This window comes from Lepidochelys olivacea, assembly GCF_965140295.1.
Source record: "Lepidochelys olivacea isolate rLepOli2 genome assembly, chromosome: 9".
Taxonomy (NCBI): Eukaryota; Metazoa; Chordata; order Testudines; family Cheloniidae; genus Lepidochelys; species Lepidochelys olivacea.
The window spans coordinates 76,659,552-76,731,640 of record NC_140419.1 but is presented as its reverse complement, the minus strand read 5'-3'; the positions used below and the strand labels follow the sequence as shown (position 1 = coordinate 76,731,640).

The window sequence follows — 72,089 nt, the reverse complement described above, 5'->3', positions numbered from 1 at the left end:
GTTGCCTCAGTTTTGGGGTGTCCAGCTTTAGACACATAAGCCTGGATTTTCAAAGGTGCTAAATGCCTACAATTCCAGCTGAAGCCAGTGGGATCTGCAGGTACTCCGAGTTCTGAAAATGTAAAGCTAGGCACTTACCATTCAAGGGAGTCAAAAAATAGGGGCCAGTTTGGAAAATGTGGCCATAAGTGACGTGCCCAAAGATGTGAGTCAGTGACACAGGTGGGAATGTCATTGCACAGGGTCAGGGTGAGGAGAAATGTGCCATGGGGCACTCCACATTTCCATGCCCCACCACCAGATCCCACCACTTCTCACTTTTCTCTGAAAGTGGAATGTAACATTTGGCTTTAGTAAAATAAAGCTACTCTCAGTTCTAGGTTGAGAATTAAAAAAAGAGAGTAGTTTGAAAAGTTACACTGCTAACTTTTCGCCCCTAGAAAATAATGTGGGTGCGGAAACAGCAATGTGGTTTATTCATATTAGTTTTAAAATAACGGTTTCTTTTTACAGGAAAAAGAGTGTGATATGTTCAGTAGACGACTTGAGTTGATTTCACAAGAGAGATAAGTATTGCCTCCTTCCTCCCCTGAGCACAATACTTAAGGGGGTTTTCTTTGAGTAGATTCTACCTGTGCATATAGCAGAAATGAAAATTCTTCTGAAATGAGAAAATCATTTCTACCCAAACATTTCCAAGCACATTCCCAGTCTACAAAAGGATGGAAACAGTGAACCTGCCTCTGGTTCCCTAATTCATGCCTCACAATTTAGATGATTCTGAATATGGTCCAATCAAACATCAATATCACGTTAACGAAAAGAGTCCAATGCTAGAGCTGCCCTGTGTATGGAACACCTAAGATTCTAATGGGATAAAAAAATAATAAATCTTTGTTCTTGTTCCTTCACGTTCTCTTTTATCCATCACCCACATCAGCAGAAACTTCTGGTAGCGTTCATGGCAAAAGAAAAAGAGGCTGATTGTGCTGGAGGAAAAAGGTTCTTTGCATCTGACAAAAATAATCTAACCATGCCAGTTACAAGTGACATTTTGAGACTTTCTCAGAAGACACGCATGTGTGCACACACACACAAATTAACTGTGTGATTTTTTTTAGCATGCATTACTATGATCAACATTAAGGAGAGGAGCAGTGTTTGAGGCTACCTGTGCTTTAGAAAACCTTGGGCTAAGATTTTCAAAGCCATCTGGATTAGGTATGTATTTTACATTAGAATTAATGGAGGATGTGTGTTCAAATCCCTTACATAGCTTTGAAAATCTCAGTGCTTTCAAGCTGCATTTCGGCTTCGACACAGTCATGTGCAAACAGACCAGGGTGTTGCTGTATCCCCAAGGGTCTTGCTAAGCAAGAAAGCTTTGAGCATTTAAAAAGAACAATGAGAAGTCCTTGTGGCACCTTAGAGACTAACAAATTTATTTGGGTATAAGCTTTTGTGGGCTATAACCCACTTCATCAGGTGCATGGAGTGAAATTCAGTATGCAGATATAAATATACAATACATGAAAAGATGGAAGTTGCTTTACCAAGTGGGGAGTTAGTGCTAATGAAGCCAATTCAATTAGGGTGGATGTGGCCCATTCCCAACAGTACAAAGGATATAGATCAACAGAGGGAAAATTATTTTTTGTAGTGACCCAGCCACTCCCAGTCTTTATTCAGGCCTAATTTGATGGTGTCAAGTTTGCAAACTAATTCCAGTTCTACAGTTTCTCATTGAAGTCTGTTTTTTAAGTTTTTTTGTTGAAGAATGGCCACTTTTGAGTGTCCAGGGAGATGGAAGTACTCTCCTACTGGTTTTTGAAAGTTATAATTCTTGACATCTGATTTGTGTCCATTTATTCCTTTCCATAGAGACTGTCCGGTTTGGCCAATGTACATGGCAGAGGGTCATTGCTGGCACATGATGGCATATATCACCTTGGTGGATGTGCAGGAAAATGAGCCCATGATGGTGTTGCTGATGTGGTTAGCTCTTATGACGGTGTCCCTTGAATAGATATGTGGACAGAGTTGGCAACGGGGTTTGTTGTAGGGATTGGTTCCTGGGTTAGTGTTTCTGTTGTGTGGTGTGTAATTGCTGGTGAGTATTTGCTTCAGGTTGGGGAGCTATCTGTAAGCGAGGACTGGCCTGTCATCCAAGGTCTGTGAGAGTGAGGGATCTTCCTTCAGGATAGGTTGTAGATCCTTGATGATGCGCTAGAGAGGTTTTAGTTGGGGGCTTTAGGTGATGGCTAGTGGCTTTCTGTTACTTTCTTTGTTGGGCCTGTCCTGTAGTAGGTGACTTCTGGTACCCTTCTGGCTCTGTCAATCTGTTTCTTCACTTCCCCAGATGGGTAAAGTAGTTTTAAGAACACTTATGCCCAAATAAATTTGTTAGTCTCTAAGGCAGAGGTGGGCAAACTATGGCCCCTGGGCCACATCCAGCCTGTGGGACCATCCTGCCCGGCCCTTGAGCTCCTGGCTGGGGGGGCTCACTCCCAGCCCCAACCCTGCTGTCCCCCCTCCCCCGCAGCCTCAGTTTGCCACGCCGCCAGCACTCTGGCCTGCCGCTCCTGCCGGGCAGTGCGGCGGCGTGACTGGCTCTGGCCGGGTGGTGGGGCTGTGAGCTTCTGCTGCTCTGAGCAGCAGCCAGCATGGTAAGGGAGCGGGGGAGTTGGATAAGGGGCAGAGGGTCTCAGGGACAGTCAGGGGACAGGGGGCTGTTGGATGGGGTGGAGGTTCTGGGGGTGGTGGTCAGGGGATGGGGAACAGGGGGGGTTAGATGGGCGTGGGTGTCCTGGGTGGCCTGTCAGGGGGCGGGGGTGTGACTAGGGGTTGGGGCAGTCAGGGGACAAGGAGCAGGGTGGGTTGGATGGGTTGGGGGGTCCCGGGAGGTGGTCAGGGGACAAAGAGCAGGGGGGGTTGGATGGGTTGGGGGTTCTGAGGGGGGCGGAAAGTGGGAGAGGGTGGATGGGGGTGGGGGCCAGGCTGTTTAGGGAGGCACAGCCTTCCCTACCCAGCCCTCCATACAGTTTCACAACCTTGAAATGGCCCTTGGGCCAAAAAGTTTGCCCACCCCTGCTCTAAGGTGCCACAAGGACTCCTTGTTGTTTTTGCTGATACAGACTAACACAGCTACCCCTCTGAAACTTGAGCATTTAAGGGAGGTTTGGAAAAAGGATGGTGAAGAATGGAGCAATATCATTAATTTTAAAGGCTGGCCACAGATGCATATGGGTGTACAAATAATACTTTTCTATAAAACTGTTGAGCTAAATTATTCCTTACTCAGCTCTTATTCAGATAAAGTTCTCATTGTTTTGGACTTTTGATTCTACATTAATTCATTTTTCTGATGATCTCAGGGCCATCAGCAACAAGATTTGCATAGGTAACATGACTAGCCTTACTGCCTGAAAGTCATCAAGTTGAATGAAAGACAATGCTTGTGCTACTGGATTTGGGTACTTAATGAGAATATTGCTTTAAGGATCTTATATCTGAGAACATGGAAATGACATTTAGTATAAACCGGTCTCCAAAACCAAAGGTGCTACCTCTTGTTGTTCAACAAGCACAGTTCTCTTAAAGGAAATTACTGCTGGGAAAGAAGGTGAGTAGCAAGAAGCACATATGTGGGAAATGTGCTACAACCAGCAGAACCATTCTAGCCTTGTTCTGAAGTTATGACTTCATGCTATGTGCTCTGCTAGTCAAAAGGAAAGGTGAAATGTACAGAGAACTTGATTCTCATCTCACACTTACAGCTGGGTGTCTTCTGTGGCGATATTCTTCACTGACATCAGTGTAAGTAGAATCAGGCCCAGAGACAAGTAACGACATTTTCTTGGTGCATGTGACCCACTGGAACACTGACAGATAGACCACCTTGGGACTGAGAGATGACTATAGAGTGTGAGAGTGGAAAAGGACTTTTGCTTTTGCTATACTCTAGCTAAGGTTCCATCAGAGTTAGTTGTGATATACCCTCCCCCATCCCTCCCCCCCATGGAAAATTTTGACTTTTCCATTTTCAAATAATTTTTTTTCTATTTTTGGCCAAAATGTGTAAGATGGGGAAGTTACTCACCTTGCAGTAACTGAAGTTCTTCGAGATGTGTGTCCCTGTGGGTGCTCTACTCTAGGTGTTGGTGCGTCCTGGCGCTGTTGATCGGAGATTTTCGGTAGCAGTGCCTGGTCAGGATGCAGGCACTCAGTTGGTATCTCCCGTCTCGTTGGAATCTTCCTGAGCGCCTGCGTCCCGCACCCCCCTCAGTTCCTCCTCTACCGTGGAGCGATTATACTAGAAGTCCAAAGTAGAGGGGAGAGGGTGGGGAGTGGAGCAGCCACAAGGACACACATCTTGAAGAACTTCAGTTACTGCAAGGTGAGTAACTTCCCCTTCTTCTTCGAGTGCTGTCCCTGTGGGTGCTCCCACTCCAGGTGAATGTGTAGCAGTACCCACTATGGTCGGAGGGACTTTGGAGATGCAGCAGTGAGTACTGTAGAGAGTACAGTATGGCCTACTATGGTGTCTTCTGTGGTATCTTGCGTGATAGCATAGTGTTTGGCAAACATGTGTTCAGATGACCATGTAGCCGCTCTACAGATGTCAGAAATGGGTATGTTATGTAGGAAGGCAACAGATGTTGACATAGCTTAAGTGGAATGAGTTCTAATGCCTTCGGGCGGTTGAATATTTTGAATATGGTAAGAGGATCTGATGCAGTCAGAGATCCACTTGGACAGATGTTGTTTAGAGATAGCCGTACCTTTCGATCTTTCAGTGATGGAGACAAAGAATCGTGGAGATTTACGAAATGGCTTAGTCTTGTCTAAGTAAAAGGCAATTGCTCACCTGACATCGAGAATATGCAGGGATGCCTTGTGTGGAATACTGTGAGGTTTGGGATAAAAAATAGGCAAGTATATCGGTTGGGTAAGGTGGAAGGTGGATACCACCTTAGGGAGAAATTTAGGGTGTGGTCTCAGAGTGACTTTGTCTTTGGAGAAGATTGTGTAGGGAGGATGGGCCATCAGGGTGCTTATTTCACTTACTCTCCTTGCTGATGTTATTGCAACTAAGAAAGCTACCTTCATGGACATATGGGGAAGAGAGGAGGTAGCCAAAGGCTTGAATGGAGGTTTCATGAGCGCATGAAGAACAAGGTTAAGATTTCATGTAGCTGCCGTAGGGTAAATTTCAGGGTAGAGATTTTGCAGGCCCTTGAGAAATCGTTCTATGGTGGGGTGGGTAAAGAGTGACTAACCTTTTAACAGGTCGTGGAAGGTGGTAAGCGCCACCAGGTGTACTTTGATGGAGCTGAGCAAAAGTCCATCCTGTTTTAGTTTCAGGAGGTAGTCTAGAATGTTAGGGAGGGTCATCGTATTGGGCATTAAGTGATTACTTGAGCACCAGAGGGCGAAACGCTTTCACTTCTGCAGGTAAGTTTTATAAGTGGAGTCTTTTCTACTGTGCAGGAGGACGTATTGGACTTGCTCGGAACAGGCTAGTTCATGGATTTGGAACCATGAAGAAACCAGGCTGTCAGGTGGAGCTTTTGGAGCTGGGGGTGAAGAACCTGTCCATTGTCCTGAGAAAGGAGATCTGGCCTGTTGGGGAAAGCCCGTGGATGATGGGAGGACATGTGGAGTAGGTAAGGATACCACGTCTGTCTCAGCCAAGCCGGTGCAATGAGGATGACCCAGGCCTAGTTGTCTATGATCTTCCAAAGAACCCTGTGTAGCAGAGGGATTGGTGAGAAGGTGTAGAGGAGAGAGTTGTTCCACGGAATGAGGAATGCGTCTCCTAGGGATGCAGTCCCAAGTCTTGCTCAAGAGCAAAACAGCTGACATTTTCAATTCTGTGTTGTAGCAAAGAAGTCTATTGATGGGGTGCCCCAGAGGGAGAAGAGCTGTTGAAGTATTGCGGGATGCCGTTCCCATTTGTATGCTGTTGAGAAGTGTCTGCTGAGTGCGTCGGCAGTAGTGGCAGCCTGGTAGGTAGGAAGCGATGATTTGTATTTGATGTTGTATGCACCAGTTCCATAGTCAGATGGCTTCCATGCAAAGGGAATGTGATTGGGCTCCCCCTTGTCTGTTGATGTAGTACATACATGCTATGTTGTCTGTTAAGACCTGAATAGATTTGTTCTTTATGAGGGAAAGAAAGTGAAGGCATGCTCACCTCACTGCTCTGAGCTCTAAGAGATTTATGTGTAGGCACGTCTCTGATGCAGACCACCGGCCTTGTGCCCTGTGTCCCCCTAAGTGCTCTCCCCAGCCGATTAGGGAAGCATCCGTGGTGAGCATGAGCATTGGGGATCGTTGCTGGAAGGAAACCCCCATGCAGAGGTTTTCTGGTCTTGTCCACCAATGTAGGGAAGCTAGAACATTGGGAGGAGGAGTTAGCAGCATCCCTAAGGTATGTCTGTTGGGTTTGAAATTGGAATTGAGCCAGCCCTGAAGACATCTCATGTGTAGCCTAGCATACTGGACCACAAAGGTGGTGGCTGCCATGTGACCAAGGAGCTGTAGACAGATTCTTGCTTGTGTCCTGGGACGAACAGAAAGCATGCATATGAGCTGAGTGAGAGCAAGGAATCTGTGATATGGGAGCAAGGATCTGCTCTGAATTGAGTCGAGATGAGCTCCGATGAACTCGATCTGTTGTGAGGGTGTCAGAGTGGATTTTTGGATGTTTATTTGGAGGCCTAGGCTGTGAAAGAGGGAGATGGAGAAATGGGTAGCTTGAAGTGTCTCACCATAGGAGTTGCCCTTGATGAGACAATCGTCCAGGTAGGGGAAAAGCATGATCCCATGTTTGTGGAGATGAGCCACGACCACGGCTAGAGTTTTGGAAAAGACTCTCGGCGCTGTGGAGAGGCCAAAAGGAAGAACTCTGCATTGAAAATGGTTGTGACTGATTGTGAATCATAGGAAGCATCTGTGAGCTGGATGAATTGATATATGAAAATAAACGTCCTGTAGGTTGAGGGCTGTGAACCAGTCCCCTTGATCCAGTGCAGGAATTATTGTGCCCAGTGTGACCATCTTGAATTTTTGTATCCTCGCAAATTTGTTCAGTTGGCGTAGATCTAGTATAGGCCTCCATCCCCCGGTCTTTTTCTGGGTCAGGAAGTAATGGGAGTAGAATCCTTTCCCTCGATGTTTCGTCAGCATAGGTTCCACTGCGCCTAGCTGGAGAAGGTGAGCCACTTCTACGCGAAGTAGGTGCTCGTGAGAGGGGTCCCTGAAGAGCGACAGGGAAGGGGGAAGGGTAGGAGGATAGAATATGAATGGAATAGAGTAACCAGACTGAACTATTTTGAGGACCCAGCGATCCTGTGTAATACACTGCCAGGCATGTTGGAAACAAATGGGCAAGTAGGCTGTGGAATCAAGGGGTGGTCGCGCAGACCCTCGACCAACGTTTCAAAATCGTTGTTTATTCCCGGATGGGTGGGAGGTGGTTGCTTGAGCTTGATTTTGTCTGCGCTTAGGGGGGCTAGAGAGATTCCTATTTATGTCATATGGTTTGGGTTGAGGCCGATAATATTGTTGTGTGTGCAGTCTTTGGTAAGGTTGGTATCGTTGTCTCCTGGGAAGAGATGGGTGAATACCCAGGGTGCGCAATGTCGCTCGAGAATCTTTCATAGTGTGAAGTAGCTCATTGGTTTTTTTTGGAAAACAGTTTGTCTTTATCAAAGGGGAGGTCCTCCACTTTGGTCTGCAGGTCTTTAGGGATGCCAGATGCAGAAAGCCATGAAGATCTGCATATAACCACAGCATTTGTAGTAGTACGGGCTGCTGTGTCCGCCATGTCTAAAGAGGCTTGTAGGGCCGTTCTGGAAATCAATTGGCCCTCACTCAGAATTGATTTAAAGTCCACTCTCCTATCCTCTGGAATGTAGGAGGCAAATTCAAAAAGTTTATTGTAGTTATCAAAGTCGAACCTGGCAAGGAGTGCAGAGTAGTTTGCAATCCTGAATTGTAAAGTGGAGGACGTGTAAACCTTGCAACCCAAGACGTCAAGGCTTTTAAGTCTTGTGGGGTGGGCCGATATTGTGGCTGTTTCGTCCTTTGTGCAACTGCATCCATGACGAGAGAGTTCATGCTGTCGGTGAGAAAATAGGAAGTCAGCATCCTTAGCAGGAACATAGTATTTACGTTCGGCCTTTCTGCAGGTAGATAATAAAGAAGCTGGAGTTTGCCAGAGAGTGTCAGCTGGTTCCAGGAGTGCTTAATTTATAGGGAGCACAATCTTTGAGGGTGCAGAGGGTTGAAGGATTCTGAGGAGTTCGTGTTGTGTCTCCTGAACCTCTTCTCGGGGAATGTCTTGACTGAGTGCCACCCTCTTGAAAAGCTCTTGAAATTGTTTACAGTCATCCACATTCTGTGGAGGCATCGGGGAGAGGGCTCTGTCTGGAGCAGATGGAGAATTAGGGTTCGGTGAGTCAGGATATGGTTCGTAGCTCACGTCCTCAGGAGGGGGTTCAGGTACTCTAGAAGTGGACGGAGCTGGAGATTGAGGCACAGAAGCAGGTAGTGGTTTAGTGGAAGAGGTCTGAGGATGAGTGGTAGGAGGATGTGGCCAAGGGTACCACTGGGGCCAAGGCATAGGGTAGGAGAACCCAGGTGCCATCCACGGGGGGGAGGGGGAGAAGGCAATGTAGGGAAACTGAGGCTGGTGGCTGTGGATCGTAGCCTGAGGTGGAAGAGGGTCTGGTGGAGGAGGAGAGGCAGGTGGGGAGAACTCCACCTGCTGCTGTATATCAGGTTCGCTGTCAGTGAAGGTAGCCAGTTCAGGTGGTGAGAGCGGCTGTTCGAAGAGTGAGGCCTGTGTATCCAGGAGCGGAGAGTTAGGCTCAGGTGGCACTGAGCGGTCACACTGGGTGAGGAACTGTTGCTCCTGCTCCCTGGGCTACGCTGAGCCTGGGCTGTGCTCTAGCGCATTAGCAAGTGAAAGTGAAAGTGCCTGGGGTGCGGCGGGTCTGTTGGAGGTGCCCTGCAGGGGGTCTGCTGCTGGTGCCGGGGCAGGAGGCAGGGTCGGTGCCGACGTCCTTGTCGGCACTGGGGCAGAGTGCACAGCCGGCACCACCGCTATGTTTAGCGCTGAGGCGCTCGGTGCCGCGGAAACCTTCCTGGTATGGAGGTCGGGTTCCTGCCTCTGCAGTCTGCGGGAGCCGCGGCTGAGGCTTTAGGAAGAGCTGTGGTGCTGTCAGCACAGAGGGTAAGGATCTCGCCCTTGTCAGAGTCCCTCCCATGAGACTGCTGTGCTTCTTGCCTCTGCTCCAAAGAGGGTGAAGCAATGCTCCACACTGGTTCAGATCTGGCCGGGGAGCGTGTAGGAGCGTGTTTAACCTTCCCCATCTCCGAAAGCGGCTGCAGGGATTTTTCCATCAGAAGCATTTTAAGCCGCAGGTCCCTGTTGCGCCGAGCCCTTGACTTGAGGCTCGTACTGGGGAGGCACTTTACGGGAATGTGGGTTTCACTGAGGCGCTTCACACAATGTGAGTGCCCATCGGACCGTGGCATGGAGTCTTGACAGGAAACACACTTTTTGAATCTTGAATCCCCTGGCATCGTGAACTAGAAACGGCAGGGGAGAGTGTCTCAGCAGGAGACAAGCCTGAAGCGAAAAGGTTTTTTTTGTTTTTTTGTTTTTTAACTAAATAACTAACTATGTAACTACACTAAAGGAAGGGAAACAACTGGGATGTAACTAATAACTATTTCTATATTCCTTGTTACTTTTTTCCTACAGAGACCCGGGAAGAGAAGTAGCACTGCCCCAAGTCCCATCTTCCGCCGGGGACGGTTGAGAAGGAACTGAGGGGGGTGCGGGACGCAGGCGCGCAGGAAGATTCCCACGAGACAGGAAATACCAACTGAGCGCCTGCGTCCCGACCAGGCACTGCTACCGAAAATCTCCAATCAACGGCGCCGGGACGCACCGACACGTAGAGTGGAGCACTCACAGGGACAGCACTCGAAGAAGAATTTCAGTTGGGGGGGAGGGGAGGGGGGACTTGGAATCTTAGGGTGACCAGATGTCCGGATTTTTTGGGACAGACCCCATTTTTGGGTCTTTTTCTTATGTAGGCTCCTATTACCCTCCCACCCCCGTCCCAATTTTTCACACTTGCTTTCTGGTCACCCTATGGTATCTTGACAAGAAACTTCTCAAGAACCTTTTTTGGGGGGGGTCAAAAATCCAATTTTCAGAAAAAAAAAAGTTTTGACAAAAAAAAGTTCAGACAAAAAAAAATTTTTGACTGGCCCTAGTTTCAATACTACATAATGTGAGTTTGATGATGATTTCCATAGCACCAGACAAGATGCATGGATTTATTTTGTGTGTGTGTATGTATCTCTCTCTATTTCTGTAATTTGCCAATAAAAGCCACTTTTGTTGGAACTAGATGGTGGGCACAATTGAGTCAAGGCAATCACTATTTGGGTGATTCAGAGAGAAGTCAGCTTCAGGGCATGGGGAAAACCCTGTAGGTAGGAAGACACAGGGTGCCATCACACCAATCTTTTCAGACATTAAAAATGACTTCAAGCAAAACTATGAAGATGGGCATTTGGAGAAACTTAGTACTACAGCACACATTTGCATGACATGCCTTTGGGTCAAATAACTGGGCTCTCAGTTTTAGCAGACATGGAAGTTTATAGATAGAACTACCCTTCAAAGGCTTGTTTCTTTATGTCTCAGAGCACAGCCCCTTGAGCTTCTGTTTCCATAGACTCCCACACAACAGTTTCCCTGCTAAACCACACTCTCTAAAGACAGCGTATGTTGGCTGCAACAGCTGGAAGGCATTTCTTCATGTGTCTACTGCATTTTCTCACCGCTTCCTTTCTTTGTCTCAATATGTTAGAAGGATAAGACAAGACATGACTGAGTTTTCTGGAATTTCAGGACTTAAAAACAGTAAATAATATCATGTCATTTGGAACATGCTGGGGAAGTGGGAAAATTTGTCATTTTTTGCCATTTATTGTCTGAGGTTGAAAAATTAACTTCTTGCCTACAAGAGGCTGTCAGTGACACCAAAACTGCTTTGCAGCCCCTGGAACTGTGCAGACAACCCACACACCAATGCACTCTCTCTACATGGGTGAGACTGTGGCAAAGGGGAAGCTTGTGTGGGCACTAGAGAGGAAAATTCAGAAGAAAGTACCATAGATACTGTTGTACAAGTCACTCCTCCGATGTCACAATCTGAAAAAGAACAAAAATGATTGACCCATATACAGGCCAACCCTACCAAGACTTAACAACAATCAAAATAAAATCCTATTAGTGAAATGCAGTCATTAACCTGCAGCCTTGGAGTCAGATACAAAAATATTTCGGTTCTGGCTCATACTGGGCATAGCACCCACGTCTCATATTCTTTACCACCTTTCTTTAACTAGTGCAGTAATGCTGATACTGAGTTTGCACAGACCTATTTATAAACATGACTGTCACAGTTGCAGGGTAACTGCAGCTATATTACTGTCTCCCCCCGCAGTGGTGCACTCCAGCAGTTTCCAGCCAGGTCTTAGCCAGCTATCATCTGTCTCTGGGTAGGGACCCTTGTCTCACTCCCTGCTGAGTGGGGGGTTTTAAGGCTGCACAGCTCCCTGTCTTACCCTGCGATATCCTCAGCAAGACAGTCTGCCTCAAGGCCAGAGCCTGTGCTTAGCTTTCTCTCGGAGGGCTATGAACAGTGCATTGCCAGCAGTTACCAGTTACCACACAGCTCTTTCTATGCAAGAACATCTATTCTTAAGGTAATAGAGAAAACATAATTAAAACTATAATCAGATGTTTAGTGTGTGTTCAGATACCAGGAGTCACCATCAGTCTGATGCGGCCTAGTAGGCCAAAGTAGTTCCAACCCTTGTGCAAGCACTGGGGCCCTTGGACAGATGGTCCTGTCCGTTTGCTGGATCAGAAAGAACCTCAGCCTTTTAATGCCAAAATCCAATTCTTTTTCTGGAAAACCCAATTTGAACCAGTATATGCAAGACTTCTCAGGAATGGTGCCTCTCTAGAGGTGCTTACAACCTGATTGATTCACCTTAACCATACCCCACTGTTTTTAGTTTCTGGAGGAGCTGTGGTAACCCTCCCTGCTGGAGCTGCATACAATCCCTGGCCCTAAGTGGTACATAAACCATTCATAACAATACAATATGTTTCCCCAAAGATACTGTATGGGATTGCAATATCTGTCACAATGACTTTAAATGTCCCCTCATACAAAGCTGTGTGTTAATTAATGAAATTCACATACAAATAAACTGAGGCCACTTTTATCCTTGTACCCTGTGTTGTAAAATTTGTAAATCAAAAGCATTTTTCTCTGTGTTGGCAGACAAGGTGAGCAGGGATTGTGGGAGGAGAAGTATAAGCAGAGGAAAAAATATGAATGTTAGCTTAAGTGCTGCCAGTGTCTCCTTACCCTTTGGCTTTCTTTTGGGATGGGCAATGCCCAGCTTTGCTGTAGCTTCCTTCTGCAAAAAAAAATTCTGTTATGAATGTGATGGAGTGTACAGATCATTTGGGGCTTCCTAGAGAGGGGTCCTGCAGCCCCACAACACCTCATCCCAGTGGTTCTCCCTGAAGCAGGCCTCACTGAGCCAGATGGTGGCATAGTGTTTTTTGGCTTCAATTCCAGCTAGTCAGTTGTCAGTGAGTTATTAAAAGAGTAAGCTTCTATATCAGAGTATGCAGTAAGGTACAGTTATTTAAGTAATTGAGACTGAAACATGCAATGAATGTATGAGCAATGCCTGTTGTTGTACAACCACCCTCTGTTATAAATATTTTGAAAATTCCAGTATCTACAATTATCTTAAATTATTCTACTAACCCCTCATAGTGATTAATTGGTTTATACTTATTAAATATTTGAATATATAAGGTAACAGCTCTGAAGTATTTGAATAGAGAAGAAAAACACCAGCGCTCAACCCCCAAATAAGAGAGCAAGATGTAATTAATGATAGTTCCTGCTACAGTATTTCTTTATCTTCCCACATAATGGATTGAAGTGAGTATAAAGATTCCCAGTTGACTTCAATGGGCAATGGATTAGGTCCTAACTGTGAGAGATTGGCCTGCCTGGTGTGGAAGGAATGGACCAGATCCTTCTCTGGAATCACTCAGTTGAATTTGGTGCAATGTTCATTACAGGCTAATCCCATCGCTTATAATAAAGACTAAAAACACTCTACCAGACACAAACATGGCATGAGCATGAGAGAGAAAGCAATACACCAGTTTGTCAGCCTATTGCACTTCTACCATGTTAGAGGCTAGTGATGAAAGATGGTACACCTAGGAACATCACAGTAGCTACCCCTTCCTGTTCTTACTCAAGCTGATTACACCTCTGATTACACACAATTTTCAGGCCCTGTCATGAGACTATGGTTTTGACCAATGAAATGAAGTTCGAAACTTTCCATCCTTTGCATCATTTAGACAGCATCACTCAAATAATAAGAAATGGTGTCTTGATCAACACAGTCTGCATTCATTTTGGAGACTAAATCAATTTCCTTTATGCCCATGTAACATGTAGGCATGAAGTTAAAGGGATTGTATTGGTTTGACTGAACATGACTGTGTGTGTGTGTGAGACTTATAATAAGAATTAAGAAGTGTCAACTGTGTTAATTTGTCAGCCCAATAATTCTCACCCCAGCAAACTCAGTCAGCAGCAATTTAATAGAGGAATGTGGTAGGGAGGTCCCACAGGGCTAAAATGTCATTAATTTTTGCAAAATATACTACACTACAGTTAGTGGTAAACTATAAAGTATCTGATAATAGCAATAAAAAATGAATTATGCATCATAATAAAGAGTGTTGTGTGGTGCTTTTCAAAAAATTATCTTTGTTAAGCTAACTAGCAAATTTCAAATATTTGGAACCCGCAATAAGTCTCACAGCCATTATTGTGATTTAAATGTAGAAAACCTTGACTATTGCATGACACAAAGCAGGTATTTAAAGAAATGGTAACTCCTTGTGGTCAGACTGGTCCTTGAGCAACTAGCAAGAAAGTTCCCATGAGACATATGTAAAGCAAAATCAAAAAACACTCAATCTTGGGTTTCCAGTTTACTTAAGAGGTTTCTTGTTTAACTAAAATAGCACAAACCAGCAGAGTTCCTGGCCACTTCCTTTTCTGCAGGTTAATAATCAGTCAAATCCAAACCAATAACATAAACCCAAACAAAATAAACACACAAAACATGCACTGGGCAGCTCTTACGTACACAGAGTTCCTTGTTCTGGATTCTGCTTAGCATTATAGGGTTGCAGATGTCCAGTTTTTGACTGGAATGCCTAGTCAAAAAGGGACCCTGGCGGCTCCGGTCAGCAGTGGAGCAAAAGGGGTTAGGGCTAAGGCAGGCTCCCAGCCTGCCCTGGCTCTGCATGGCTCTTGGAAGCACCCACCATGTCCTTGCAGTTCCTAGGTGCATGAGTGGTGAGGGAGGCTCCATGTGCTGCCCCTGCCCCTAGTGACGGCTCCGCAGCTCTCATGGGCCGGGAACCACGACTAATGGGAGCTGCGGGGGCAGTGCCTGTGGGTGCGAGGGGCCTCCCTGCGCCTAGGAGCTACAGGAACCTGGCAGCTGCTTCCTGGGAGCTGTGGTAAGCGCCGCTGTGACCCTGCACACCCCCAACACCCTTCCCCAGCTCTGAGCCCCCTCCCACACCCCAAACACCTCATACCCGGCCCCACCCCAGAGCCTGCACCTCCAGTCAGAGTCCTCACCCCCCTTGCACTCCTCACCTCTCTCCCAGCTCAGAGCCCCCTCCCACACTCTGAACCCCTCATTTCTGGCCCCACCTGGAACCCACACCCCATCCCAGATCCCACACCCCCTGCACCCCAACCCACTGCCCGGAGCCCTCTCCCGCACCCCAAAGCCCTCATCCCTGGCCCCACCCCAAAGCCCGCACCCCCAGCCGGAACCCTCACCCCCGTCCTGCACCCCAACCCCCTGCCCCAGACCAGTGAAAGTGAGTGAGGATGGGGGAGAGTGAGCGTCAGAGGGAGGGGGGATGGAGTGAGTGGAGGGGCCCTCATAGAAAGGGCAGGGCAGGGATGGGGAAGGGGTGTTCAGTTTTGTGCCATTAGAAAGTTGGCAACCCCACTTAGCAACCCATGTCTCTCACTCCCATGAGAGTAGCCCAGCCCCTATCGAAGGGTCTCTGGATAGCTCGGCTCAGTTGTACCTGACTGATTCCTCTCATGTATGTACTCACAGCTGCTTTCTGGCTCACCTTCCCCTAAGGACACCAGTAAGCTGAAGGGGAGTCAGAGCTCTCTCCAGAGGGCACTGAAAGCTCTGGATTCCTTCCTATCAATGTTTGCAGCTTGGATTTTACCATCCCCAAAGAAAGTTGCCTGGCATAAAATGTGCTGGTGGAGGAATTAACTGCAGAATGGGAATGTCCAAAGAATAGTCCTCAGAGAAGCCACTAAGAGATTTTCCTGGAATCTGTAGGCCAAGAAAGTCAAGAAGTTCCCTTTTGCTGTTAAGGGTGAGGTACTGTAGCTATATAAGTCACTTAAGAGGAAGCGGAGGTCTGTATCTTACCACAGTGACAGTGTGCTGCACATGACTGCTGTGCAGTTATGGCCATGACATAGCAGGGTGTAAAATGCCAGAGTGTTCCCCAGATGGGGAAGCAGCCATTGGAGCATGTGATGATGCTATTATGTCACTAAGCCACTAGACCTACAAGACAGACCCCAAATAACCCTCCCACTTCCTGGTCGTATCTGTGCATAAACCCATTTGTAACAGTTGCTAAGGGAGAAGTCGATGCAGCTGAACTACTCGTATTGTTTGTTTGGAGAGTTATCAGCAAAGCCACAGCTGAATAGAAGGGGAAACAGTGTTTGTTTCTAAACACACTGACACTCTTTTGGAAGCAGCGTGCTTGCCAAGGGCCTGCAGAACAGCACAGATCCCTGAATCAACAGATCTCCAGCCTCAGCTGACATAAAGTACCATGGCACCTGACACCACTGCAATCATCAAGCACTTTCTCCCTCAATAACTTGTGTGTATTCCCCCATTCACACTGCAGAACTGAGGAAGGAGAAAGAGGGCCAGGGTAAGCAGAGGCCAAGGGAGTTCTTGGAAACATGGCACCAAAGTAGGGTTCCCAACTTTCTAATTGCACAAAACCAAACACTTTTGCCTTGCCCCCTTCCCCACCACTTATCTGGGGCTCCGCCCCCACTCTCTCCAGCTCTACTCCCTCAGTCACTTGCTCTCTCCCACCCTCACTCACTTTCACCGAGCTGGCACAGAGGGTTGGAATGCAGGAGGGAGTGAGGGCTCCAGCTAGGGGTGTGGGCTCAGGGGTGAGGCCAGAAATGAGGGGTTCAGGGTGAGGGAGGGGGTTCCGACCTAGGGCTGGGGGTTGGGGTGCGGGCTCTGGGATGGAGTTAGGGTGTGGGAGAGGGTTCTGACCTGTGGCAGCTCTTATCTCAGGCAGCTCCCAGTCGGCGGTGCAGCAGGGCTAAGGCAGGCTGCCTGCCTGCCCTGGCTCTGCGCTGCTCCCAGAAGCAGCCAACATGTACAGCCCCTAGGCAGAGGTATGGCCAGGTGGCTCTGCACAGTGCACACTGCCCACACCCACAGGCACCGCCCCCGCAGCTCTCATTGGCCACAGTTCCCAGCCAATGGGAGCTGCAGAGCTGACACTGAGGGTGGGGGCAATGCAAGGAGCTTCCCTGATTGCCCCCATGCCTAGGGGCTGCAGGGACATGCTGGCTGCTTCTGGGAACTGCACAGAGCCAGGGCAGGCAAGGAGCCTGCCTTAGCCCCACTGCACCACGAACCAGACTTTTAATGGCCTGGTCAGCAGTGCTAACCAGAACTGCCAGCGTCCCTTTTTGACCAGGTGTTCTGGTTGAAAACCTGACACCTGACAACCCTACACCAAACTTCCTTAAATATATAAAAAGAAAAAAAGAAAAGAAAAAAGGAGCGGGGAAGGTTTCAGGTCCCTTATTCATCATAACAAAACAAAAGGATAGGCACACATCATTGTTTCTCGCCTTTGTAGCTCACTGTTAATGAGAGCTGACTGAAAAAGGGGAAACATTCTTCACGACAAATTTCTAAGCCCTGGTCTACACTATGGGATTAGGTTGAATTTAGCCACATTAGGTCGATTTTAAAATGAATGCGTCTACATAACCAACCCCATTCTGTCGACGTAAAGGGCTCTTAAAATTGACTTCTGTACTCCTCCCCAGGGAGGGGAGTAGCACTAAAATTGATCTTGCTGGGTCGAATTTGGGGTAGTACAGACGCAATTCAACAGTACTGGCCTCCGGGAGCTATCCCAGAGTGCTCCAATGTGACCGCTCTGGACAGCACTTTGAACTCCGGGGCACTAGCCAGGTACACAGGAAAAGCCCTGGGAAATTCTGAATTTCATTTCCTGTTTGGTCAGCGTGGCGAGCTCAGCAGCACAGGTGACTGTGCAGTCCCCCTAGAATCGCAAACGAGCTCCAGCATGGACCGAAAGGGAGACACTGGATCTGATTGCTGTATGGGGAGAAGAATCTGTGCAGGCAGAACTCTGATCAAAAAGAAGAAATGCTAATATATATGCCAAAATCGCACAGGGCATGGTGGAGAGAGGCTACAACAGGGACACATAGCAGTGCTGTGTGAAAGTTAAGGAGCTCAGGCAAGCCTGTCAAAAGACAAAGGAGGCAAACAGTTACTCTGAGTCAGAGCCCCATACATGCCGCTTCTATGATCAGCTGCATGGCATTCAAGGGGGGGACCCTACCACTACCCCACCACTGTCCATGGACATCTGCAAGGGGGGAGTCTCGTGCAACAGGGAGGAGGATTGTGTGGATGAGGAAGAGGAGAAGGAGGAGGAGGAGAATGTGCAGCAGGCAAGCGGTGAATCCGTTCTCCCTGGCAGCCAGGACCTTTTCATCACCCTGGAGCCAATACCTCCCAAGGCGGGATCCCTGACCCTGAAGCTGGTGAAGGCACCTCTGGTGAGTGCACATTTGTAACTACAGTACAGAGTTTAAAAGCAATAGTGTTTAATGTTTGATTTGCCCTGAAGAATTGGGATGCATTCGCGGCCAGTACAGCTACTGGAAAATCTGTTAACATGTCTGGGGATGGAGCGGGAATCCTCCAGGGACATCTCCATGAAGCTGTCCTGGAGGTACTCTGAAAACCTTTGCAGAAGGTTTCTGGGGAGGGCTGCCTTATTTCGTCCTCCATGGTAGGACACTTTACCATGCCAAGCCAGTAGCAAGTAGTCTGGAATCATTGCAGCACAAAGCATGGCAGCGAATGGTCCTGGGTTTTGGTCGCATTCAAGCAACATTCAGTCTATATCTTTCTGTGTTATCCTCAGGAGAGTGATATCGTTCATGGTCACCTGGTTGAAATAGGGGAATTTTTGTAAGGGAACAGTAAAAGGACCCCGTTCATGCTGGGCTGTTTGCACTTGGCTAGAAGGGATCATCCCGGAGAATAGCCACGCGGCTGGGGGAGGGGTGAAGGGACCATCCCAGAGAATAGCCATACAGTGGGGTGGGGGGAGGTGTGTGCTGCACATCCACCTGAAAACCGCAGCCCCTCCTTTTAAATGTGAAACCCAACCAACATTACTTGCTATGGGAAAGGAGGGCGTGGCAGTTTGAAACCATTCCCACATGTTATGAAGGCATAAGAAGCCAACCCCGCGTACCCTTTGGCTTACCATGGCTGCTTGGAAACCAAATTCTGTTGCCGAGCCGTGTGTGATGTGTCACCATACCAGCAGGCGCTCAATATAAAAGGCAAAATACGACCTTGTACCTAAAGCACATGTGCTGTCTGCTGTGAATTGCTTGATTCAATGTGAAAGAGTCTCCCAAAATGTATCACCTTAAATTTTACTCTCCCTTTTTATCCCTCCGCAGGTGCAAATGTTTCTATGCTCCCGCTATCATCTCTGACCCTGAGGTTATCGCAGATTGGAAGGTGAAAAAAACGCACTTGCGATGACATGTTTTCCAAGCTCATGCAGTCCTCCCGCACTGATAGGGCACAGCTTAATGCATGGAAGCATTCAGTGGCAGAGGCCAGGAAAGCATTAAGTGACTGCGATGAGCAGAGGCAGCAGGCGATGCTGAGGCTAATGGGGGAGCAAACGGACATGATGAGGCATCTGGTGGAGCTGCAGTAAAGTCAGGAAGAGCACAGACCCCCGCTGCACCCATTGTATAACTGCCTGCTCTCCTCCTCAAGTTCCATATCCTCCTCACCCAGACACCCAAGAACGCAGGGGGTTGGGGGGGGGAGGCTCTGGGCACCCAGCCACTCCACTCCAGAGGGTGGTCCAAGCAACAGAATGCTGTCATTCAAACAGTTTTGATTGGTAGAGTGGCTACAATAAGCAATGCGGCCTTGTCCTTACCTCCTCCCCCACCCCCACCCGGGCTACCTTGTCAGTTATCTCACTTTTTTTTTTTAATTAATAAAGAAAAAATGCATGGTTTCAAAACAATAGTTACTTTATTTCCTTTGCCAGCTGTGATCAAAGGGGGGAAGTTGGTTGGCTTACAGGGAATTAAAATCAACAAAGGGGGCGGTTTTGCAGCAAGGAGGAACACACACAACTGTCACACCATAGCCTGGCCAGTCATGAAACTGGTTTTCAAAGCCTCTCTGATGCGCAGCACGCCTAGCTGTGCTCTTCTAATCGTCCTGGTGTCTGGCTGCTCAAAATCGGCCACCAGGTGATTTGCCTTAACCTCCCACCCCACCATAAATGTCTCCCCCTTACTCTCATAGATATTATGGAGCACACAGCAAGCAACAATAACAATGGGAATGTTGGCTGCGCTGAGGTCTAACCTTGTCAGCAAACAGTGCCAGCGAGCTTTTAAACGTCCAAAGGCACATTCTACCACCATTCTGCACTTGCTCAGCCTATATTTGAACTGCTCCGTACTATTGTCCAGGCTGCCTGTGTACGGCTTCATGAGCCATGGGAGCAAGGGGTAGGCTGGGTCTCCAAGGATAACTATTGGCATTTCAACATCCCCAACAGTAATCTTCTAGTCTGGGAAGTAAGTCCCTTCTTGCAGCTGCTCAAACATCCCGGAGTTCCTAAAGACGCGAGCGTCATGCACCTTTCCCGGCCATCCCATGTTAATGTCGGTGAAACATCCCTTGTGATCCACCAGTGCTTGCAGCACCATTAAGTACCCCTGGCGGTTTAAGTACTGGTTGGCAAGGTGGTCCAATGCCAAGATAGGGATATGCATTCCATCTATCGCCCCACGACAGTTAGGGAACCCCATTGCAGCAAAGCCATCCAGGATGACCTGCACATTTCCCAGAATCACTACCCTTGATAACAGAACATCAGTGATTGCATTGGCTACTTGGATCACAGCAGTCCCCACAGTAGATTTGCCCACTCCAAATTGATTCCTGACTGACCGGTAGCAGTCAGGCGTTGCAAGTTTCCACAGGGCTCTCACCACTCACTTCTCAACTGTCAGGGCAGCTCTCATCTTGGTATTCCTGTGCTTCAGGGCGGGGGAAAGCAACTCACAAAGTTCAAGGAAAGTGGCCTTACGCATGCGAAAGTTTTGCAGCCACTGGGAATTATCTCATACCTGCAACACTGAGCGGTCCCACCAGTCTGTGCTTGTTTGCTGGGCCCAGAATCAGCGTTCCACTCTATCAACCAGCCCACTGCTGCCATGATGTTCCAATTATCACAGCCCATGCTTTCAGGAACATCTGTGTCCATGTCCTCCTCCCAATCATCCTCATGCTGGTGTCTCTTAGCCACGTTCTGCACATACTGCAGGATAATGCACGAGGTGTTTACAATGTTCACAACAGCAGCGGTGAACTGAGCAGGCTCCATGCTTGCCGTCTGCACGGGTAACCCAGGAAAAAAGGCGCAAAACAATTGTCTGCCGTTGCTTTCATGGAGGGAGGGAGGAAGGGGAGATTGACGACATATACCCAAAACCACCCACAACAATGTTTTTGCCCCATCATGCATTGGGAGCTTAACCCAGAATTCCAATAGGAAGTGGAGACTGTAGGGACTGTGGGATAGCTACCCACAGTGCACTGCTCCATGAGTTGATGCTAGCCACGGCATTGAGGACACACTCCACCGACTAAATGCGCTTAGTGGGGACATACACAATCAACTGTCTAAAATCAATTTCTAAAGATTGATTTCTATAAAATCAACCAAATTTTGTAGTGTAGACATACCCTAAGTCAGTTTTGCTCTGCAAAAGAATGATTTTCATTTATTCAATGTTTGAGAAGATTTTTATAGGAAATTTCCAGTCTAGAATATTTTCCCCCAATTTGCTACTGAATGGGAGGGAGGAAAATAGGAGAGGAAAGTTAGAGGTCAGGGGGAAGATTTTTTTTTAAAATAGACAAATTTAGAACCATTTTTTCATGAAAATGTCTGAGTTTGAATAAAAGGTCTTTTTTCAACAAAAACCTTTTTCATTCAAAAATCTTTTGATCAGCTCAACCCGGTCTTGTGAACTTAATGAGAGGAATCTCCCATCAAATCTATTTATGGGTTTCCCATTTCTCTCATCACCATGGTCTCCCCGAGGGCTTGATCCTGCAAAGTGCTGAGTACTCTAGTCTTGATCCAGCAAATCACTTAAGCATGGGAGTAGTTCCATTGAAGTTAATAGGACAGTAGGCGTATGAAATAAGCATATTGAACATTAAACACATCAGTAGATTAAGGGCTTGGCTACACTTGCGAGTTAGAGTGCATTAAAGTAGCCCTGGGTGCCCTAGCTCGCTACCAGTCCACACTGGCAAGGCACGTAGAGCGCTCTGACTCCACGGCTAGAGCGCTCCTGGTACTCCACCTCGGTGAGAAGATTAATGCTTGCTGCAACTTGGCTGAAATGCCTGGGTGTCAGTGTGAAGGAGGTGTTGCTTTACTGTGCTCTGATCAGCCTCCGGAAATGTCCCATAATCCCCTTAAGTCAAGTGGCCCCTCTTGTTATTGTTTTGGAATCGCTGCAGGAATGCGGATATGCCCTTTGAAAGTTCCCTTTCTGACAGCCAGCTGCTTATCTGCTCCGAGACAAAGCAACCATTAGTGTGGAATGCTGTGTGTGAGAGAGGGAGGCGGGGGAAAGGAGGAGGAGGGTCTGCTGCTGTCTGAACTTACAAGACAGCATGCTGACATGCTCTCAGCCCCCCAAAAACCCAGTCTCTCCCCCCCATACATACAATACATTCCCTGTCACACTCCACCCCACCCCAATTTGAAAAGCACATTGCAGTCACTTGCATGCTGGGATAGCTGCCCATAATGCACCACTCCCAATGCATATTTAAAAAAAAACCAATATTTTAATAAACAAAGTAAGCTCCTTGGGCCAAGGGTTGTGATTTCTATAGGTTTGTGCAGCATCTAATGCAATCAGGACCCATCCTTGATTGGTTCCTGAGAGTACAATTGTCCTGCTCATAAAACATCCAAATTTGCGAGTAGAACCAAATATCAGTTTTCTCTTGGTAGGTTAAAGATATGGAAGTGATACTAGATAAACATGAGATGATCATACTGAGATACTACCCTAGTGAAAGCTCTTATTCAAGTAAGTTTTATCTTCAACCCAGAATTGTAACATTACTCTCCTCTGTTCAAAACAACATTCCAGATACTGTTCTTAACTAAGCCTGACCTTCTAGCACTTCCCTGACGCATCTGACAATGTTCTTTACTCACTGATTTTTTTTTATGTGCATTGTACAAAGGTTAGCCCATTTTTATCTTTTGAGCATACTCTGTAAGTGGTTTAAATAGGAACATAGAGTCTTTATTTAAAAGCAATAACATGCCCGAGTTACATAACTTCAGCTAGTTCCTCTTAAACATCTTTCCAAACAACCTCTCTCTCTTACATAGTACTTTATCTTAAGCTTAATTATGATGAAAAGAAATTCTTTAAAGAGGCTGCCGCTTGCAGGTGAGGAATTTTCATCTTTTTGGGGGTGATCTGTGTGAAATTATCCAGTGTGACAGTCGTCTTCATTAAAACACCACTTATTAAAAAAAGAGAGAGAGCGCATGGTGGTAAAACAGAACAAATGCTTGGCATAACATACCTCATCAGAATACTCTGCAAAACCCAGTGAGGTTAGATCCCTTCGCTTAATCACAAAGAAAAGCAGTAAAATATTACGTCTCAAAAATTAAGACCCCTCTGGCCATACTGATCTCATCTTCACTAGGAAAAAAGTTGTGTTTTTAACATGTGTTAACTTCCTAGTGTAGACAAGGCAGTTGTAGGCACTGTATCCAGAGGTACAGACACTCTTTTCTTAACCTGTGTATTATATAAATTTTATATTGGCTTTAATAATTTTAAATCTATTAACATGTGTTAGTTGGGCAAGGTAAACTCTAGGCCTCCCCCGCCCCCACTCCCCAGTCTGTGTCTTCACTAAAAAAAAAAAAGCAGAGTTAATTAACTCAAGGCAAAATCCTAGTGAAGACATAGTGGTTTGTAGTTTAAACACATTAGCAGGTTGAATTAAAGACTATGGGGGAGTTTATGGTTTAACCTTGATTTGCTAACTCATGAAAATTACTGACTGCTTTATCTTCACTAGGGTTTTACCTTGAGTTAAGAACACACCTTATTTTGCTGAGTGAAGACAAGGCCATAGGGTTTAACTAGGCCAGCTAATTACAACCTTTTGTCTGGATGAGGATTTTAGCCCATTAGTTAACATGTAAGCAACACTATGTTTAAAAATCCACCTTTTTCCAACTGTAGACCGTGTTCAGCCTGATAGTGTCTCTTTGCTATTAAGAAGTCCCCCTATCCTTCACCCAACGTGCTTATGAACAAGTCTCAGTTCCTAGAATTCATTATCCTACCAGGGTGAAGTTACGTCACCATTTCCGCCAAGGGTATTTTATCAGGAGTAACATGTAAAGGCCAGTCTGTCCCCTATGCAAGTACTATTGTCACTCCCATTATTTCAGAGAGGTTCCTGCATCTAGCATTTCATCAGCTACTTTGATCTTCCCGTTGCTATACATTACTCACTTGTCAAGATCACTGATTTTAGTTGTGTCCCCATTGTTCTTGGCTATAGGAGTTAGAAACTGAACATATCTTGCAAGAGAGTGTGATCTATCTGATCACAGAGGTAGCATGGATTCATCAATTTTCCTTTACTAAGGCAATTTACTTTTTAAAAATATGATAATTATGACAGGTTTCAGAGTGGTAGCCATGTTAGTCTCTATCAGCAAAAACAATGACGAGTCCTTGCGGCACCTTAGAGACGAACAAATTTATTTGGGCACAAGCTTTTGTGGGCTAAAACCCACTTCATCAGATGCATGGAGTGATGAAGTGAGTTTTAGCTCACGAAAGCTTATGATAATTATGTTATCTGTAACCCCCACTATTGCCTACATGGTATTGAGGTTAAAACTCATGCTGATGAAGGTACAGATTCACACACGTAACTTTAACAAGTGCTACTAATAGCACATGCCTGCCATGGCCATTTACAAGTAGATGTTAAGTGGAGACTTATTAGAGGCTTCACAAAGGTCAGTAGTACCTCAGCTACATAAACTATTTTAAGTTTGCCACAAGCAGCAGCTTTCTTTCCTTTAGTATACACAGAATAGTGCAAAAGTAGGTTTCGAGATCATGAGTCATCTACTACATGGGATTTATGAGCACATGAGGTAGTTTTCTTGTCAATTTCATAATATTTTCCTCTCTTGCACATAGATTTTCAAAACTTAGCACTAGTTGAAGATATTTTTAAGGGGTCAGGCATGTAGCCTGCATATTAGCTTCAAGACAACTTGTCAACAAGCAAGTATCCCAGCCTATCCCCTGGACAGTGGTTTCACACTGACAGTAGATGTTTTGGTGGACACAGATCTACAATATAAAATAATGACCGTGACCAGGAGTAGAGTTTTCATTTCAGTTATAAGCTTCACTTACTACACTGATTTTTGAAGAATGTCTCAACCACTGAAGTAAGTTATATTGTAGTTTACATTCACTCTACAACATATTCTTTAACAGGGATAAAAGACTAAACACTGCTAAAACACTGTGTAAATGTTAGATACAAGCAATTTTCTTTTAAAAACCAACAGTGTACCAAATGGTTTATATTATGAGAGATCACTATACTTTCAGTATATAAATAGGGGTGTTCATGTTATTTCTTTTGCTAGATGGTTTGTAAAGCAGAATGTCTGCACTGAGACATTATATAAAGTACTTGAGGTTTGGGAAACCTTGAAGTACATAAAACTAGACTATTACTTTCACTGTTATTTTAATAGAAGACTTCAAAATACAAAAATTAGCTTAAAGAGCCATCTACTGGTCAAATGTTTACTTACTACTACATAAAAGTTTAGTGCACACTTTAAAGTAAAGCAAAACTGATGCATTGGTTGCAAACAAGAAATCCTGAGAGAAGGTTTATCGAGACTAGAGATAGACAATTAGACATTTCAGTGCCTAACATTTAGGCTTTTTGTCACCTAGTGGAACTGACAATTCCCAGTTATTTGCTGTGTTGTTGTAGCTGTGCTGGTCCCAGGAGACCAGAGAGACAAGAGAGGTGAGGTAATATCTTTTATTGGACCAACTTCTGCTAGTGAGACAAGTTTCAAGCTGTAGAGCTTTTCTACACAAGCTCAGACCTAAAGAAGAGGTCTGTGTAGCTTGAAAGCTTCTCTTTCACTGGCAGAAGTTGGTTCAATAGAAGATATTACCTCACCCACATTGACACTCTGAACCCAAGGTTAGGTGCCCAAGCTCCTGGTACAATGCAAGGGGAGCATTGGTACCTAAAACAGGGATTCCCAAAAGCCAACAAAATAACTGAGAAATCCCCTAAGCTAGCCAACAGGAAGTGCCTTAAGCCCACACCTCACACAGTGTTAGACATCTATTGTCACTTGGGATGCCTAGCTGGCAATCCTCTCCTGGAGTTAGGAGTCTTACTCAAGATCAGTCTTCCCAAGAAAATTGGGGTGCTGCCAGTACCTTACCGTTCAAACGTTCACCCAGGATGTAGGAGACCCTGCTTAAAATCTCTCCTCTGCCCAATTCAGAGCAGAGACCTCAATCCCTGTACTACCCATTGGGTATAGTCTCTCTCTCTGGCTCAGTGACTATTAAGTATTTCACACAAAATGGAACAGTTCAACAGGAGAGTGCTCTAACCGTCTGAGTTGTTGGTAATAAGGAGGCCACCCCCCCTTCCTGTCTTCGGGGTGGGGGTTAGGTGGGCTCTGAGTACACCTACCAGGTCAGGCCCCACAGGGGAGGTTAGGGGGTTCACAAACTAGGCATTCCTCCTAGGTGGCTTTGTCCCTGCCCACCACCAGAAACTGAAGTGCCTAGGGGATTTTACCAATGGAAAATTAGGTGCTTAAGGCGCCTACAGGGTTAGCTAGCAGCTGAGCAGTGGTTTTGTGAATGCCAGTGGCTTGATGCTGAATTGAGGCACCTCAAGGGACAGTTAGACATTAAATTCCCTTTGTGAATCTAGACCATAGAGCCTAATCCTCCCATCCTTATACCTGTCAATACAAAATGGGCAAGAGTTGTCAAACATTAGGATAAGCTCCAGCCTCATTTTGAAGTGTACAGCTGAAATGTCAATTAATCCTGCAAAACAAAAAAAGGGTTAGATAATCCAGAAACTTGGCTGTAGAGGACTATCAGCACCATCTGCTGCACTGCACGTGCTGCAAGCTGGCAGCCCAAAACAAAGCAAGAAGTCTGCCTAGATCTGTAGTTCGCTCCATTCCAAGCATGAGGAAGCTTTAGCTGCCTGGGTATTTTGAGACACTCATCTGCTCTATTATCCTTGCTATGCATTCTAGGTTAGGTGACAAGTCTAATGGATTCAGTGCTAGCATTGTACAACAGCTGTGGGTTTCCATGCTGCTTAAAGCCGAGTTGGAAGAATGTGGGTTATTGGAAATGTACTTAGAATGTTTAATACCAGTCAAGTGGTTACGCAGTACTTAAGTCTCATCTTGCTCTCTGATCAAGATCTTGGTGAAACAGCAATCTACTCCTCTACATTTCTAAGTCCTTCCACACAAGCATGTCAAAGCAAATTAAGAAAATCCATCCTCAGAGGTATTAGTCCCCCACCTCCCTACCCATGAGGAAAAATCAAGGCAGAGATGGAGTGACTTGCCCTAGCAAGTCTGGGCTAGGGACAAATAGAATCCCCATCTTTTGACTCTGTCCTACAGACTTCTTCCCCACTTCAGCAAAGCACATGCTTGAAGTAAGAGCATGATCTCTCTCTCTTCAAAGCACTTTGAAGCACGTGCTTATTGCTTTACTGAATATTAGAGCCATACAGGGCCACATACTCCTCCTCCCTATTGAATGATATGAAGACCTAACACCTGCAGAAGAGAGCTGTGACTCTGTAGCATAGCCTCTGCTTCCAGAGACAGTGATACTTACACCTCAACTCTGGGAGAGTCAATCTGGACAAAGTCACACTGCCCCTTGTCACCACCCCGTGATAGGACCATTATCGCCAGCTCCATGGAACCTGACGGATAAGTCTGCACAACTCATATCCTGTCCCTGCAGAAAGTTATCCCCCTCCTCCCCAGGATCAGTTATTCCATTGCTTAAGCAGCAGCTAAATTCTGCTGATATATGGCTGCAACATCCATCCTAAAAAAGTGCATACTGGAACCACCAATTCAGAATGATTTTCTGAATCACGGCTCTGTCTGCAGAACGGTAACCATTTCATTTTCCAAACAAAGTGAAATGTTAAGTGTTATAGAGGTGTGCTACATTAATCCGTGTTGGTAAATCTTTTTCTAAAGAAGTCAATACCAGGATTGAGTGACAAGGACAGGTTACAAAGCCACCATAAAGTGGCTCTTACCTATTTCTGTACAGCGGAGTGTCATATGTTGTGGCACATGTAACCTCATTTATAGTTTTGGGTTTTGTTAAACTTATCGTAAAAATTCAGGGATGTCATGCTGATCCTCATGCTCAACTGTTAGCAAAAGTTTCTATTTACAAGATAAAAATGAAATTCTGCAGTAACAGTTAAGTGAACTTTCTATTTTGCGCACACACACCTCAATTCAAAGTGAAGCCACAAAGTCTACATGATCATCATCAGTACTCATTTACAGTGCTGTTAATTTCAGTAGTATTTGCATTGCCTCCTTGAGGAGCGTGGAATTTAATTACTGAATACAACTTTGTATGTCTCAATGTACCCACCAACATTTTTTAAAAAAAACAAAGTATCTTTATTAACCGTGCTCTCAAAGAGCCTTGTGAAAGGATTTTTATGCTTTAGTTGCACTGGAGCTGTCAACTACAGCCCAAAAAGTTTTCACTACCGAATTGCAGGACACTCACAAAAAAAACACGAGAATCCCTCTTCCCCTACATCCTCCAAAAAACAAAACAAAAACTCGCACCTTTAAGGGAAAAAACAACTTGTAAAGAGCTGGAAACTTCCAAATTGAGTTTAGATACCCGCTAGTACATTAGAGGAACAAGAATGATTAGGCAGATAAAGGAGTTTCCCTCATAAGGCTGCATCCATATTTACTATTTTTTAAGAACTATGCTATGACAGTACACAATCTCCCCTCCTCCATTCATTATGGTATACACACCTGCCACTTTAAGTGTCAATTAAGACCAACACCACAGTTCTAGAGAAACATTTATTATAAGGTTGCAGGAATAATGCCAATATAAAGTTCCTTATTAAAACAGACTCAAGTTTTGAATCTGCAGCACTCTAGCAACACTTTACCATCTTTATACTGTAGTTCTCAACAGGGAACAATACTCTGACCGCAGTAATAATGCTACTTGCTCATAAAAAGTTCTGATCTAAAAAGTTCGTGGTACAGGCCAAAGTAGTTAAATTTACAGCTACAGTCACATCCACAAGTGGGCCATACCAAGAGAGGTTTAATGAAACAGGCAGTTACAAGATAAACCAATTTATAACCAAAATACTGACACAAACTTTAGAGATTAACAGCAACTAAATCTATGACAACTAAATACCACAAAAATCAAACAAAAGAATTTAAATGTAAACTTAGGGAAGATTCCAAATATACATACGAGTTCAATACAGTAATTGCACAAAATGAAAAAAGCAATGTTAGAGGTTTATAATCACGGAGGTTAGATTTTACATGCTTCACACGTGGAAGTTAAAACAAAACCTTTAACGATAAATGTTGAAAGGTGGAGGTTGTTTGTTTTTTTAAAACCAGAAAATAGAGTGCAGAGCAATTCTATAGAACTACACTAAATGTGCAAACCACAGATTATTAATGTATTAATTTAATCATTCTGTGAAAAATCAAAAGGTGTATAAGGTGATTCTGGCTATTCCTGAGGGCATTCTGGGCCAAAAATTAAGCGCCAAAAAATTAAAAATTCTGTGCACTCTTTATCAAATGAATGTGGAGGCTCCAGCATGGCACTGGGGAGCACAGGCCACTGGCTGCACAGAGGTGGGAGATCACTGTGCAGCTCCCCTTTCCCGGGACACAGACTCAGTGGTGAGGTTGCACACAACCCTGACACAGTACAAGGATCGGGCCTGCCCAAGAAATACCCCAGAGCCCTGCCCCTCCATGCACCAGGTGTGGGAAGGCAGGCTCAGAAAGGCAGGATCCACGTGTGGGTTGAGAGGGTTCTGTGTGGGGCAATCTGGTGCCGGTATCTCAGTGGGGGATCCGAGTGTGTGTGTGTGGGGGGGAGGGGGGGCAGGATCTGAATGCACAGGGACTTGTTGTGGGGTTCTGAGTACAACAGTAATGGGACTCTGCGGGGGGGGGGGGGGGGGTCGTTCAGGAGAAGGTGGTTGGGGCTCAGCAGAGGAGGTCCGAGTGTGAGGGGGGTGGGATAGAGCTCAGCAGAGGGTCTGGGTGTATGTGGGGGGTCCAGATGCTGGGGGAGTGGGGCTCAGTGGGGTTGCAAGCCAGGTGCAGCTGACTGGGGCTTGGTAGGGTGGGGATCCGGGTGGCTCATTGGGGAGGTGCAGGGGGAATGGGGCTTGTCTGGGGGGGTAGAGGGGTGAGGCTTGGTGGGAGGGTCTGGGTGTGAGGGGTTCTGGATGCACAGGGGTTGGATGGATGGGAATTTGTAGAGCTTCCTACAGCCCGGGGAGAAATCTGGGGGTGGGTCTGACACAGCCCTGGATGCAGTGCAGGGGAAGAGGAAGTCCCGTCCTCCCCAGCCCAGCCGGGACTAGCAGCTGAGCCTGGCATGATGGTAGGAGCCATCAGCCAGGTCTTCCCCAGTCCCGCCTCACAGCCGGCTGCCCTGGGCAGCCAAAACGTACTGCTCGGGAGGGTTGCATGACCATTTTTGTGGCTTCCCTTTGCATCCCTGTCAAAGTCATTTTTCTGTGGGGAAACAAAGAACTCTGCAGGGGACATAAATTCTATACATGCACAGTGGTGCAGAATTCCCCCAGGAGTAATTCCGACCAAGGAATCAATTAACATTATATATGTATTTTTTTTCTGCCTTTCCCAGAAAAATTCTAAGTCAGACGCAGTCAATGGATAAGTTGATAACACATTTCTTCTAAACATCTCAAATTTCAGTTTTACGTAAGACAACTAAAAATACTGTTATACCAAGGATCAAAGAAAGCTGAAATGGTGGTTTTGTAATAGAAGCAATACACAGGAGATGCATAATAAGGCTTTTGATTATCACTGCACATTTTAATTTAGAAGTCAAACTGTAAAGCTCAGACTTCTTAATGAAGATGTGAAATAGTCACTTCCCATCCAGTGTCTTTCACTGTTGACAGATCTTTGTTTCAATGACAAAAGAATTTTCAAAGTGTCTGATTGTACGACAGTTCTCAGCTGAGCGCTTCTGGAGACCTGGGTGGAAGAAAAAAGTAAATTAGCAAGCTACAACATTGTGTTCTTTACAGATATCTAGAAGTATCTGTATATTTCTTAGGAGATAGCAGTTTATGACTAGCTTAGTCTGGCAATATACAATTAAGTACTCAATAATAGTGTAAGGTCATTCAGTTAGTTATCACTATGATTGTACACAAGCTTGTTTCTACTGTTTAATTATAAAAAGCCCACTATTCTCAGAGCTGTGTTGACATTATACTAGGGCTAAACAAACAGGTGTTAAATACCTCTTATGAATAAACGTAAATTTCTTTCTTTCTGTTTCCAGTATCCCCTCAGCCCTTCAGACTGTAAGCTGCTGTCTCTAAACTAATTAAGGTCATGCCATAAGCCTCTCTACTAAACCATAGCCCCTCTTAACCCTTCCATGCTCCTGAAGGCAATTCTCCCTTTGGCTCCTCTTTCCCTTCCTGGGTTCAGAGAATTCTGAAGTGGCTGCAGAGAGGGTGTTGCAGAACACAATCCTTTTTTGTTCAGCCAGATACATTTACACCAAAACACTGCAGAGATTACTCCTCTGGGGCCCAATCTTGGTCCCAGTGAAATAAATAGCAAAGCTTCCACTCACTGATAGGAATAGGATCGTGCCCTTGATTGCCACTCTGCTGACAATGGATAAAATACATTAAAAACTTGACAGAGCATTCTCAGTACATGTCAGCAGCAGACCCCTACCATACCCAAATTGATTCTCCCACATGGTTTTAATGAAAACAGATTAGACAGAAGGACAAGCGAAATACTGTAATCAAAATGGCAATACTGTAATCAAATCAATAGTTGATCAAATTCAGTCTCCCTAGTGGAGTGCTCTCAGTGATGTCAGATACCTCATGAAAGCTAAGAAGCTGACTATTAGCATTAGTTTTGTTTGGGTAGTTTAACAGAACACACAGAACAAGAGTTTCCAATGAAAGTCTCTTCCAGAGTAAAAGGAAAAGGAGTACTTGTGGCACCTTAGAGACTAACAAATTTATTTGAGCATAAGCTTTCGATGAAGTGAACTGTAGCTCACGAAAGCTTATGCTCAAATAAATTTGTTAGTCTCTAAGGTGCCACAAGTACTCCTTTTCTTTTTGCAAATACAGACTAACATGGCTGCTACTCTGAAATCTGTCTTCCAGAGTACTAGCTGCTAACAGTCTGTTTATACTGTTATGATAAACTGACGAGAATGTTGGCCTTCACTTTGAATTTTTGCTTATTTTAAAATAGCTTTTGTAGAAAGTTTATAAAGTCAGTGGGAAGTTCTGTAACTGGGTATAAAACTGCCCTGTATATGGAGTCTCAGTTAAAAATTTACTACATGTAAACAAAAACAAGCCACACACTACTGTCCTTCCTCCTCTGTTCCTCAAGCCCAAAAAACTTCCTGTGAAACAACTTGTCTGAAGTGTCCACAAATTAGTGGTGAAAAAATCCAGGACATAAACTCCAGAGTCGAGGACCTCTAACTAAAGGTACCGTGTCTTCAACCCCCAATATCAGTTGCCTCTTCCTATTATTTTCTCTTCTCTTCCCCCAGAAGAAGTGTTTGCAAAATGAGAATATACCATTTAATTTTCATCAGTTTTAGTGTCACTGGTTATATAGGGCATGGAGGCATTTACTACATATTAACAACAAGACGTTATCTTTTAGACTAGGATTTTCTATGGAGAGTTTTAGACCCAAGCAATTCTCTTAACAGTATAATTACAAAACCCTTAAAAAAAAAAGTAAGGAAAAAACAGCTTAATTACAGCAACATACTGTAGCACAGTAAAGTATTTTTACTTATTTCCTGGAAAAGACTTACATGCAACCAACTCATGTAAATGGCAGATTTGAACTCCTGCTGTCAGTGCTAATGCATTAGCATGGCATGTCAGCGACACAAATGGAGGGTTAATACACTAGAGCAAACAAAACTGATTACTTCGTATTTAGGCAAGTGCAGTACACTACTCAAAGTCTTCAGTGCATTGACCACTCACTGGAACAGAGCATCTATCTGAACTAAAAAAGTGTGTGCCTACCAAGGGAGTCAATATTAACAACCTCCCCATCACTGCTGTAAGCTTCTCAGGGGGACTGAGAGATTCCCGTTTCTGCATATAAAAGCTTTCCTTCTGCTGTCAGAAGGACAGAAGCAGAAACAAATCAACTGATCCTTCAAAGTTTTATTCTGCCAATAGCAACAATATCAAAGAAACACGCAAAATCCCAGTGGATTTGGAGCAGGAAGACGACAAACATAAATGTTGAGACAACAAGGTGGAGTTGTACCAGTTACCTAACAGCAACACACATTAGTAGGGTCCCTTACTCCCTGGCAAGCCCAGGCTAGAAGCACCTGCAAATTTAAGATACAAAGAGCAGCACCAACAGGCTGTGAAGGAATATCCTGTCAGATCACTTCAGACAAGAGGATCACTGTAAAATGGAGCAGGGAGGAAAAATTGGATAAGTTCACTGTTTGGCAAACAACTTCCTCTAACCAACCCCTATATATTAGGGTGCAAAGGTTTAATTTCTAGAAGGGACTGACTTAACTATACTGTGAACTACATACAGTAATTCTAGTATTAAAAAACCCCTTGAGTGCTTTAAAGAGCTGTGATGACCAGAAAGCACCCAGTATCATTAGTGCTTTGGCAGCATATTTGTGTATTCAGACCCACTTCAAACAGCTTAGATACCAAATTCATTCCTGAATAGACGGCAGTGCTCTAGTTTGGTTGCAACTGAATCTTGCATCAAAATGTTTAGGATTAAAGTATGGAAGTCAACTGGTATCACATGCAGATCTAGGCATCTGTATTTCAGATTTCCTTTTAAGATTCCCTTGAAGCATTCATTACTTGTGACAACAAGTCTCTAAAATAGATTCTACAATTTGTCAAAGTGTAACTAACAAAAGAGAAATCCCCTATTATCTGAAGACCAATTATCCAAACATTAGACTGTTAAATTTGGATGTCCCTCCCACCCTGCAAACAAGATTTCTATGTAAGCTAGTTTCTCAAATTCCAAATACTCTACTGCCTCAGGATCTCTGACTAAAATGAAAGAGTGAAAGTGAACTCATGTTCAGGTTGGTGTTTTGGGCATATCATTGAGGGTTTTGTAAGTGGTAATAGACTATGTCTCATTGGAGAAGAAAAACTTCAGACTCAAAGAATCTAAAGGGGAACAAAACTACATTAAAATAAAAATGTAGGTAAATGTAGTAACAGCCTGTTTAGTGGGGCATTAACACCTACGTGTTTCTGGAGTGAAGTTTTTAAGTTTCCTATTTCCCATACTGGAGGAAACACTCACCTGCTCTCTGATCTCTGCGCTGCAGTCTGAAGGTCTCTTTTCCTACACAAAGCTGGTAAATGAAGATGCCCAAATCAGACACATTATCTATTTCTTCTGTTACCACCATTTCTTCACGAACTAGATAAGTCTGAGGCAAGTAAGAACCAGTCTAAAAAAAGAGACAAGGGAGTTAAATTCCTTCATTAATGTTCTGTTAAGAAATGATACTAGTCTTCTGGATGGTCACATAAAGAATAAATAATTTTGACCCCCTACTGGATTCTATTCATTAGATTGTTAAAACAAAAACAGGATTCATTTTTAACATTACCTACCCATCATTAAGGGTCACACTCAAGTTGTTAATTCAAGCTAGTTGGGGTACTATATTAGGAAAGTTGTAGTTAGAAGCTAGACCCACTCACACAACCCAAGCACATGAAGAAACTAAATCTAACAGTCTAAGTAGACGATTCAACCCCCACCATTATTCAAAAGTGGTATTTCTGTATTTTCCTTATTTGAGACAAACTATCTCCAATACCATGAATACACAAAAGAGTGCAGCTACTGCTTCCAAATATATTAATGATATGGCAAATATGAAGCTGCTGCTTCTGCAGCTAAGTTATATGCCCACTATAGCATATGGCAGCGTTTCCCAAACTTGGGACGCCGCTTGTTCAGGGAAAGCCCCTGGTGGGCGAGGCAAGTTTGTTTGCCAATGGGGGCTGCAGGAACTGGAGGCCGGTATGCCCCTCGGCCCGCGCCACTTCTCGCAGCCCCCATTGGCCTGCGGCAGCAAACCGCAGCCAGTGGGAGCCGCAATCGGCCAAACCTGCGGACGCAGCTGGTAAACAAACCAGCCTGGCCCACCAGGGGCGTTCCCTGAACAAGTGGCATCTCAAGTTTGGGAAACACTGCCATATGGTATTGTAATGTTCATGACAGGAAGAGCAGTGTGCATTATGCTAAAACATGATCCTCTTCCTTCAGTTCAGCTATTAGACACTATCATGCCTGCTCCTTTTCAAAACGCACATACACTACATAGGAAAGGATTATAAAGTCTGCTTCCATGGAGATATGGGCACTTCCTAGCAAAAGTTATTACTGTTTCCAACACAAGTAACTAAACCTAGAAACCATCAGCCTTTAAGTTTCTCTCTCTGGTCAGAAGTGATAACTACATTCTATTGATTTCAATGCTTTGTCATGACACATTGTTTTTCTTTAGTTTATAGGGAGCCTGAATAATATTAGACATTTTAAATAGCTTCAAAAGGCCATCTGATTTTCCGGGTTTTGAGTAAAAAACCCTAAAATTTAAGATCAAGTCAAATAATTTAATAGCGGTTTCCTATTTGGGTTAAAAATGTTTATTTTTAAAATATAAAATTTAGGTTATTTGAAAGTTTAATGTCTTCATGAAGCTGAAAAATTATTATATTGCTCTATTTAACAAGCTGATGTATGGATCAAATTTCACAAGTCTACATTGGCTTTGAAAAAATATTTACGTAAAAACACAGCCAGGGAAAGTTTAAACCCAGTTTTAAAATCTCATCTGGAGGCAGAAATCAGGTTTTTCTTACTTTAACTCTAAAAAAGTAGAGTCCCTTGAAAGTGCCAATTCGTTTCAGAATTTAACACAAGTTGCCAAGCCACTGGTTTTGAGTCTGTATCATGAAAAGCTCACAACTGCACTTCAGTGAATGATTTGAGGTCAACAATTGGAAAAGCAAGTGAATACAGTTCGTTTGTGAAGTGTTGATTTCATAGAAACCAACACAAACCGTTACAGTAACTTCCAGTTTCAGACCTTTGTTTTCCGAAGTCTGCTGCACGTTTCTCCATAGTGGCCAGATCTGATGTTATTTGCAAGTACTTAGCTTTCTTAAAGCTAGATATTTAGTATTTGAGAGCTGCTATCCTGAAAACTCAAGTTCGTTATCCATTCAACAGGTACAAAATGTACTGAAGAATGACCATGAAGCTTTACCACAACAACACAGTAAACTGAGGAACAATACCCTTGGGAGCAAAAACGTTCACTGTGGGAAGGTTACTGCTACTGAACTTTTTACTTGCAGTTTCATTTATTAACAGAAATCACTCCTTTAGCTGTACTATTCAAAGTAGTGAAGAAGTTGTACATACCGCCAGTTTTGCGAACAGGTCCATCAGATTCCTTGGTGGCATAACAATGGATGTGTTCAGAGGGATCACATAGCAGTTACCCAGTTGTAAGTCAAGATAAGCAGTCAGAAGCTATTATGGAAAGAAGTTTAACAGCTGTTCTCAATAAATCAAGTGTTATCTTAATTTGTGATGATTACAACTGACTGTTAGATTCTGTGAAACAGAAAACTCATTAAGTATCTAGCAGGCCAAGATCAGTGAATATTAAAAACATCAAAACAGAATTAGTGTTTTTAGACCAAGCAGTGATGGAACTAAAAAAGTTTATTGTAGGTAATTTCAGAACATGAAAAAGGCTATAGCTCTACCTCATGTAAGAGAGCCTCCTAACAGGAAGTGAAAGACAGACCACAGGAGTATAAGCCTTCAAACTTTAAAAAGAGAGTCTTCCTACCAGGAAGGAGCATCTTATGACAGTTAATATCAAGGAGAGGGCTTGGTATACTGAAGATGTGTTCTTGTAATTATAGGAGCCAAATTAAAATGTGGCTCTAGTCAGAAATAGCACATCCATGTTCTGGCTTTGTTTTCTGGAAACATACCCTGATTTGTTTCCACCATCAAATTAGGCCTGAATAAAGACTGTGAGTGGATAGGTCACTACAAAAAGTAATTTCCCCTCTGCTGATACTCACACCTTCTGTGAAGTATTAGAAATGGGCGACGTCTACCTTGATTGCACTGGTGTTGTTAGCACTACAAAAGTAATTTTCCCTCTTGATATTCGCCCCTTCTTGTCAACTGTTGAGAATAGGCCACTTCCACCTTAATTGAATTGGCCTCATTAGCACTGACTCCGCACTTGGTAAGGCAACTCGCACCTTTTCATGTGCTGTAATATTTATACTGCTTAATGTATTTTTTACTCCATGCATCTGATGAAGTGGGTTTTAGCCCATGAAAGCTTAGGTCCAAATAAATTGGTTAGTCTCTAAGATGCCACAAGGACTCCTCGTTGTTTATACCCCGATTTGTCACTTTCCAGGTACTTTCCTTTAGCTAGAAGATAGAGAATCCTCATGGGACAGTGTAGGTACCAATATAAACAGCTAGACTAGAGTATTTGTATGAACTATAATTTAGCAAAATACTTTGCAGAACCTCACTAAAAAGTTACCATAACCCACTTAGTCTCTTCAACTGATGGCAAGGTTCTGTCAAATTAATTAATTTTAAAACAAAATCTATCCTTAACAACTGTAGATGCCAACTCTTAGTACTCAAAGTAATTTCTGTTTATCGACGTGATATGTTTATACATAAACAATAGTGAGAGTTTCAGTACTGGTTAGAAGAGAAAAAAAGTGTATTAAGTTTTTAGTAAGTAGTAATTCCCTAGGCATTTCAACATGAGTTTTTTGCACTCAATAAAGGTTCAGCAGTAGTCCAGGTAGACTTCAATCATTACACAGAAACCCCAGTTGTAGCCTTTTTCAGTCTCTCTTTTGACATATGACTACGAAAGACTCCCTCAAATCCAGACAGAAGAGGCAAACTGTCTCATATTATCAGAAAGTCCTTTTTATAGCCAGTTCTTGGAAAAAAAGTGTTTGGCTTGAAAGCACTAAACTGGCCTGCTAAACCTAGCAGGTCATGAAACATCTTTAAAACACCCACATCATTCTGATTATCTTTCTCCTTCCCTCCCCAACCCTAACATGATTTTAGCAGCCAATAGCTGCTAACTTCATGGGATTAAAGAGGGGGAGAGAACAAAGTTAACCAAATTGTCAGTTAAAATGACATTTCAAATTATAGTAAGGAAGGAAAAAGGCTTCATTACTCTCCAGCACAAGTGATTTCTGCTTCAGGACTCTGGAAATATATTGTTTCCAGTGAGCAGGGGCTGATTTATAGCTTCACAGCCAAGGAAAACTAAGGGAAGGTTTTTAAAAAGAATTGCCTTACAGCAATGAATAACTGCGGGTAGATAGGCAGAAGCATGCACATGCTCTACATGTGGGGAGGAGTGTGGTAAGAACACAACTTAGGAAAAAGAAAAGTACACAAAGGGCATACAGGAGGGTGAAGAAAACAAGAAGTAAAAAGGAGTCAGCAGAAACTTGAAATGTTAAACATTAAGAAGAATACACATTTTGATGTTCCGTTTATTTTATATGTAGGCAGTAGACTTTGAAAAAAAGGACACGCACACCAGTTTCCATTCCAGAGATGCCCTCCCCAAAATAAATTGAAATTTAATCTGTAGAAGTCTTGGACTGTCCAAAGATAAAAACAAACTTCAGTATACACTTCTGAAAAGCAATTTAATGTTTGTTGTTGTTTTTAACTTCTGAAATCCACCTTGAGAAAAATATTTGAAAATGCCTACAATTTAGTGTAATACTCTCAGAGTTGCTTTCCTTCTTAGGAGGTCTTTATTTCCCACACCCTATCCTTGCAAAATTAGGGTTAATCTTCAAAAATGCCAATTTTGATTGATGTCTGAATAGCTGACAAGACGACCAGTTTTGGAGAAGACTGACTGGGATACAAACTTTGAGGGCGGTTGTTCTCAAACTAAGTACCTAGGCTTATTTTGTTATGTTTTTTGAAAAAGAGACTTTCATCTCTAAGTGATCTTTATATTTGAGGTTAAATATAAGTTTTGGTTACTTTTGCAGCAATGTTTTTACACCCCAGCCCACCCCACCGAATTCTGGCTCTCGGACGTCATATATGACTAGCCCAACAATGCTGTCAGTTCCTTGTTTTCAACTACTTTTAAATACATTTAAAATAGGAGTTTGTCAGAAACTTCCTTTCTGCCACACCCACAAAATAAATAGAAGTTGATATTTGTTTTGCAAACTTCCCTCAGTTTGCATTTTACTGTAGTATGCAACTAAAAAAGATCTTGTACAAAAGATTTTATTTTTATTGGCAATTTTTACTCTCCTGTCCCAATTCAGGTTCAAAACTCTCATTCCTTTCCCCAGTTCAAATTGCACAATTCATTCCCAGGAGTTACGAAATCTATCATGGGCAACATTGTCAAATCACACAACAACTGATGGATCCATTCTGTTAAATGAACCGGTTTCATTTAATTTATGGTTGAAAAGACTTCCAGTTTTGAGAGAGAGTAGTGTAGCTAGAGTTTACATCTAGACTAGTAAGCTTTGTTAACACAAAGAGACAGATTATCAACAGACATTTCATTACTAGAAGTGTGAGATGCATAATTGTTGGTGCCACACTGAAAAACAAAGTCACAGAAAGCTGACATTTAAAGCTATCACCCAGAGAACACATCAGTAGTAAAAGCCATCCATTTTTTAAAAGCATTAAAACGCCCCTTTTAAACTCACCCTGTCAAAATCATGGACAATAGCTGCTGGGTCACTATCTGAGAACTTTGGAACTGGAACATCAATGATTGCTATGTTATCATCTTCCCGAATATCAGCTTCTTCTGCAATGGGCAGGAAGTACGGTTCTACAGCACGATCCTGATTTTCATTTTCAAAGTAACACATTTCCCCACGGTACACCTTATGCTAAAAACAAAAAAAGCCAGCTGTGTTATTTTTTGGTGTTGCACTTTATTTTTAAATTTTAATCTAACACTAAATCAGAAGTTTAGTTTGTAGTTTAGTTCTTTTCCATCCAAGCTTCAAGGGTCAAGGCCTGTAACACATTTCAGTTGTTAAGCCTGAATTTTTTATCAATACCATGACAGAAATCCTGTAATAAATCTATTGCTTACAATTAGTTAATATTTTGATTTTGGGGTTGTCAAAATAGGAAAGTTAACAAAAGCAAACATTTATTCTGAACAAAACAAATAAATATTCACATTACCTTAGGCATGAAGTACTTGTAGATGCAGGCTCCACCAACTACAACCCCTGCTAAGATGAACGCAAGACCCAAAAGGGTCAATAAACATCTTCCAGATGAATTTTCATTACCATGTGTTGCAATTTCTGGATCCTTTATAGAAAAAGGAATGAAAGATTTGACACAATTTGACTGGAATTTACAGTCATCGTTCTTCTGCTACCTGTCTAAGTGCTCAAGCTTGACTTGTGATCCACACGGGGTGTCACTTTGTCTCTTGGGGAAAAAGAGCTCTATCTGAGAAAGGTTTTCCTGGTATGATGCCATGGCAACTTAAGACCAACTTTTTAAAAAACAAGTACAATGAAAGTGTTGTTAGTGTAATAGCAATTTCAAAAATCCTTTGGAATTCTGGCCCATTCTTGGCCAGAATTTGGCAAAAATGGCATGTCCTATGAAATTAAACTGTCCCATTTCAGACTATTAAAAATAAATAATTGCTCACAGTAGACTCAAAGTACAGAAGAACCCCCCACACACACACATTTCCACTAGCCTAAAGAGTAGCCATTTTCTAACTCAATTTTAAAAATATGCAAAATTTCATTGCTATGTCTTACGTTCAAGATACAGCAGATTTAATAAGCTTGAGGCCACCTCTCAACTGTCTATTTAGCATCATGTGTATAACTAACTACCCTTCTTCAAATATCTTAACTGAAGAAACTCCAGCAAGTTTCAAAAAACTTTTAAAGCAGCAGACAAGATCATTTTTATTTCATCAAAGCTTTTTTAAAAGCTTGTTTTTGTGCTTAATACAATGACCTCCTTTCAGAAGTTATTCCTGACAGCAGAGAGTACATCAAAACAAAGCCCACCAGATGCTATGTAAATATCTCCGTGTCATCCTATTACCCCCAGTCCCACGCTAGTTTTTGTAGTTTTACAATAACCTTTTCAAATTCTTTAAGTGATCATCTCCCTCTGTTGCTGTGTAAGAAGCCCATACAACCAGGAGGTGGGCTCTAGAGTGTTGCCAAATACACAACAAATGAGAAAAATATTTTTATTCAAAGAAGTAACAGAAGGTGTTACTTTTAAGAAATGGAAGCTAACGTCTCACATAAGTGTTATCTTAAACTGACTGTGTGTCCCTTAGCTGTGTTTGTCAACTGCACGCACATCTAACAACATATGCTGAGCAAACGGAGCATCAAAACATCAGAAAACAACTATAGGTTGGATTTCCCATGGCACGTTAGTGCAGGAAGAGATTACTATTGACTTAGATTCCAAGTTCTTTGGGATAGGGGACCATCTATTGTTTGTGCCTAGCACAGTGGGACCCTAATTCATGATTAGGCCCCCTAGGCACTACTGGAATACAACCAAATAAGCACATTAAAAGGGCCTTTTGTAAGAATATTACTGAATTCCTTTTTAAAAAGGGATATCCATGTTTTGCCAACCGCAACCTTGAAAATTCATACACCGAAGGAACTAGCTCTTAAGTAATCAGTTTGACACAATTTTGTCCTGTCACTGAACCCCGTCAGATGCTGGTTCATCTGACATTCTGCTAGCATACTACTGGTATAACAAGTATTGCTGCAGCAAAACAACCACTAAAAGAAGGTTGAAAAATATTTCAAAATTATTTAATTTTACGTGTAGTGAGAATTTGTTTCACCATACAGACATTTAGATTGTGGCACAAAATAAAACATCTTTTAAAGAAAGCTTACATTTATTGAGGCCAGTTTTATTTTGCCCCTGCCTATCTTTATCATGATACTGTACCACATATTCATATATACCATTAAATAGTTCCACACCCTTTCATATGATTACTTAAATCAAATGTTGGTGTGCTACTGAATACTGTGGTTCTAATTGTTAAGGTACCCTAGGCAGTCTAGATGGGTGCTTATTTCAATATGTAATAATAGAAAAAAAAACTAGCTATGTTGGTTTGTGATGACTATACACAAGTCATGAGACATTTACTGTTTGCTTATTTATCTTAGAAAAAGATTCTGTGTGAACTCAGACATCTGAGTTAAAATGTTTTCTGAACAAGTATTTTCTGGTGCTCTCTTAAATGTGTTGTTTCAGCAAACATTTGAGCCAGTAAACTGGTCTGCTTTCTACTATTACAGCAAATGCAAAAAGGAAGTGAACATAGCCAAACTGAAAAGGAGTACTTGTGGCACCTTAGAGGCTAACAAATTTATTTGAGCATAAGCTTTCATGAGCCACAGCTCTCTTCATCGGATGCAAACTGAATTCACATTTATTTAAGTGGATCTGCGTGGCATTCACCCACTTCTAAGACCATCTGCTACATTGCACTGGAGTTGGAGTGAGGAGTTTGTCTATAGGTGTATGTTGTTTAGTTTGAGAGAGTATTTTGAAAGGCATAATATAGTCAACACAAAGTAGCTCAGATCACAAGCTGCTCATCTTATTTTAATGAGAAAGCAAGAAAAAGGGAATGGCATAACGTACAAACATGTGTACACTGCAACATATTTAGAACAGTGTTAAGAAACTTAAAGAGAATAATTAAAAATATACATCCACAATGCTATTTAAGGACAAGAGGCCTCAGACATTTTTTGGCCAAATAGAAGAGAACCAGTTGAATATGCTGCATATATAGTCCCCATCTCGAAACTAATATGTATTTTCCCCTTAAGGTATGCAAAAGCCCAGGATAGATGGGAACTCAGCCTCTGAACTGTTGTGTCTGTGTCAATTACCAGGTGGTAAATTAGCCTTCCAGAGCTGCCAGTTCAGTTACATAAAGGGGAGGGATAGCTCAGTGGTTTGAGCACTGGCCTGCTAAACCCAGAGTTGTGAGTTCAATCCTTAAGGGGGCCATTTAGGGGATCTGGGGCAAAAATTGGGGATTGGTCCTGCTTTGAGCAGGGGTTTGGACTAGATGACCTCCTGAGGTCCCTTCCAGCCCTGATATTCTATGATTCCATGACCAGAGATTAAGACTACAGTTAACTAAAGCAAAAGCATGGTGTAAAATAGTCACTAATTTTTCTTTATAGTACATCATTTAAGAAAATAAAGTCTTCCCACATATTTAAATGGCTGTAGTAGAATAAACCATATTAATAACTCATAAGGGGAGAGGCAGGAGAACCCAGAGAATACATGCCTGGGACTTTAGAGGTTTTCAAGGTCAGGCTTGACAAAGCCCTGGCTGGGATGATTTAGTTGAGGATTTGTACTGTTTTGAGCAGGGGGTTGGACTAGATGACCTCCTGAGGTCCCTTCCAACCCAGATATTCTATGATTTACTTAAATTAAGAATTCCTTCTAAGAAGAGTTTTAAGTCAGATCTGTCATAACCCAGGGGTTCTCAAACAGGTCGTGACTCCTCAGGGGGTCACAAGGTTATTACATGGGGGGGGTCGCAAGCGGTCAGCCTCCACCCTCAAGCCCCACTTTGCCTCCAGCAATAATAAGTGTTAAATAGAAAAAAAAAAGTGTTTTTAAGTTATGGGGGGGGGGGCACACTCATAGGTTTGGTGCATGGAAGTGGTCACCAATACAAAAGTTTGAGAAACACTGCCATAACCCTAGACGGTTTACAACAATTCCATCTTTCCTAATAATTATCAACAACGCTTTCATAATAGCAGTTGCGTGTTCAGGCAGAATCAATTTTGAGTGACAAAAAGGCTCTGACCAGCAACATGATTTAGATAAAATATACAGAACTGCTTGAGCTAGTTGAAAGAAGAAAAGGAGTACTTGTGGCACCTTAGAGACTAACCAATTGATTTGAGCATGAGCTTTCGTGAGCTACAGCTCACTTCATCGGATGCATGCCGTGGAAACTGCAGCAGACTTTATATATACACAGAGAATATGAAAAATTACCTCCTCCCACCCCATTGTCCAGCTGGTAATAGCTTATCTAAAGTGATCATCAGGTGGGCCATTTCCAGCACAAATCCAGGTTTTCTCACCCTCCACCCCCCTGATGATCACTTTAGATAAGCTATTACCAGCTGGACAATGGGGTGGGAGGAGGTAATTTTTCATATTCTCTGTGTATATATAAAGTCTGCTGCAGTTTCCACAGTATGCATCCGATGAAGTGAGCTGTAGCTCACGAAAGCTCATGCTCAAATAAATTGGTTAGTCTCTAAGGTGCCACAAGTACTCCTTTTCTTTTTGTGAATACAGACTAACACGGCTGTTACTCTGAAACCTGCTTGAGCTAGTTGGCTCACTCCTTCCAGAATACTTTCTTTGCCAATTTCACTACGGATGCTTATGCAAGAGTGATATTAGAGTTTGAAATCAACACTCAGGTCAGCTGGTTAATTAAAGTGTAATCATTCCCCAGCAGGAAAACACACTGTGTACTGGGAGCCTGCAGAGGGTTTTAAAGCTAACCTCGGAGCTGGCAGAGGACGGAACACAACGAACTCTTAGCTGTTGAGGATTCATGGCTCACGAAGGGTGGCACAGAGCAGAAAGCAGGGCATGGGCGATTCCATTTCCATAAGTCAGCCCCGTCCCCCATTAGCTCCAGAGCCCGGAGCTGGCTGCGCAGCAGAGCTTTCATTGGTTAAGCGCGGAGCTCACCGCACGCCGGCTAGCGCGGGTCCCTCCGGGGGTGCCCCGCAATCCGTGACGCCATCACAACAGGAAGTGGGTTAAAGGACAGAGAGTGGCTGTGCAGAGGGCCCTGCACACCCCAGCCGGCCTCCATTAGAGACAGGAACAATAACACACTGCCGTACCCTCCCCCCCGACACACACAAAATGGATCCCTCCCCTCCTCCTTTTCGCTCCCCGTGCGCTTCCCCGAGCAAGCGCAGGAGTGGCCCGGGCAGCACAAGGCCACCGCAGAAACCAGCGCCCCGCTCCGCGGCGGCAGCTCAGCAGGCAAGCCACTGAGCCTCCGCCCCGCCGTGGGACTGGGGGGAAGGTGACCTGGCACCTCCCCCGTGCAGGGACCGAAGGAGGCCCCTCTTCCCCCTACGGCGCCAGGGCAGATGACCCCCTCCCCCGGCAGGCGGGAGCCCCCTCCCTAGGGGGCGCCCTCGGCCTCCGCCATTTTAGCCCCTAGCTGAGAGCGCTATATCCGCCAACAGACGTTATGAGAAGATGGCGGCGGCGGCCCGGTTCCCCTCGTCGCTCCCCGCCGGCGGAGGAGGCTCGCTCCCCGCAGAGCCCGTACCGCACCTTGTCAGTTACCAGTGCCTCGGCCGCATCCTTCTTGGGCTCGTCCTTGTGGGCGAAGAGAGAACTGAAGGCGATCTTCACCATGGTGCTGCCCGCTCCGTGCTGCGCAGCGTCCGACCGCAAATCTCCCTAGCGCTGCCGAGCGCCCGCCCCTCAGCCCCGGCCACGGGGGAGGAGCCCGCCCGCGCGCGCGTGCGCCCCGCCGCTATGCTCCGTGCGTGCGCGCGGGCGGGCGGCCCGGGGCGTCCGGCGACTCAAACCTCTGGCTCGATCGTAGCACCGACGCGAGCGGAGCCGCGCGGGCGGGCGCATCACAATACTGCCGTCTGCTGTGCAGGAGGCTACCTTGGGAGGCCCAAGAGGCCCGTCCCCATGGCGAAGAGCCCGCAGGAGGCGGTGGCTTTCCAGGGGCGCCACCCAGGAGTCGCGCCGGCTGCCCCATGGGCTCCAGACTCCACAGTCTAGTTAAAACCTCCCAACCCCCCCTCTGCCTCCTGCCCGGGCTGCTGACACGGGCGGGGCTCCCCCAGCGCGGGCTGTAAGACACCCACCTGCGGGGGAGGGGTTTCGCTTGTTTGCACGTCCCCGCCCGGACCGGCCCAGGACACTGCCAGCTGCTGCTCTCAACCAGGGCCTAAGTGCTGCCATCTGCCTCCTTGGGGAAGGCCTTTAGGCCCTAACGGCAGCCCCACACTGCCACCCCTTTTGTCCCTGCGCCCTTCCCACCCCCCCACCCCAGAAGGGGAAATTAATAACAAAGAAAACCTTGCTCCAAGCAGAGTTTTGACCCCAAAAGGGAGATGGGCTTGGGACTCCATGAAGTCCACTAGGAGTCCATGAAGTCCAATACCCACCTGCAGAAGTAAAGAAACAGATTGACAGAGCCAGAAGAGTTCCCAGAAGTTACCTACTACAGGACAGGCCTAACAAAGAAAATAACAGAACGCCACTAGCCGTCACCTTCAGCCCCCAACTAAAACCCCTCCAACACATTATTAAGGATCTACAACCTATCCTAAAGGATGACCCAACACTCTCACAAATCTTGGGAGACAGGCCAGTCCTTGCCTACAGACAGCCCCGCAACCTGAAGCAAATACTCACCAACAACCACATACCACACAACAGAACCAGTAACCCAGGAACTTATCCTTGCAACAAAGCCCGTTGCCAATTGTGCCCACATATCTATTCAGGGGACACCATCACAGGGCCTAATAACATCAGTCACACTATCAGAGGCTCATTCACTTGCACATCCACCAATGTGATATATGCCATCATGTGCCAGCAATGCCCCTCTGCCATGTACATTGGTCAAACTGGACAGTCTTTACGTAAAAGAATAAATGGACACAAATCAGATGTCAAGAATTATAACATTCATAAACCAGTCGGAGAACACTTCAATCTCTCTGGTCACGCAATCACAGACATGAAGGTCGCTATCTTAAAACAAAAAAACTTCAAATCCAGACTCCAGCGAGAAACTGCTGAATTGGAATTCATTTGCAAATTGGATACTATTAATTTAGGCTTAAATAGAGACTGGGAGTGGCTAAGTCATTATGCAAGGTAGCCTGTTTCCTCTTGTTTTTTCCTACCCCCCCCCCCCCAGATGTTCTGGTTTAACTTGGATTTAAAATTGAAGAGTAGTCAGTTTGGATGAGCTATTACCAGCAGGAGAGTGAGTTTGTGTGTGTATGGGGGTGGGGGGGATGTGAGAAAACCTGGATTTGTGCAGGAAATAGCCCAACTTGATTGTCATGCACATTGTGTAAAGAGTTGTCACTTTGGATGGGCTATCACCAGCAGGAGAGTGAATTTGTGTGGGGGGTGGAGGGTGAGAAAACCTGGATTTGTGCTGGAAATGGCCCACCTGATGATCACTTTAGATAAGCTATTAACAGCAGGACAGTGGGGTGGGAGGAGGTATTGTTTCATATTCTCTGTGTATATATAAAGTCTGCTGCAGTTTCCACGATATGCATCTGATGAAGTGAGCTGTAGCTCACGAAAGCTTATGCTCTAATAAATTGGTTAGTCTCTAAGGTACCACAAGTACTCCTTTTCTTTTTACTAGGGACTTTGTCACCCTTGATTTTACTTGGCTTGCTATGGGAAACCCTCAGCTAGGTAGGTAGGCGTACTAAACATTAGTTATGTAACAACACCATTTGTCTGTGTGTTTAACAGTTTAACAAAACAAAATTTTGGCTTTTCTCCTCCCTGCCTTGAGGAGTGCATACTGTTGTGAGCCTTCCACCTGCCCTACAAGCCACTCAAAAGGTCCTCAGTGTCCTGTCTAAGCAACTTTCCTCCCATGCAGGAGTGTTTTACAAATGTTTTCATCAGTATTAAGTATAATTTACTTATATAGTGCCATAATTGTGTGTGGCACTTTACAGGCAAATATGAAGACAAGGTTCCTGTCCTGACGACAACAGGCGGAAGACACCACTCATTGGGAGTGATACTGCTTTTTGGTATCATATTGTTAGGGCCCTACCAAATTCATGGTCCGTTTTAGTCAATTTCATGGCCAGAGGATTTTAAAATTGGTCAATTTCATGGTGCAACCATGGGGGTCTGGACCCAAAAGGAGGTCATGTGGGTCACAAAGCTGTTGTGGGGGGAATGGCGTGATTGCCACCCTCATTTCTGTGCTGCCTTCAGGGGAAGGGAAGGGGAGGGGAAGGTCCCTGGAGATAGGTCTGATCTCCCACCGCAAGAGCGGCCGTGCAGGGGAAGAGAAAGTCCCATCCCTCCCCAACCTGGTGAACTGGCAGCTGGAGCCTGGGAAACAGTAGGAGCACCCGGCTGTGGTGCCCCTAGCCTTGCCCCTTCCTCTCACCTCCAATAGCTACATTTCACATGGGAGGTCTGATTTCACAGTCTGTTACATATTTTTCAGGGTTGTGAATTTGGTAGGGCCCTCAGTATTGTATATTAGTGTATATATATATATATATATAGGTAGTCAGTATACACACACACATATATAATAAGTTACTAGGACATAGACATATAGGTATTACATCACTCACCAGTGAAAAGCAGACACCTCGGGCATGCGTGGGTGGCAACCAGAAGGGCACCATGCTGCACAACAATGTAGAGGAGGGGTGAAATTTTGACAAAATATATCTGTGACACCCCTTCTCATTAAAGGATCTTTAATGGCCACACAGGGCAGACAAGACTTCGGTGTTCAATGCCTCATGCAAAAGACCCTCACAGAGCAAGCCACATGGAACTCCTCTACTTTAGACTGATGAAGGTCTGAGTCAATCCTGCTGGAATTTGACCCTGGTTCCAGCAAGGAGTCTAAGTATTTAAAATCTAACGCTTAGATCACTGAACCATCCTAACAAGTTAATCATAATTAAACAGAACTAATTACTATGCAAATATTGCAATCATTAAAGCCTACAAATAAGTGTAAACAAAATGAATGGTGCATTCCAACAGGCAGACATAGATGGCTATATCACTGTTATTTCCATTCAAGGTCCTGGGCATAATGCTGTTTCCTTTTATATCTATAGAAATTTTGCCTTTGACTTCAATGGAGGATGATAAAATCCTTCATATCTGTTTAACCTGTCCGGGTCTGCTCAGCGCGCCCATCACAAAATGCAGTCTTTCCTCGTTTTCACCAGGTAACTAGCTAAGGATTTATTTCTCATTCTTAGCTTTAGCATGGCAGGAATTGGTTCAGCCATGTTCCCCTCAAAGTTTATAAAAAAACACAGCTCCAAAATCAGGTTAGATAAATCTTGTTACAGAAAGGTACCACTGCCATGTTCATTTTCCTTTTGCAGCAACTATGATCTGCACAAAGCCTCACTTTCATGTACTTTACTTTTTATTTTATCCAACCATTTCACCCATCTTTCATCTTGACACACGCCTAATAATCTTTCTCTACTCAGCCACCAAATCCTACTCCAATCTGAAGCGATGTTTACACCAATTAATCTGATCAAATTTTGTAAAGCACTTGCAACAGACAATAGCACTAGGGCAGTCAAGCCCATGCTGAGGAACATGTACATTAAGACGAGGGTTCTCGATCTTTTTCTTTCTGAGGCCTCCCAAACATGCTATAAAAACTCCATGACCCACCTGTGCCAAAATAACTAGTTTTATATATAAAACTGCATATAAAAGCCAGGGCCTGCTTTAAGGGGTAGCAAGCAGGGCAATTGCCCAGGGCCCCATGCCACAGGGGGCATTGTGAGGCTAAGTTGCTCAGGCTTCTGCTTCAGCCCTAGGTGGCAGGGCTCAGGGCCTCAGGCTTCAACCCCATGCAGTGAGACTTTGGGTTTCTGCCTTGGGCCCCAGCAAGTCTAACACTGGTCCTGCTTAGTGGACCCCCTGAAATCTGCTTGTGGCCCCCGAGAGGGCCCCGGACCCCTGATCACTGCATTAGGAAATTCAATTCTCTGGTGACCTTAAAGCCCCAAACTACTGTATTAATTAATATTGGGGATCTGACTTTAATGTGAAAGATCTCCAAAGCCACCTCTTAGCACTTTGAAGGAAAGTGGAACCAATGGCTAGTAGAATTATCTGATTCAACAACAGTTTTGTAGTCAAACTGTCCCAATTTGTTGGCTCTAATCCAATCCTGGAGTCAACAAAATCCGACGATAACTAGATCAGTTTTTATTTCACTAGGAGGGTGGTGAAGCACTGGAATGGGTTACCTAGGAAGGTGGTGGAATCTCCATCCTTAGAGGATTTTAAGGCCCGGCTTGACAAGGCCCTGGCTGGGATGATTTAGTTGGTGTTGATCCTGCTTTGAGAAGGGGATTGGACTAGATGACCTCCTGAAGTCTCTTCCAACCCTAATATTCTATGATTCTATCATCTGTTTTTTCAAACTCCAGATTATCTTGGGTTTTCTTTCTACCAAATACCTTATTTCTAGTTTTACTGGTATTTACTCTGAGATCATTTTTATCCCCTTGAAATTCAAGAGAATCTAACTTATCTCTTTAATCCAACTGGTATTCGTGATGTTAGAGTAGCATTGCAATATAAAATACATAAAACTGATTTTATTATGCATTGTAGGCCAGTAGCTTACTGCTTTTCTAACTCATTTTTCTTTGGCACCATCCACAGTGGGATGGGAACTGAGTTTCTTAAGGTGATTGTAAACATTGTCATTATCTAAGTTAAAGCGTGGTTTTTAAAACCAGTTGAATGGGATTTGGCCCATCCTTTTTGGTCAGCCTAAACAGTGTTAAAACTGTTTTAGTGTGAAAGGGTTTTTACACTATTTTTAGAAACCCTTTAGGACACATGCCTTAAAACTCACTCTTACTTATTCTAACCCTTTCCCTCAGTTTCCCCATCTATAAAATGAAGACATTTTCTTACCTTACAGAGATAGTATAATGCACCATTTGTTAATGTTTGTAAAATACTGAGATTTTGAGTAGAAGATGCTATATAAATACATAATCTTGATTAATTTTTATTTTTATAGTTCAAACAAAACACTGGTGAGTAGGGCTCCAGTCTGGCAAAGCTCTTAAGCACATGCTAAACTTTCCAATGGGATATTCACATGCTTAATGTTAAGTGTGTATTTAAATGCTTTGCTGGAGTGGGGCCTCGATATTTAGGTCTCAGATTGCTTATTCAATCAGTATGGAATTGGCATCCATAATGCACATTACACATGCAGTGGCTAATGTTTCTTATAGATCAGTACAGTGCCCAGCACAGTGGGAGCTCAATCCAGCTCTAGGTGCTTTCACAAAACAAATAATACACATTATTATAATAATTCACAATAATAATCATTTTAAAATGTAAGATATAGCTATAATTTGAAAGTCCTTAGAAGTGGAATAATTAGCAAAATGTTAAACAATGATTAATTTGCATTTGCCAGTTACTGAAAATTAAAGGGACACTGGTAAGCGTAGCAATGGGAGACCCTCAAAGATTTGCTGCAAATAAGCTTCAATAAATATGGATGATTCAATCTGTGCTTATCCAGACATTCGAGGTTTCACCTGTCTTTGCCTCCCATCCTTTTCCATCCGTCTTTCCAGGCCTTTCCTCTTTCTCTTTCCTGCTTCATCCCCTCACTCTTTCTTCCTGCCCGGCTCTGATAGGTTCTCTCTCTATTAATTACCTAACCAGTGACTCTAGACCCTTTCTCTCTCTCTCTCTTATCCAAGACTCCCAGTAAGCATTCCATCCATATTTTTAGAATCTGAAACTGATCATGGTGAAGGCTGCCCATATAAGCTATTTGCAGTGTTGTTGTAGCCATGTTGGTCCCAGGATATCAGACAGATAAGGAAGGTGAGGTAATGTCTTTTTTGGACCTACTTTAGTTGGTGAAAGAGAGAAACTTTCGAGCTTACACAGAGACCTGAATATGAGCTCTCTGTAAGATCAGAAGCTTGTCTCTTTCACCAACAGAAGTCTTGTTCAATAAAAGATATTAGTCACCTACATTGTGTCTCTAATATAAGCTATTGTCAGGGAAGATTACTTCCACTGACTTCAATGAAGCTATGGACTGGAATGAATTTGGCCTATTACTGGCCCACTCCAGATGTAACTATTACTGAGGATATCTGCTTCCAGTGCTTAATTTGTGCCAGGGCTTGCCAGAGCTGAGTTCTGGCACCTCTAGGCTTGGCAGTTCATAGACCCACCACCTCTGGACTTGCCACATCAGTTATGAATACAAAATAATTGCTTGAGCCCCGGCACCTAATTGCTTGAGTCCGGCACCTTTTCATTACAAATTAAGCACTGTCTGTTTCTGTATAGTAATTACTGAGTGTCGTTCACTCCACCTACTCCCATTACCGATTGGAGTGTTCTTCTTTGTTGCAGTGGGAATGGATTCATATTTTTGACAAAAAGCTTATGATTATTATGTTAAGGAGTTTGTGGATATAATTTGTACTGATTGTCTCTTCATAAAAGGTTGTAGGTTTCTTTTGATTCTTTTTGAAGCACAACAGAAAAGTAAGTTAAAGAGAAAAGAACCTATTTACGTTTAGAGGAGAGTCACAGGAGTCCATTTTCCTCTGTATGCAGTGACATACTATGGAATTGTTTACCAGAAGGGCAAGTTTGAAGGAGACTCAGAAGAAGAGGTGGTTACGGATTAAGCAACAGAGTGAAAAAACAAATCCTCTAATTACTGTGTTCAGATTCAAGACTGGATAGGAACTCTGCTGCCCACACAGCAATTGACTCACAAGATAAAACTCCACAAGATATTCCAAAACTCCCAAAAATCTTCAGAAAAAGCAGCAACCAGGAATGATAAACAGGGTCAAATTAGCCTCTGATGTAGTTCTAATGAAGTCAGTGGAATTTCATCAGAGTTGAATTAAGTCTAGAATCTCTTCTGGCAATTCAAAATAAACATTGCTAATGTTATTCTTAGAGGAAACCCAAGAAACACCAAAAGATCAAGATCTCTCCTGCTGAACTGATCAGATACACATTGGTGGATGCATATTGTTTTTTACCTTTGCATTGTGGGGTGTCTTCTGAGGTCCCCCTTTTTTTCTCTCATTTACATTTCCCCCTACAACCACCCTCAATGGCTCCATGCCCCAGTAATTCTCCCTCTGGCTGAGGTGGGCTGGATGCGGCTCACTCCATGGCTTGTCAACACCATTCTGTGTGTTGACCAGGGTGGGGTTTGTTCTAGACTGACGTCAAGTGTCTCTCCACCCCCTGGCCGAAGGGCTGAGCAAAGGCCTGTCCTCTTGGACTCCCTAAATGGGAAGGAGAGTGGAATTAACCCCACCCCTTTATCCGTGGACATCTTTTTGCTCCACTTGCTTGAACAACTGCAATGTGGTGTCTCACCTTTAGTCCAGAGAGTGGATACTTTGTTTAACTGCTGCACAAATCACCTGGAATGTAGTGCAACCCAGCGACAAGATCTGCACTCTACCACTACAGGTATTTGCAATCTCCAGCCTCTTTTGTCTACACAAGGAAAATTACCTGTTGCTGACAATGCAATTGAGCTACTAGTGCAGCTTGAACTTGGTTTAACTGCAAGCCTCGAAAATGGCAAACCAGTTCATCGCTGTATGACGGCATTTTCTGAAACAACCCTGAACACGGTTTGTGCTTGTTAATTTTCTCATTGTAGACAAAACTTTACAGGCAGCCTGAGTAATAAGAACTCACATTTAGTCCGATTCTTGTATCTCCCAGTTTTCTGCACAATGTTGCTTCTTTTGCATATTGTATAGCTCTATACCTGTTAATATGGCGTTAAAGATGGACCTATTGGTCTGCAACACTTCACACTCAGTACATCCTCATTTACAAGTACAGCTGAGAAACAGTCTACGAAGTAGCCCATTCTGTGAAGTCTGTGATATGAAGCCAGTGAGCTGGAGAAGTTTGCAGAACTTGGATGAAAAGTTGAGGAGAGCCTGGGTAAATGTTTTAGTAGAGTTTTGTGAGCCCTGCAGAGCTATATTTGAATCAAAAGGATATAGTTTAGTGGAACATATTTAATGCAATTGTATGATTCTGCTAACATGAATAAATTCCCTTCCACGTGCAGCATATGTTACTGACAATTTTTCCGTGTCTCCAGTTAATTTTTGGGTAGAGTTTTCCCACAAAGTGTTTGATTGTATTTGTATGATACCTAAAAATGTGTTTGCTTTTCTTCAATTTGAAGACTTTTTTAAAGAATATTTTTAATTCTAAAGGCAATTTACGTACCAAATTTCAGTCTATTAATGCCTTCTTATTTGTAGCTGGGTGAGAATGCACCCCCAATTTATTGCAATCAGTTACATTGCATTTCTGCTTTGTTTTAAACAATGAAATGATATGACCCCCCCTAAATAAGAAACCCTGATGGAAAATGAAGGGTTATCCTTCTCAGCTCCTGTGGGCTTTTTGTAGAGTGCAGGTGGCTTTTGTATTTAATCTGTTTTAAATCTGAAATGTCAAAAATAGAAATACCACAGAACACCTGTCATAACAGCAGCTTACAGTACAACCATTTTCAGTTAAAAGGATTTGTTATCTTTTTGTGCACACGTCGTAAAATAAGTTGCACATGAGGTGCAGATCTTCTGTTAAGGAACAGAACACATGATGGCTTCACTCTGGTGTGATATTTATCTCCATGAGTGAAGAGACTCACAACGCTATGAGTGGCAAAGCCTCAACAAAATCAGGTTTCTGTTCATGAGTAAGGATAACAGTTGTCTAAGACCTAAGCTATCATGCATGGCTCAGGTTTCCTCTCTTCAGTGCATAGGGGAAAGAACAGGTCTTTCACCGTATTTTGTTTTGAGTATAAACCTGTGTATACTTCCAATTTTAAAAGAACGTAAAGTTCTCTCTCTGCATCATTTTAGGCCACAAAGTTTAGTGCGGGAGGAAGTGTTTTGAAACCATATGATACAAGATAATGATACAGGAAGTTACTTGTGGCATCTTAATTTTGAGTTGAAAGAAATCTCTTCATAGAATTTGTTTTCATACTTAGGAGACACCTGGTGATTTAAGAAGTCTTTGATGAGGCCCCTTCAATGCTATCTTTAAAGGTGTTGCATCTCTAGCAGAAAGCATAGGGTATAATATTTAGGTTTTTGAAGGAGTAGAATTAGAAAAATCTAGAGCATTTTTACTGTTTGCTTCCATCATACTTCTGCATAAAGACCCTGATTCAGGAAAGCACCTCTGTTAAGGACAGCGCTCGAAAACATATGTCAGTCTCATTTAAGTCAATGTTAACCACATGATTAAATACTGTCCGGAATCGAGGTCAAAAGATAGAATGTGTATGAACTTTGCAGAGCAATGTTGTCTTAGTAGACTAGTATAAGAGCAGGAGCAAGGAATTCTTGGGTTCTAATCTCACCTCTGTCACTGATTTGCTGTCTGTTCTTCAGCAAGTCGTTTGATCGCTTCATGGATAAAATTAAGCTCCAGGGCTGAATGTGGCCCAAGTTGTCATGGGTATGTATTATTGGAATATATGCCATGCTGAAACCAGCCATTTTGAGAATGAGGTCATCAAATGTGAAGTTCAAATTACAATATTATTGCAGTCATCACTTAATAGTGGACCAGGTATTAAAATAAATAAAAAGAGCGCTCCTTGGAATAGGGCTGAATCACTACGGTATGTACGCCACCTCATATTTTTTTTACAAGATACTAAATGACCTATATTATTTAACCCAGCAGGAGCTCAGGAGTTAATGGCAATGCCTCCCATCGCTTCAAGCTCTATGCCACCTCTTAAAGTAATGCAGCATATGGTCTCTTCTCTGATATGATTTACTCTTCTTTCATGCCTTTATACATTTTAAACCCATGCCCACTAATGATTGCAACAATCAGTTTTTAATGTGGGTCTGAGGAAGCATCCTTTCCATCTGGTATTAGGGCAGAATTTTCTCATCTACCAGGGAACTCCTTCTACCAAATCTGTAGAAGCTGTGCTAAGCTGGATGCTGGATCAGTCTTTGCCTCATTAAATTACAGCTGCTCTGTGGCATCCATTCCTCTGAATTGACTGTATTTTGCTGATTTGTTTCACAATCTAAATCATACTTTTAAATACAGGATTTTAGTATTGAATATACATGTATATAATTCAGTACAAAAATCCTGTATTTAAAGATATGCTAGTGTGTGTGTGGGGGTGGGGGGTGGTATACATACACTTCATTTTTTTGAAGATTCTGAATGCATATATTGTGTGGTCAGACTTGAACTCCTAGACAATTAAGAGTCCAAAGGCCATGCAATATATCGGACAAAAGTTACTTCTGGATATGCAATAAGGTTTTGACTTTGGCTTATGACTTTGCTGACATGAGGCGTATGTCATCTTTATTTAGTCAATATACAAAGATCATACAGAACCAGATTGTGCTTGGCCCTTACCTTACGTGGGTGTGCAGTGGGGAGAAAGCGTACAAGTGGATGTCCCCTCTACTGTAGAGTCTGTGTAAGGGTCAGGCATAACTGCAATCCCTACCTTCCAGGCAAAGAGGGACTGCTCCCTCCCTACTCCCCTGGGGGCACACTGTGCTCTCTAAAGGGTGCAGGGATGAGACTGTGCAGTGCCGTCTCCCTTCCACACAAGTTTTCAGAGTGGGAATGGTGCAGTAGGGGGAATAAGCTACATCTTGGAAGGGGTGTAGCAGGGGCCATGCTTCCCCGTTTGCCGCTCTGCACCACTTCTAACACCAGGATCTACCTACATGGCACAGTTGAGCAAATAGAAAATATAGAGATCATATACTGGAGATTCCCTATTTCTAAAGAAAGTACCACACAAGGTTGTTAGAATGTTTGTGCTTTTCAGTCTCTGCAGGGATTTCATCATCACAAAATGCTTCTGAGCGCTCAAAGCAGCAGCTGTGTTGTAATATTTTCTACTGTGGTTAACCCTCAGATAAACGGAGCCAAATTCTGCCCTGACTTACACACAGAGAAGACGCAAAGGCCTTCAAATTTGCACAGCTCTTGGGGATTCTCTGTAGATACAGGGCCATTTACACAAAGGCCTTGAGCCTCTGCAATGGCTCCAGGATTTCTGCTGCTCTCCAAAGCCCTTGGCAGTGTGGCTTTGGTAGAGCCATTCCAAGCCTACAGCTACTTTTGGTATATGATGGGGATTCCACAGCCCAGGGAAGCTCAGCAGGAAAGTTAAAGTCATCTAAGCATAATTTTCTCAGATTCTCCAGGAGGATGGCTTGAGGAAGATTGAGTGTCACTTTACTCCTCCCTTCCATGTCTTTCCTAAATATAGATTTTCAGATTTATGGAAGGCATTCTGTCCCCGTGGATCCATCCGCATGTTTTATTGCATATCCTGTCCTTGAGGTACTGATAGCATGCTATCTTGAACCCTAAACCTTTATTATGACTACTGTGTTCAGATATCACCACTCTCCTGCTACCTGCTGGTCCTGTTTTCTAAGAACATGCTACTGATTCATGTCAGCCTGTCCTGATCGTGCTAGAAAGCTGAGGGGGAACTTGGATAATTGTCTCTCTTGTGCCAATTGTACAATTAATTACAGACATGAAGGTCGCTATCTTACAACAAAAAAACTTAAAATCCAGACTCCAGCGAGACACTGCTGAATTGGAATTCATTTGCAAATTGGATACTATTAATTTAGGCTTAAATAGAGACTGGGAGTGGCTAAGTCATTATGCAAGGTAGCCTATTTCCCCTTGTTTTTTCCTAACCCCCCCCCCGACATTCTGGTTAAACTTGGATTTATGCTGGAAATGGCCCACCTTGATTATCATGCACATTGTAGGGAGAGTGGTCACTTTGGATAAGCTATTACCAGCAGGAGAGTGAGTTTGTGTGTGTGTGTTTTTGGGGTGGGGGGGGGTGTGAGAAAACCTGGATTTGTGCTGGAAATGGCCCACCTTGATTTTCATACACATTGTAAGGAGAGTGGTCACTTTGGATAAGCTATTACCAGCAGGAGAGTGAGTTTGTGTGGGGGGGGGAGGGGGCGGAGGGTGAGAAAACCTGGATTTGTGCTAGAAATGGCCCAACTTGGTTATCATACACATTGTAAGGAGAGTGATCACTTTAGATAAGCTATTACCAGCAGGACAGTGGGGTGCGAGGGGGTATTGTTTCATGGTCTCTGTGTATATAATGTCTTCTGCAGTTTCCACAGTATGCATCCGATGAAGTGAGCTGTAGTTCACGAAAGCTTATGCTCAAATAAATTGGTTAGTCTCTAAGGTGCCACAAGTACTCCTTTTCTTTTTGCGAATACAGACTAACACGGCTGTTACTGTGAAACCCGTTTAATATGTAAGTGTCCCTTATGATAGTACCTGTATTTCTAAAGAATCCTCCTTATATGGAGCATTTGAAACATCTATATTAGCTATTTTCATTCGACAGGGTTGGGCATTCCTTTTTAGTCTGAGAAGCTGCCACTGAACTAGGTATAGCATTAAAGGGTCTCCCACTGTCTCCAGTGAGAATACTAAAGTGACAGAGGGCAATGAATAGGAATATCTTTGGGACTGTTTTCTAGGAGTACAGCTCTAGTTATTAGATACAATTGCACTTTCAGCCTAATGAGCAGAAATGTTTCTGGCCAATTTCAAAATATTTTGGAGATTAATATTAACTGAGGTCAGTTTTTCTTCAATTACTGAGCTGAAAAGAGAAGGTGCAGCTTCAGGCCTGGGTTCCGTCATGCAGACATTGAACACAAGCACTCAGCTGAGGATATTGCACAGACTTCTTTTGTTTTTTTTTTTTAGATGAAGCTGCTCGACAAGTTTTATTCAGTAGGAATAAAGAGAAAGGAGGTGTCAAAGAGAAGAGGAGAAAAGAGAACCTGGAAGCTCTTTGTGGAGAAAGAAAGACAACAGAGAAAATGGGCGTAGAGTAGGGAAAAGGGCCTAGCAATTAGAGAAACAGTATGTGCCACCCTTTTGACATTCTTTCTGCCCCTCTGTTTCCTTGTGCAAGTTATTCCAGTTGCCCAAACATCACTTGAATGAAGAGATTTTTCTGAGTACTTATTTATACTATTTATGTATTTATGCTAATAAATTATTTCCTTGGTAGTTCAAAAGTTTGGAACATTGAGGCTGTGTCCCACCAAGAAAACACTGACATTTGGCATTATAAAGGAGAGAGTACAGAAGATAATTGTTTACAACCTCCAAAAGATACTTTAAGAAACCTATGAACCCCTCATTCTGTGTAGAAGACTGGGGAGTATTTACAGCAAACTCAGTGGAAATAAATGTGTACGTGTGTGTGTTCATGTCACGTGCACCATATCCAGGTGAGTGTGCTGGCAGGAACTTCTTTCTCCAGGGAGCTCCTGGCCTAACACTCCCCATCACATAATCTCAGCAGTTCCATCCACTCAACCTACAACTCCTTGGACTCCACCCTGTGTCTCTGTGCATCCCCTGACTCACCTAGAACCCACCTTCCACACTCAGCGCCCCCCCGCCCCACACCACTCACCAAGCATACTCAACAGTCACCCATTTAACCCAACACTCAGCCCCTTCACCACCCATGCCTGAGCTGGAATGGGGGAGAAGAAAGGCTCTGGGCCAGCATGAGCAGGAAGCATGTGATTGCTGGGAGTCTATTTCCTTATTCCCTTTCAGTGGAGATGTTAATGCAGTTACAACAGATTTATATCAGTGTAGGTGAGAGCTGGGTTTATTATTAATAGTTATGATGGTAGCCTGCATCATGTGCTAGGTGCTATACACTTAGAAGACACAACCCACTAAAGAAAAAAAGTAGCAAAGAATGGGATTCTGATCCACCTTAGGACATAGTAGTATACAAGCACTCTTACTCCCCAGCCTACCCACACATTAGCGGGGTAAGACTCCAGCTTAGTGCTTTCTTGAGTGCTGGGTTGAGGAAGCAGCTAGTGCACCCACTGATAGGCCGGTCTCAGGGGCATGGCCAGGCTCCCAGCACTGGGCACATACTGCAGTCTGCAGCTTGCTCTAAGGAAGTGGTGATACATGCTGCTCCTTTTAGGAATAGCAGTCAGCTGTGTTCCCGCCATGTCCTCTGAGCCATCCTGCCCCATGTGAGGGACTTGTCATGACTCAGTCACTGCTCTGCTTTCCCCTGCAGCTCAGACTGACACAGTCAGGATTTTGCCCATGGTAGAACCTCTGGTGCTTTGTTTGTATTGCAAGCAAGAGCCCAAGCATCACAAAGTAGACAGTAGAAGACAAACACACTGGTGAAATAATTAATTTAAAAATAATGACACACCTATTATTTAAACCAGAAATATAGAACATACTTATCTCCTCAGCAGGCAAATATATCGGGTTATTACTGCTTGTGCACCAATATCTTTGTGAAAAAGACAAAAATCTTTTCATTTTATCCCGTGCCACAATATACCACATGGAAGCATGTGGACACACCACATAAGCGAATACCCTACCCCACATGAAATATTATACAATAACTGCACATATTGCTAGATGTCGCCGGAAGATATTCACAAGAAACTTGCCTAGTCCTGCTCCCACAGATATCAATAGCAACATTCCCATTAACTTCAGTGTAAACAAGACTGGATCCTAACTGAGTAATCCACTTTCTCCATGCAATGCTGGGTGTCTGCACAGTGGAAGGCAACCACCTCACTTTCAATATAAAATATTTTCTAGGCAAACACCTTCCGGAATGGATAATACTCTGTTTACAGGCTTGCTAAATTATGGGAGACAGAATGGTCAGCAGCTCTAATTATAGTACATTTAAAAGTTCATAGTACTAAAGCAATGTATCAGATTCATATCCAATGGCTAACAGGAGATAGTGTCCTGATATGACATCTCATTCTCCCACCAAGGACAAAATATATGTTATATGGCTCTAACAGGGTTTTTGCTGGGTCTCTTTCAAGAGACAGATCAGTTTACAAATCATGGGCTGGGTCCTTCCCCAGAGATCCAAACAGGAGTGCTGAGAGGGGGATGGGGGAACTCATAGATTTGTTAATGCAGCCTCTGGCAGGATCAGACTTTTCATGTTTGCAGCCCAGATGGATCCCTTCTTGTGGGCAAGTTCACAGGAGGCCTGAGGGGCAGTAACCTTGGGGAATTTCTTGTGAACTGTCCCCTAATACAGGAAGGCTTTGAGCATCCTCAGATTGCAGCCTCCCATCTCAACAGAGCCTAGTGAGCCACAAGGAAGGACCTTGCAGAGGGTCTGGAGAAATGATTATTTCCTTCTGCTGCTCATCCACACACCAGGCCAGCAAGTATTTTCCCATTAGGAGCCATGCTGCCGTTGGATGGGTCCCTCTGTGTCTGGTTAGGAGAAGCCGTGGAAAGGATCCTGAATAAATAAATTACTGGCAGATTTTTACATGGAAAAATGACAGTACAACAGAAGATGGTGCCATGGAATGTGGCCAGATCTCTGTTATTCTCCTATCTACCAAGTGCTGCAAAAACACCAGGGACATCTTGTCACATGGAACACCTGTGAAGGGCCTTTACATAGTGCTATGGTAGGAAGAAGAGCTACAGAGGAGACACTTCCCCATGCTATGTTGCCAGGAGATCAACCCATGGAGGGTCTTCGCTGTGCACAGACCCATTGGGGATAATCCTATATCCTTTGGGTTTGATGTATAAGGGCAAGCTCTAAGAGACTTGATAGGGCCAAATCCTGCTCCCGTTCCTCAGGTGTGCAGTCCAGCTCGAATCACTAGAAACACTCTCCTGAGTCAAGTGAGTAGGACTTGCCTCAGTGAAAGTCAGAGAGCAAAGTTTGTTTCTGTTTATTTATTAAGGCTATAATCTTTGCCAATCTATTTGAGCATTTCTTTCCCGTGGAAGACATATATTTATTTGAAACTCCTAAACATGAGAACAAAGCTCACAGAAAGTACATGATCCCCATGCTCCATTCCCTCCTCTGTCTCCCCATGGTATTCCAGGTCAAGTTCAAAGTTTTGGTCATCCTCTTCCTAGTCTTCTATGTGATTGGCCCAATTTATTTGTGGAGCCATCTCTCATCCATAACTGCTGTATTCCACTGGAACGGTGGAACTATAAGTCTCAAGACCGAGATTCACATGCAGATTTTTCTCAGTGGATGGTGTATAATTGTGGAACTCACTCCCACAAACTCTCAGAATGACCAGGAACATCAAGCATCTTCAGAGAGAAATCCACACTTCACTTGTTTTCCCAGCTTTCCCACAATAACACAATCAATCACCCAACCAACCAACAAAGAAACCATACAAAATAAACTGTCCAGGTCCTCAAGGCTGAAGGGAGATGAGACAGAAAGAGAAATATATCCTTATCAGTCTGCTTTATATGTTTGGAGATGCCCAGCTATCCTAGTGATGAGAGCCATGTAAGAACAAAACAAGGAAGGAAAGAAGGAAGGATGCATGGATGTATTGATAGAGCTGAGAACTATTGGTCTTGATTCAAGTTTCATTGTTCAGTAGAAACAACTATGGAAAGATTTACATGGGGTAGAACCTAGTAAACCCTTTCAATATCTGTTTTAATCACTGTTCAGAAATAATAATAGGACATACAAATAGTGCATAATGCAAAATTTAAAGAGAAAAACAAATAGGAAAAATGTCTACTGGATCCCCAAATTTCTCTCTTCTTTATCACTTCTTTATCACTCATTGCTGCCAATTTTGGAGAAGTTTTGTCCTTTCTTCTACCACCTCTCTCTACCCCCAAAGTCATCATATCAAAGCATGATTTGTTGTTAATAAACAAAAGCCACATTGTTCAGTGGTTTCCCTGCTGAATAATCCCACATACTTTTTCCATACTTTTGGAAGAGGCTTTACTGTTTGCCCAGCCTCTAATTTATAGTTTATGGTGAAAATTAGTTTCATGGTTCATAAAGGCACACAGACAGTTATCTGAGAAAAATGAATAAACATTTTCTTTAGTTTAGCTTTTTGAAAATGGCCTTTTTCCTTTGTATAATAATCAACTTTTTCTTAAGCATCTAATTTAATCTGAAGGCTCCATCTTGTGGCAAAGTAGAGCAAATTCACCTAGTATGAAGATCAAAACTTTACATTTTCTATCCCTTTCTCTATAATAATTTAAGACCTGATCCTACAAACACTAACACATGGACTTAAATTTAAGTGCACAAGTAGTCCCACCGAAGTCAATGAGATGTGAGTCCTGAGTCCTGCACAGCTTCACATACGGCAGAATCTATAGTAAGGAGCCAGGGAATATGGTAATGTGCAGTAAATTTTCCTCTTGCATTCTGATATGCACCCACAATTTGCAGATGATTCCTATCTGCTTAGGCAGTAACAAAAATATTTCTATTCTGCCATATCAAGATGTGGATTTTTGTTGATAGCAAGTTAATGTGGTTTAGAGAAGCCCTCACTAAGGATAGGTCTTCACTGCAATCAAAGGTGTGATTGCAGCATGTATAGACATGCACTAGCTAGATTAAAGCTAGCGTGGGTAAATTCCACTAGCAGTGAAGCTGTGACATCAGGGGCTTCAGCACAGGCTGCACAAGCCCGCCTGGGACCCTGGGTATTTATGAGGGCAGCTAGCCCACCCTTAAAATGGTAAGTCCTATCGCACTGTTTTGGGGTAACAAAAACCAAGCAGCTATTTCACAATGAAATTAAGCATTACTTGAAAACAGGGGCCTATGCTCTGTGTTGCATCAGATTTATAGCTTGTAACTCAAATCAAAAATTTACACCAAGATACAGCTAGTTTAGCAGAGTGGGGAAATCAGGCTCAGTGTTTTTGGCACTTTATTGTGATTTTGAAAAGTGGTTTTGTTTCTGCATGAAAAGGACAACATTTTTAATGGTCAGATTCTGAATCTCGGATGAAAATGAATTAATTTTTCAGACACGGGACATTTTATGGAACATTGAAAATGTAGTGAAAATTTTGTAAGACAGCCTCAAATAAAATGCTGAAAAAAGTTACTGGACATTTGTCACTTCTGAACAACTCAGATAGTCATTTTGGCTCTAATGCTGTAATTGGAGAATTGGTGGGAGGTCCCAATTAATTCAGTGGGGCTCTGCACAGGTGGATCCCTCTGCAGGATCAGGATCTTATTTGTTTTCCAGAGCAGGCTGTATAATACTTTTGTGTTCACCTTCACTCTTCCCTCATTTCTTCAGACCACACCCCCTTTTCCAGGCATTTGCAAAGATTTTTATCATCTTCAGGTTGGGGCCACTTTGTTGCAACCAATGGCAATAACCTAAGCAGCAGGAGGCTGTAGCTTGTATGCAGAATGTGGAGGCAGCCATTCTAGCAAATAGCTCCATCCTTATCAGCATGTCATCCAAGGGAGCCTGTGGCCATAAACTGTTAATGCAAAAATATACAAAAGATTTTTTGTAGGCAACAGCAAAAACCATCTGTCCAACCAACAAACCTCTGGAGAATCCCACGTAATGCAATTCAGTCAAATATGATTACGTTTGAGTGCACTTATATGATAGTTCTCTTACTTGCATCTAAAATGTGAGTTTTGTTGTCCAGTGCTGGCAGGGTTCTCTTGTCTAACATAATTTATGTCCATTTTAAAATTACATCTGTGCTGCAAAGCAAAGCGAGCACCAGAACAAAATAACTATTCTTATATTTGATTTTAGGTCAGTTGGCAGAGATGTCAGTTCCACAGCCATCTCTGTGCAATAGCTTTTCTTGAACTAACCGTGCACTTCAGACTGACCAGGGTAGGATTTTGTCCGTCATCTCACGCATTCATCAGTTAATGTGACTTAATTTCCTCTTGAACTTGATGACTGAAGAAGCCAAGAGGAGATAGTCAGCGGCTCCCCAGAACATGTGGGAAGAGTGAGTATATCCAGAGGTTTGGATTCAAAATTGGTTGATTTAGAACTGGAAGATGTTTCACATTTTTCAACTAAGTTTGAATCAATTTTAATAACACAAAAGAGAGAGAGAGAGAGAGAGAGAGAGAGAGGAGTTTTGTTTCCAAAACTGGTAAGAGCAACATGCCTCCTCCCATCACCCAGTCTGGTCCATGGGTAGACAGCTGTGAATGATGACTTCTACATTTGTGCTTTTGAAAACCTCCCCCAGACTGCACGTGTAATATAAGGCACCATGCACAATCCTATTTAAGTAATGGAAATCTGTGTAGTGTCATGTTAATGCATAGCTCCCTGCTAGTCACTAAGCAGGAGCTGGATATTTGTCTTGGGCATTTGTCCTTGAGGTTTATTGTGCTAGAACAACTTGATCCTGCTGCCCTGTTACCACTCTCAGCTATTCCATATTATTAAACTGGCAATTTGCCTCATAGGGTTTTTTTCAAAGTGAAATAGACATTTCCCCCTCTATTTCTACAGCAGCCCTGCCCCAGTCAGAAACACATGAACAATTGGTTCTGTCTTACAGTTACCCTCCATTCCCTAAGGAGAGGTATTGTTTCCAGTCCAGGTACTCATTAGATGTGCTTTCAAAGTTTGACCCTATGTTGAATCAGGCTTAGTGCCACAAATGAGTGGAGAGATGCATGTTAACAGAGTGCTCACTCCTGCTGTCTCTCAGACAAGCCTCAGGGAGCTAGCTGTAGTAAACTGACACTGTTGGGCTGACTTTCTGCTGAACAGTTTGATAGGCTAGAAAACCAAGTTGTCTTCTGCATCCTTTCGTGAACATGTAAGGAGTATAAAACGGTTTGCTCAATAAGGCCTATTTTTAATAAGGCAACTTTACATATAGTACACTGAACCCTCTCTAAAGCAACGACCTAAGACACTAGTCAAGGCTAGCTGCACAGCACAGATGATCCATCTATCTATCTATCTATCCAGCCAGCCATATATTTCCAATGTGCTTATCTCTGTAGTATTTGAATACTGAAGATCTTTATATGAAGGTTAAAACAAAAATGTTCTGGGAACTTTGGGGCTGCTTTAAGGTGCTGGCTTAATGGGCACCAACTTTAGGGTGTCATCCTTACAGCTGGTTGTATTCTATTACTCTGGTCTTTGCTAACGCTGTTACTTCTATATAACATGGGGACATCTCAAACCATTATAATCTTGGTTTCAGAGTAGCAGCCGTGTTAGTCTGTATTCGCAAAAAGAAAAGGAGGACTTGTGGCACCTTAGAGACTAACCAATTCATTTGAGCATAAGCTTTCGTGAGCTACAGCTCACTTCATCGGATGCATGCATCCAATGAAGTGAGCTGTAGCTCACGAAAGCTTATGCTCTAATAAATCGGTTAGTCTCTAAGGTGCCACAAGTCCTCCTTTTCTTTTAGTCTCTAAGGTGCCACAAGTACTCCTTTTCTTTTTTCATTATAATCTTGTCTCCCTCACCAGATCAACATTGGTCTATCTTAGATATTTATACATTGACAGTCACTGTCATATCGAGGAGCTGAGTATGAGCCCCCATGAGTCCTCCTTCCCTTCTGTGGTTCCTGAGAACATAAGAATGAAATATGGATGAGTGCAGGAAGAAGCAGATGCTCAGCTTAATTAGCATGTGGAGAAATATTACAATTGTTTTTGTTTGTAGTTGTAACAACTAGGAAACATTTAACATATTGAAATATCATTCTTTCTTTGGGCCCATTTTATTTTTTCCCCATACCAGCTGCAATACTGAGTTACTAATTAATGCAGCATGATGTGGTAGTAGATTTAAGGTACTATATTCCCATTGTTATTCCTTAATAATTTTGGTAGGAACTACTTACTTTGAGGATTTAGTTTGCCTCTAAATATGCCAAGTGATTGAAACCAAGCAATGCATGTATGGCTCTGCATGGACTCATACATGATTTCACTTTTGGAAAGAGACAAGAACAAAATCTTACTTTCCAAATGAACATAAATCATCTTGTACATGAACATTATGTAGTCTAAGGGCTAAGGATGATCCAGACCTCCTTTCTATCTCAGACAAGCTTTCCTTGACTTCACCATGAGCTTGGTTGAATAAAGGAAGAATAAACACTGAGAAAAATGAGGCCTCCTATATGGTGGTGCTGGCATAGGGTTGCCAACCCTCCAGGACTGGCCTGGAGTCTCCCAGAATCGGCCTTGAGCTCCCTGTGACTATTGAAAGCAACCTAGGAGATTTTAATTGGATATTTTAAGAAAATGACATTACATCATGTTGGGGGAAAAAAATCTCCTGGAATAGCTTCAGTCAGAGTTGGCAACTCTGGCAGTGTGTGCATGTGCTATGAGCATGTGTGTGTATGCACAGTGTGAGGCTACCAACAAGTCTGCATGCAAGAGCAGGCTGAACACAGCCTGCTTTGCAAGGTTTGTGTTTTAACTTTGTTGCAACCCTGCAGGCACCTTCCTGCAGCCCTCCTTGGCCCCAAGGCTGAGAAGTGATTCTCTAGATACTCAGGGACTTTTTCTCTCTTAATATGGTCTCAGAGTTGAATGTACTCAGTCCCTTAAAATAAACAAGGAAGCAACAGCCTTCTGCACTGTAAGACCCAGGAACAATTTTGGCTCATGGTTCAGACTGAAAAAACTCCTTCATGAGTTTGATTTTTTAAATATAGATATATTATTGCTTCTGCTGTTGCCATATCCAAAGCCTGTACAGATTGAACAGCAACACAAATCTTGTATAAGGGATACAGGAACTATATTAACACTTTATACCTCACCACAGTATCATGTATCCCATCTATGACATCATGGTGTGGTATAAAGGTCTAATCAATATAATCTCGGGATGGCAGCATTACTTATAAATGTCAAAGCCATGATGGACTGTGCAGATCATTCCAAAAGAATGGTGATAAAGCCTTCACACCACACCATCCTATATATGGCACATATGGTTCGGAAAAACTATTTTAGAAATGTTTAGAGCATTTTCAAATATTTTATTTGGACTCTTGTCTTTGCAGATCTTTGCCTTTAAAGCCAAGTGCCTTAGTTACCCTGAGTCCAGTTGTGCAGGGCTCTGGGATTGCCATAAAAACCTCTTAGAAATGGCCTAAAATAACTGTTCTACTTTTAAAAATGTCACAATTTAAAGATCAGCCATCTAGAAGCAGTTGGGGGAAGGGAAGTCTGCAGCTCAGGTTTCGTCCTCCACTGGCATCACTCTACAGGTCCCTCATGCTCTGTTATGAAGAGGGAAGTGAGGAGATAAGGGTTTCAATGTAAAAGAGCTAAGATATTTTTCAAATATATTTGGAGACAGTCTTTGTACACCTCATAGAATCTGTAAAGGGCAAAATCATACTTTTCCTGGGCAGTTCACCCTCCAGATGACTCTGTTGAAGCATCTACATACTTAATGACAGAGTGGCATCTCTGCTGTCTTCATGTGTCAATGACAGTACAGATTTGGGGCACGGAAGACAAAACTGCCAGAGTGGCAGGCTAATGGTTACTTTAAGACACAGGAATCCAGAAAAGCACATAGGGGTTTGGAAGATGATTCTGTGCTGTGTCAATGCCCTGGTTTACTGTAAGAGGCACACGAAGGGAGGAATATGAATTCAGGCAGAGAATGGGAGTTTGATTTGCATTGACCACAGTGAATAGGAGTATTGTGACAAGCAATGGACAGCAATGGTATGTCTTGTCACCGCAATATCAAAAACATGCTTGTGTCTAATGGTGAAGAGAAATTGTTTAAGGAAAACTCATGCCTGGGAAAATGTTACATTTCAGTCTCACCAAGGTCAGAGAGGACTGGCCTCATCATGTTAGCCTAGCCCATGGATTGAGCTAATAGGAACCCAATTGTATCTATGTTTAGTGCTCAGAAACTGGTGTAAACTCTTCGTGCCAATTTTCGCTATTGCTCATTATTCTCCGTTCCTCTTTGAATCTGCAGTTGTGAAAGGGAGGGGGTGGGCTAGTGGTTTAGGCACCGGAGTGGGATTCAGGATGCTCTGTGGTTAGGTTCCAGCTCTGCCATGGATTTTCTCTGTGACTTTGGGAAAATCACCTAATCTCCCTATGCTTCAGTCTCTCATTTATAAAATGGGGGAAGTCCTTCTTCTATCTCAGCATTGTGTCCCTCTTGTCTACATTTAGGCTGTAACAACAACTATACACTGACTGCAGAATCAATGTACTCCAAGGCTGTCAAATACCACTCCGATACACGTTTGGGGGGAAGAAGGGTACCAAGAAGCTCTACTTAAAAAAAAAAAAAAGAAAAAAAAGGCCCGAGAGGAACTCGTATGATTGTACTGCTCAGTGCAGTCAGAATTTGGGAATCCCATAAACAGGGTGAGCACCTTCAGTGGATCAGAGACCGTAGCTCTGCAAGGGCTCCTTGTGCAGCACCTCATACCTGGGATTTGGGACTAGGCATTATGGCACTATAAAGATCCACCAGCTGCTCCCCTTGATTGGGAGCAAAGCACAAGTGGCCTCTTTTCTGTCGCGCCCTTTGGTGTAAGTCATTCCCAAAGAACTGCAGGAGCACTGGGCTTCTCCTGCTGCTTCCAGCTCCTTCTTCCCTTTCCAGCTCCTTTGACAACCCTCCATTTACCCTCCTCTTCTCTCCTGCTCACAGGGGTGAAAGTAACTGAGGACACTTACCGGGGTGGGGCCTTGGGTAGAAGGGGTGGGACTGGGGGGTCAGCATCCCCCAGCCAGCCCTTCCAGGCCGCCTGGCCCACGCTGCCTGGGGCTCCTGTGTTGATTTAAAGGGCCTGGGGCTCTGGACGCTGCTGCTTCTGCTTCACTGATTGTGCCTTTCTTGAGTTTGTATTTTCATTGCCTATCAAGGTGATTAGTAAGCTTGGGTTCCCACTGGATTCATCTCTGCTCTGTAGCAGACTGTGCCCCTTAATGAGATTTCTCCTAAAGCCAGAGGATTGATAACCAGATCAACTTAGAAGGAAAATACTAAGGATGTGCCAACACCCACTATCAGGGAAAAGCCAAACTAAAGAGGTATTTCTTTAAATGAGACCTACATGTAGCAAGCGGTGCTCTGATGTATCTTCAGAAAGTGACTGCCTCTTATTATGTCTTATTAATCATCAGCTGACATAAAGATTGCATCTTTTTCTTTCTGATGTGGGCCTTACTATGATTATCCATGCCTTTCTCATCTTTAGGCTGTGGCCAACTTTGGACCATCCCTGAATGCCACCTGGAAGCTTCTGTTAGAATACAGCTACCACTGTTTACGTAGACACAGAGTTGACAATTTATTACAGCTATGCTCCAGGATCTGTAGTGGCTGCCCTCACTTCTGAATGCAGTTCAAAGAACTGATTTCCCACAATGCCTGAAACAGTTAGGACCCACTTCTTCCCCATAGTCTATTGATTGATAGGGAATCTGCTGTTGTTGCCCTCCAGGACTATACCTGCAGGAGCTGGAAGGAGGTTGTTCTCAGATGCATGCAGTAGCTATGGCAGTCATGCTCTGAAGATACATCAGAGCGCCATTTGCTACATGTAGGTCTCATTTAAAGAAATACCTCTTTGGTATGGCTTTTTCCCTCATAGTGGTTGTTGGCACATCCTTAATATTTTCCTTCTAAGTTGATCTGGTTATCAATACTCTGGCTCTAGGAGAAATCTCATTGTTAAGGGGCATAGTCTATGTATTGACTACCTCCTTTAGGAAAATGCTGTATTTTTTGTTTTATTACATGCATTCATAAAGCACTCACCACTATCACAGATGAGTGGCATTTAAAACGAAAGAACAATAATTTATTTGAGTTAACCAGGCCAGAGTACAGTTAATCTGGACCTGCAGTCACATCAGCCGTTGCTAGTTTCAATTCTCCAAACATGCTCTCTTCAGGAATCATAAAGGATTCTGAAAGAACTATGGCTTCTTTTGTCTCTGTAACATGTCTGCTAGCCTGAAACAGGATGACCTTCCAGTTTCATTTCTGAATAATGAGGCAAAGAATGTGTTCAGTATGTTGACTAAACCACCCTCATCTGTAACAGATTTCCCATTCATGTGTATAAACGGCCAAAATGACTTTTTGCTGGATTGTTTATGTTTAACAGGAGTGTCTTGGTCTATTATGTTTATCTGTTTAGCTATTTTTATTTTATGTTCTCCTTATCATTTCTCTACTATCCTTTATTTGTTATCAGTTTATTTCCATCACTCTCCTTTTCAGATAACTTAAGATTTCTAATAACTCACTTTACCCAACTGTAGGTCCTTGGATTTCTACAGTCCAGCAGAATATCTTCATTTTGTTAGTTACCACCTGTCATACTGCTTATATTCAGTAATTGTACTGTCTCTAAGAATATAACTTCAAAACTCAGTGCATAAAACTCTTAGATTCAACGTTACATATAGAGAGAGCTTTACAAATATGCCTCAGCATTTAGATCTACACTGTCCCTATACACTGGACCCTGTAGTAGCGATGCCTGATGTACTCATTGAGATGGAATATATGGGCCCACAGAGTCAAAGGTGTTAACAAAAAGAAAAGGAGTACTTGTGGCACCTTAGAGACTAACCAATTTATTTGAGCATGAGCTTTCGTGAGCTACAGCTCACTTCATCGGATGCATACCGTGGAAACTGCAGCAGACTTTATATATACACAGAGAATATGAAACAATACCTCCTCCCACCCCACTGTCCTGCTGGTAATAGCTTATCTAAAGTGATCATCAGGTTGGGCCATTTCCAGCACAAATCCAGGTTTTCTCATCCTCCACCCCCCCACACAAATTCACTCTCCTGCTGGTGATAGCCCATCCAAAGTGACAACTCTTTACACAATGTGCATGATAATCAAGTTGGGCTATTTCCTGCACAAATCCAGGTTTTCTCACATCCCCCCACCCCCATACACACACAAACTCACTCTCCTGCTGGTAATAGCTCATCCAAACTGACTACTCTCCAAGTTTAAATCCAAGTTAAACCAGAACATTGGGGCGGGGGGAGGGTGTAGGAAAAAACAAGAGGAAATAGGCTACCTTGCATAATGACTTAGCCACTCCCAGTCTCTATTTAAGCCTAAAT

The 72,089-nt window shown here is 43.4% G+C and overlaps 1 protein-coding gene across 2 annotated transcripts; it reads right to left on the bottom strand.

Annotated features, from left to right (window-relative positions):
* Nucleotides 1-28,811: 28,811 nt before the first annotated feature.
* On the bottom strand, nucleotides 28,812-45,732 carry ITM2A (integral membrane protein 2A). Of its 2 annotated transcripts, none has more exons than XM_084639376.1 (6): nucleotides 45,569-45,732; nucleotides 40,361-40,492; nucleotides 39,868-40,056; nucleotides 36,515-36,625; nucleotides 34,373-34,523; nucleotides 28,812-31,024 (listed from the first exon to the last, which is right to left on the bottom strand). In XM_084639376.1, the coding sequence occupies exons 1-6, from the start codon at nucleotides 45,638-45,640 to the stop codon at nucleotides 30,936-30,938; spliced, it is 744 nt and encodes a 247-aa protein (XP_084495502.1). In that variant the 5' UTR covers nucleotides 45,641-45,732; the 3' UTR covers nucleotides 28,812-30,935. The 2 variants fall into 2 exon arrangements, with proteins under 2 accessions (XP_084495502.1, XP_084495501.1); XM_084639375.1 differs by having other exon boundaries at nucleotides 45,557-45,731.
* Between the last annotated feature and the right edge of the window lie 26,357 nt (nucleotides 45,733-72,089).

Excerpts from the sequence above, each read along its gene's own strand:
- ITM2A (XM_084639375.1), bottom strand. The coding sequence starts at position 45,640 with ATGGTGAAGATCGCCTTCAGTTCTCTCTTCGCCCACAAGGACGAGCCC. Across the intron at positions 40,057-40,360 it reads ACAAGTACTTCATGCCTAAG|CATAAGGTGTACCGTGGGGA; the intron begins GTAATGTGAATA and ends TTTTGTTTTTAG. Across the intron at positions 36,626-39,867 it reads TTGTCCATGATTTTGACAGG|CTTCTGACTGCTTATCTTGA; the intron begins GTGAGTTTAAAA and ends TTTCCATAATAG.